Source organism: Castanea sativa, chromosome 2 (genome assembly GCF_040712315.1).
Source record: "Castanea sativa cultivar Marrone di Chiusa Pesio chromosome 2, ASM4071231v1".
Lineage (NCBI taxonomy): Eukaryota > Viridiplantae > Streptophyta > Magnoliopsida > Fagales > Fagaceae > Castanea > Castanea sativa.
In genome coordinates this window covers 21,036,155-21,106,275 of record NC_134014.1, presented here as the reverse complement: position 1 = coordinate 21,106,275, position 70,121 = coordinate 21,036,155, and the positions used below count along the sequence as shown (strand labels likewise).

At 36.0% G+C, this 70,121-nt stretch overlaps 9 protein-coding genes across 14 annotated transcripts in view; 3 read left to right on the top strand and 6 right to left on the bottom strand.

Moving 5' to 3' along the window:
• The first annotated feature begins 2,548 nt into the window (after positions 1-2,548).
• On the top strand, positions 2,549-5,981 carry LOC142624512 (multiple organellar RNA editing factor 2, chloroplastic-like). Its single transcript, XM_075798098.1, has 4 exons — positions 2,549-3,057; positions 3,155-3,252; positions 3,623-3,688; positions 5,484-5,981. Exons 1-4 carry the CDS (start codon positions 2,648-2,650, stop codon positions 5,624-5,626), a joined length of 717 nt encoding a protein of 238 aa, XP_075654213.1. The 5' UTR covers positions 2,549-2,647; the 3' UTR covers positions 5,627-5,981.
• Positions 5,982-21,437: 15,456 nt separating this feature from the next.
• Positions 21,438-22,682, bottom strand: LOC142625052 (uncharacterized). The gene is made up of 4 exons (XM_075798761.1): positions 22,515-22,682; positions 22,254-22,316; positions 21,810-22,145; positions 21,438-21,755 (listed from the first exon to the last, which is right to left on the bottom strand). The coding sequence occupies exons 1-4, from the start codon at positions 22,680-22,682 to the stop codon at positions 21,438-21,440; spliced, it is 885 nt and encodes a 294-aa protein (XP_075654876.1).
• Positions 22,683-28,820: 6,138 nt separating this feature from the next.
• Positions 28,821-29,231, bottom strand: LOC142625051 (uncharacterized). The gene has a single exon (XM_075798759.1). It carries the CDS (start codon positions 29,229-29,231, stop codon positions 28,821-28,823), a length of 411 nt encoding a protein of 136 aa, XP_075654874.1.
• A 1,089-nt stretch (positions 29,232-30,320) lies between these two features.
• On the bottom strand, positions 30,321-31,004 carry LOC142625050 (uncharacterized). Its single transcript, XM_075798758.1, has one exon. The coding sequence runs from the start codon at positions 31,002-31,004 to the stop codon at positions 30,321-30,323; it is 684 nt and encodes a 227-aa protein (XP_075654873.1).
• A 1,134-nt stretch (positions 31,005-32,138) lies between these two features.
• LOC142625049 (uncharacterized) lies at positions 32,139-32,723 on the bottom strand. Its single transcript, XM_075798757.1, has one exon. The coding sequence runs from the start codon at positions 32,721-32,723 to the stop codon at positions 32,139-32,141; it is 585 nt and encodes a 194-aa protein (XP_075654872.1).
• A 3,758-nt stretch (positions 32,724-36,481) lies between these two features.
• On the top strand, positions 36,482-53,507 carry LOC142624423 (uncharacterized). The gene is made up of 10 exons (XM_075797987.1): positions 36,482-36,667; positions 39,159-40,912; positions 41,010-41,147; positions 47,597-47,668; positions 48,885-48,926; positions 49,039-49,128; positions 51,200-51,307; positions 51,484-51,576; positions 51,746-51,825; positions 52,143-53,507. The coding sequence occupies exons 2-10, from the start codon at positions 39,392-39,394 to the stop codon at positions 52,906-52,908; spliced, it is 2,910 nt and encodes a 969-aa protein (XP_075654102.1). The 5' UTR covers positions 36,482-36,667; positions 39,159-39,391; the 3' UTR covers positions 52,909-53,507.
• Positions 53,508-55,080: 1,573 nt separating this feature from the next.
• Positions 55,081-57,058, top strand: LOC142626371 (large ribosomal subunit protein bL28c). The gene is made up of 2 exons (XM_075800195.1): positions 55,081-55,471; positions 56,688-57,058. The coding sequence occupies exons 1-2, from the start codon at positions 55,246-55,248 to the stop codon at positions 56,918-56,920; spliced, it is 459 nt and encodes a 152-aa protein (XP_075656310.1). The 5' UTR covers positions 55,081-55,245; the 3' UTR covers positions 56,921-57,058.
• Positions 57,059-58,022: 964 nt separating this feature from the next.
• LOC142626407 (uncharacterized) lies at positions 58,023-65,854 on the bottom strand. Its single transcript, XM_075800229.1, has 11 exons — positions 65,753-65,854; positions 65,161-65,224; positions 64,822-64,976; positions 62,635-62,904; positions 62,224-62,353; positions 60,774-60,881; positions 60,549-60,651; positions 60,333-60,458; positions 59,650-59,843; positions 59,271-59,363; positions 58,023-58,259 (listed from the first exon to the last, which is right to left on the bottom strand). Exons 2-10 carry the CDS (start codon positions 65,211-65,213, stop codon positions 59,273-59,275), a joined length of 1,230 nt encoding a protein of 409 aa, XP_075656344.1. The 5' UTR covers positions 65,214-65,224; positions 65,753-65,854; the 3' UTR covers positions 58,023-58,259; positions 59,271-59,272.
• Positions 65,855-68,909: 3,055 nt separating this feature from the next.
• The window catches only part of LOC142625704 (protein NPGR2-like), a 6,079-nt gene continuing 4,867 nt past the window's right edge, over positions 68,910-70,121 (bottom strand). For all 6 annotated transcript variants that reach the window (XM_075799393.1, XM_075799397.1, XM_075799395.1 and 3 more), the window contains 2 exons: positions 70,041-70,121; positions 68,910-69,549 (listed from right to left, as the gene is read on the bottom strand). The exon at positions 70,041-70,121 is cut by the window's right edge and continues 73 nt beyond it. In XM_075799393.1, the coding sequence (XP_075655508.1) occupies positions 69,233-69,549; positions 70,041-70,121 (398 nt within the window). In that variant the 3' untranslated portion in view covers positions 68,910-69,232. The remainder of the gene's footprint in view (positions 69,550-70,040) is intronic.

Genomic DNA, 70,121 nt, shown 5'->3' with positions numbered 1-70,121 from the left:
TGATGTATTTTATAGCATAATTGATGGACAATAATGTTTTCTATGTAATAAATTTTATTTTAAAGAGAAAAGAAAGAAAATGTTTAGTATATTTTATCACTGTCTTTTAAGGTTTAAAACATTTAAACAAAAATAATTGTAGGGAAAAAAAAAGGGAGAAAAGGAGCATATGACTTTTATAATATGGAAGATACATTATACCAAAAATTATCATTCAAAGAACACAAAAGTGCTTAAGAATTGCAAAAATCGATATGCTACATGTCTACAACAATGAAAGATTGCATTTAGCGAGTGGCCAGGTTCCATAACACAGCGGTTTGCAAATTCTTGATTCATTTAGACATTTGCTCACAACAAAACAATCCTATATGCTGCCTCAGTCAGATGAAAATTATCTCAAAACAGAATTGAGTTTTCGTCCTGGCTTGGATGCATAGACGGAACACAATGTCTCTATTCCTTTTGTTCAACAAAATCAACACAAATTTGTTAAATCCTTAAACCCGAACTAAAAGAAGGACAAAGTTTACTTACAACACGATTTGAAGGAAAAATAAATTGTAGTGTAAAATTTTTTTTAGTGGAGGCTCTTATCGCATCTACAAGGATCTTTCACTATATCATAAATAAGGACGTGTTTGGTAGACTATAATAGGCGTTGTAATGTAATAGTTATTCCTATAGTTTAGTTTGGTTATGTTTTTATTACAATGAATAATTCCTTATGAATAGCTATTCTTCAAAATGAGGAATAGTTATTCATCTTTAAAAGGTTGTATTAGTTATTCCTTAGTTGTGCAATAATTTCAAAACTTAATATATTTCTAAATAAACAAACTTTCCATATACATCTAACAATTAAAAAAAAATCATAAAAAATAACACATATCTCTCTTAAATTTAAAAATAACAATTTTAAAGAGATATAATTGTATGAGTAAGATATTTCCTAAAATAAATATCAAGTTTAATTCTAATGTTATAACTTACAACCAAACTAATGAATAGGATTAGTTATTACATTACAACACATTTTATTTCTAATAATAAAGATTACAATTCTTATCATAATCTCCATTCAGTGTACTAAACGTACTTTAAGTTTGTAAGTTTGCTCGAGAATGAACGTTATCCCCTCGAGTTTGGAGGTTCAAGTCCTTCAGCTTAAAATATAGCTTGCCATTGAACACGGTGGGCATGTATTTAATTCTTCTTGACAGCTCACTTTTTGTTCGGCTTTGTTCATAGCTAATGGAAAACAACCAATGGGGCCAAGTTCAAACAACATCATCTTCCTAGCACCTAAATTGTATAAATCCTGCATAGTTATACCACCATGCCTAAGGACATAGAAATATGTCACTTGCTAATTTTCAAAAAAATTATGCCATTAATTAATTTAATCAATTTTTTTTTTTTATTTTGGTGTGTGTGTGAGTGTGGAAAGAAGTGAGAAACGTGAATTGTTTCATATCCATTCTCAAATATATGATCGTAATTTCAAATAAAAAGCAAACATAATGTAGATGAACAAAGTATTCAGTGTATGAAACTTCCACTTATGTGGGGTTTGAAAGAGGTCATGGTAGACAACCTTACTCCCAATTTTATTTTGGAGATGTTGAATACTAGACTAAAACCCGCGATCTGCTGCTTTTTGTAAAAGCCTAAAAGACACTTGTCATCGCATCAAAGTCTAACCTATAAAGGTACTATAAATAGAAAAATAAAAAAATGAGACTTACTTTTGACTGATTTTCCAATTCAAGCATATAAGGAGATCACCAAATTTGTTCATGTCGTACAACTCTACTATATTAATGTTGTGGCTGGAGGTAAATGTATAAATAGTCTCCCTTTTCTTTTTCTTTTTCTTTTTGTTAAATATGCTCATAATATTAATTAGTGACAATAAATTTATACAAAATAACTTGACATTATCAAAAAATTAGCAAATTTTCCACCATAGGCGATGAGCCATTCAAAATATAGAAGTCAATTTTTTGTACGGCTCCCATTTTTACTAAACTGTCAGCACGTCTATTAGCTTCCTTATAAATATTTTACAGTATAATTAGTGAAGATCCTCGTCAGATTCCTACAATTAGATAATAGAGGTTCCAACATAAGGTTTATGGAAGAGGAATTAGTAAACATGAATCCTAGAATTTCATCATCCATTTCTACGTTTATGTTACTGATATCTAGTTGTCGAGCCAGAGAAAGGCCATCTTTAAGGGCTCATAACTCCGCCATAACACTTGAAGTAGCCCCTAAATTCCTTGCAAATCTGGAAATCCAGTCCCCAGTAGTTCAAACAGATCTTTTGGGGGCTACACAACTCAAATTTCTTCACTTCATGGGCTCATAGTCGTGGCTCACATATTTTTCTACTTCCTCAGGAAAAATAGAAGAGGAAAAAAAAAAATCTTTCTACGTGTGTGAGTATGAGGCCCAAGCAAAATGGCCCAAAACATAAAACCAAAGCCCAAGGAACTCTACTCTTAAAAAAACATTAAAAAAAAGAAGAAGATAAATTCCTATCTCGAAGCCTCAATCAGTTACAAAACCCTCACACTCCTCTCCTCAAGAACAAAAACCCTCATTTTCAGTGACAAAGTCTCATCCCAAATTAGTGAAAGAAATGGCTCTAACCCTAGCGAGAGCCCTCTCCTCCGCCACACTCCGCCACCCAAGCAGTCTATCGAAGCGCGTTCTGTCCACAATCACCCAGCCTCCTCCCATCCCCACCACCCTCTTCCTCTCTCGCAGAAGACCCCTCGCTCCTCTCTCCGCCGCCGCTATCCCCTCCACCGCCGCAACCCGGTTCACCTCAATCCGATGCCGCGTGAACCGCTCCGGCAACTCGGCCTACTCCCCACTCAACTCGGGCTCCAACTTCAGCGACCGCCCACCCACCGAAATGGCCCCACTCTTCCCTGGCTGCGACTACGAGCATTGGCTCATCGTCATGGACAAGCCTGGCGGCGAAGGCGCCACCAAACAACAAATGATCGATTGTTATATCCAGACACTCGCTAAAGTTGTTGGAAGGTATTGTAGCTGTGAATGTTGTTAGATCTTGTCAGGTTTTTGTTTTTTTTTTTTGAGGAGATTGAAGTTAATGTTGTTCAGTTTGTTTTTGAAATAGTGAGGACGAAGCGAAGAAGAAGATTTACAATGTGTCGTGCGAGAGGTATTTTGGGTTTGGCTGTGAAATTGACGAGGAGACCTCTAATAAGCTTGAAGGTTATGTCTGTCTTTCACTTTTCGTACATTTCATTTTAAGCCAAAATACACTGTTTTTTGGTGCCTAAACTTTAGCCCATGAACTGTTTAGTCCCTGATTGACTTTAGTATCAAACAAAGTGATTGCTTTTAGTCCGTAATGTGTTCAATAGAGTGATGATTTGTAAGTTCTTAGTTTGTCCAATAAAAAGACTAAAATCGCTCATGGCCTAAACTTTAGGAACAATGTTTTTTTTTATACTATTAACTTAATATATAAATGTTTATATATACAGAACAGCCTTATTGAGTCCTAGCGTGTCCCCGTTGTGTACAGCTAGTGTACTTGGGTAGCACTTTTTCTGATTTTAATGAAATTATTTGTTGACAGGCTTACCTGGAGTTCTGTTTGTGCTTCCTGATTCTTATGTGGATCCTGAATATAAGGACTATGGGGGTAAGTCTTGCATATCTTAACTCTGATTTGTAGCTTTTAGCTTTCTTGTATTCATCAAAAATTTTGATGTTTTTTGCTGGTCTATGATTTCAAACCACTGCTGCCTCCCTATTTCAATGTGCATCTGTTACCCGGGTGTTTGAAACTGTAAGAGTGGTTGATACAAGTTATTCCTTTTGAAATTGCTTGCACCATTTATTCTTAAGCTTAAATTCCTGTAACAAGCAAGATCCTCATTTGTACATTACTGGACTTAGAATGATTTTTAAGTGTTGATTAGTACTTTATGCATCATGAGGTTGATTAGCTGGTGTGAAAGATAAAGTGGCCTTGTTTGATGATTTGATTACTTGTTAGATAAATAACACGCCTTGCATGAGATGTGAATGTGTTTGTTCAGGTCATGCATTTCCATCTTTTTATGTGGACAACATATTATCAGTGGCAGTGATTATTAATTTGGTAAAATACCCCAGTCCTTGGAGGAGCTAAAGAGCCTTTTGAACAATGTTTAGTTCCGATTTCAAATGTAATGGACTTGTGTAAAATGTCTCTCTTAACTGTTCTGTGCTTTGTATACATCATGGAGATGCAGATCAGTGCACAGAACAGTGGATATGAAAGAGGATATGATATCCTTTTGAGGTTTTGCTGATGCAAATGCATGCATATCCTTCAGAAAATTAGGCTTGAGCATTAACCCTTCAGGCCATGACCTGTCATTTTAAAGCCATTGTTATGTATTAATTCTGATTAGCTCGGGTGAGCAACCATGAAAATGAAGACATTATGGTTGTCGATTGTAATATTTATTTATTTTCCTTTTCAAGTGTTTTGGAAACTGGGAATAAATATTGCCAAGAGAAGCTTACAATTTTTTACTATAAGCAGTCCATCTTGGCAAAGCTAGTAGCCCCCAAGGGGTCATGACTAGTTTTGAATGCAAATGGACTCATAGTGAAATTCTCTCTCAACCTGTTCTCTTCATATTCTGTGGAGTTACAGAATCAATAGAGTTGATACATTGATTGTATTCACATTTTGGTTGTTGATTGTAATATTTATTTCTCTTTCTTTTCAAGTGTATTGGAAACTATGATTAATATTGCCAAGTGCAGCTTATAAATTTTTACCATAAGCAGTCCATCTTGGCAAAGCTAGTAGCCCCAAAGGGGTCATGTCTAGCTTTGAATGCAAATGGACTCAAACTGAAATTCTCTCTCAACATTTTTCTGTGCTTTCCATATTATGTGAAGTTACAGACTCAGTAGTACTGATACATTGGCTGTATCTTTTACCTTCTTGAGGTGTATAGATTGCTGATCAGCAGTAATTAAAAGCACAATCCATTTCCTTTAATTATAATATCCATATCCAGTAGATGTAAGTTTATGTACCCTGCTGACATTTATCAAAAAATGGGAAATCCATTCTTTACATATTCATGTTTTTTTTTTTTATGAGTTTGAGATTCAGATATCTGGAGCAATTTTACCATTCAAAATATCAGAACATACTGGAACTAGGAGACCATTAGCAATTGTTCCTTGTTAATATTGATTTCCCTTCGGCTACAAAGCCCATGGACACAATAACTGTGCACCATTTCTGTGCTCCGTATCACCTCACATATGTATGATCTATTATAATCTTTTGTTTTAAAGATTTTCTATTCTACGTTTTTGCATCATCACCTTTTCTTGGAAAGGGAGCCATTCCATAATTTGTTACCTGAGGTTTAATGATTCATGAGGTTTAATGAGCACAATTTTGCAAATCTTTTTGTACACTGCAGCTGAATTGTTTGTGAATGGGGAGATTGTTCAAAGGTCACCTGAAAGACAGAGGAGGGTGGAGCCACAGCCACAGAGAGCTCAAGACAGACCAAGATACAATGACAGAACTCGGTATGTGCGTCGTAGAGAAAATATGCGGTGAAACACAGAATATTGCAGTCATCTTGTGGTGAAATACGGAATGGAAAGATTTTCTGTGTAGATATCTTGGCAAAAGGGGAATATCTGAGCTCTCTCTAAAACTTGTTGGACATTGGGAGCCTATATAATTGTTGAGTTATGTGTGGTGCCTGAAAATCTCCATCCTAGGCTAGTTGAACTTGTAACTATGATATTTGGTGTTGTCAGTGTCTGTCCCTTTTATGAACATTGTATGATGACTGTCAAGTTTTTCTTTCTATTTTGTGTGACAATTTTATATCTTTACCATTTCCACCAAATAATGCTGAGCAGGACTAGAGAATGTTGTAATATTATAACATTCCTATTCTTCTTCATCTTTGGCTGTACCGCTATAACAGAACTGAATTTCCATCGTGGTAAGTGCTATGCATGTAAGCATAGTTTGCTATGCATATAAGCATAAATGTTAGTATTGTATGATACACGGTACGTATCTTACAATATGTATCGTATCGTGTTAAAAAAGTTCTATATCGTAAGTGCTAATAAATTGTACAATAAAGTATAGGGATTATATGAATCATATTGTAAAATCGTTCTTCTACAAAATTTGAACTATACACTTACATTTCACTTTTATATTTACAAAGTTTTTCATATACTATGAATAAGGTATTAATTGACAATATAATTATTTTTTTGCTTTTGTCGTTTTGTTAGAAGTCTAAAAAACTAGAATGTCAAGTATATATATATATATATATATTCTAAATTATTAAAATAAATAAATAAATAAACAAAAAGAGATAGTAAATGTTGATGATAATGAAGAAAATTTCAATGAAGAAATAAGTTTGCAAAATGATAAAAATGATGATAACATTAACTTAGATGAAGTTGATTACGCAAGATGATGAATATGATAAAAAGAAATTATTATTTTGCGTCATTTGTATTGTATTATAACTTTTAATTGAGTTTAATCAAAATAATTATTTTTTTTGAGAAAGTAATTAATTTGAATGTGTATGTTATAAGCATATGCTGGTTTGATTTATTTAGTTATCTTGTTAAATATTATTATATAGGGATGAATAAATTAGTCATTAATTAAATATATTCAAAATTTATAATAAATATACTCATATTTGTATATCTATATTTTTTATAAATTTTATTAAGTATTTACGAATTTTACTATATTTACGAATTTTATTAAGGCACATAGGCCTCCAGGGCTAAGTTGTGAGCTAACCCAATCATGATTTTGGGACAAAACCAAAAAATAATAGACATCAAAGTGTTAGAGCAAGGATCAAATATCTTTTACAATTGCGTGAAAATCTCATTCAATTCTCAGGTCTGGTTGTTTATTGAATCAATGAAAATTTTGGCATCTCCTTCAAATTAGACGTACTTGAGACATTGGTTTATGGTTAAGGTGCTGGTAACGTGAGTGGCCTTTGCTTCTACCGGAGCAGGTGAGTGGGCAATGTCCTTTTCAGTTGAAATAGAAAGGATGGTACGATATCAATGTCTTTGTTATGGCAGCATCAAAGTTGAACTTTGTCCATCCAATCAATTGGGGGGGTGTTGGCTCTTTCGAGATTTTGCCATTTTGGAGTTCCATGCTTCCATTTGGTTTGCAAAGAGATTCCCATGCATTGACGTAGAGGTAATTCTTTGAATTGGGGTAAGTGGTAAGCCCAAAAATAATGTTTTGAGTTCAACATCGATTCGTTGACGAGTGTTTTGCTATTTGGAAGGATGACATCTAGTATGATGGAATGTTTTGTAAGGACGACTTGATTAGTGTGGCCTGTGCATTTTGGGATAAAATTTTTGCTTTCCATCCTGTGATGTGAACTTTGATTTTGTCAATTATGCCAAGGAAATTGGAGTTTTGTCATCTCTGTGTCTTTATGTGCTGGGGAAGGCCTAGATAGAAGACCTTCAAGTTAAAAATTCTTAACCTAATTTGGTTATAGAGTTGTGACATTGTGGATTTAGGGATGGCCAAACCCATTGGGCAGTGAGAACTTGGCCCGACCTGACTTAGTTGATGCGGTTATTACCTGACCCATTAGGGTATTCAGGTATTAGATGGAGGTATTCTTGTTGACCTGAATTTTTTGGATTGGATACAAGTAGATTGTCTTACCTTATTACTTAATGAAATTGTTGATTTTCTTTTGTTGATGGTAAGACCTAACCAGTTTTGGAACTAGATTAGATAGGAATAAATGACTTTCAAGTCTTCCATTTTTTGCCTGAGATAACGCACTTAAGTCATCGATGAAACATGAGATGAGTAATTGAAGACAACTTTGAGCTATTGTATGTAGTACCTTTTTTTTTTATATATATAAGGCTATTGTAGTACCTTAGATTAGGCATTATGAATACAAAATTGAGAGATAAGAGTCAACTTGTTCGTTGATTAGGATGGAGTATGAAGGTGTTGTTATGCATTAGCTTATCAAAGGTTTTTTTTCCATATCCATTTAGAGTGCTGGCATGAAAAATCATAGGGACTAAAGCTATTTTTTTGACAAAACACACTTGCAGAAATGGGAATTTAACATCTCATTGAGTGGAGGTAACTATTGTGAACAACGTAAAGAAGAGAGTTTTCTTTTTTCTTTTCTTTTTTAATTTCTTTTAGCTCCCTCCATTATTTTGAGTCCAATATATAGAGAGTGAGAGTGCTTCTTAGCCAAGACAATCATTTTCTCCTCTCCCTCATTTTTAGTTCTTGATCTTGCTTTTACACTCCATTGATTAAGCCAAGATCATAGAACCCATTTATTTACTCCGACTGTTTTTTAAAATCCATTGTGAGCTTGAAACTGCATAGCCAAAGGCTAGTAAGGTTTACTGAGAAATTCTTCAAGAGATTCTTGGAGTACTAGAGGTTTTAGTTTAGAGGAGATTGCTATACAAGGATTTGGGAGTTCTTACTATAGCAAGTTTGCAACAGGAAGGCAAAGGGGTTGTTTTGCAGAGGTTGCATAGGTTTAGGCTAGCTAGACATAGGTTTTATGAGTCGTTGACCATGTAATGTTCATATTATATTGATTTTCAATGGGACTGTGTTTGTTCGCATAATTGGTTTCCCTTTGGTTTTCTACTTTGTGACCATTCTCTATGTCTCAATATTTTAACTGCTTACCATATCGTTAATTATCAAGGGTCTAAACTAAATTTGTTTAGGATTTTTCAAAACCTCCATTGATGTCTTAGCCATTTAGTAAGTATCTAATGTGCTTGCTCTATGGAGCAGGACTCTCATGGCCTGAGAAGCCAACAGGTTGTACATGGTCGACTGACTCGACTCCTTAAAGTGGGCAGGAGGCACCCCCTTCTAGTCATTTTGCTTATGTCTGTGTGAGAGAGGGAGAGAGAGTGACACACAAAAAAAGAAAAAAAAAAAAAAAAAGATAAAGACATAGTAATAAATTATAAAAAGGACAACAATTGGCCAGAGGCCATTAGGAGCAAGTTAAAATCCACTTTCTTTTATTTTTATGGGAAGTTAAAATTCATTTTTTAAGTAACATAAAAAGCTTTTAGTGGATTTTAACCATATAAATTATTTTTACGTATATGATTAAAATATTATATCCAAATAATTAATGCATAGAAAAGAAGCATTGTAACCTGCCACATATATAAAAAAAATTAATGCCTTTATAATACTAGAGAAGATACGATATTATGGGTGGGTTTGGATGGAGAGTTTTGCGTCCACGTTTCCAATTTCACGATTCAGACCGTTTTTTTTTTTTTTTCCTCCTTACGGATTTCAACAGGGGACAGGAGGTACAGTTTACCACTGTGTGTGAACAGTAACTGAACTGTTTACGCACAGTGGCGCACTGTTTATTACTGTTTCAGCTAATTTTTTTATTAAAAATGGGACTCGCGATACTATTTACACATTTAAAAATTATTTTGCTACAGTATTTTTAGTTTTCAGTTTTCGATTTTCAACTGTATCTAAATGGACCCTATATATGTGTTTCTCAATAATAAAAAAAAAAATTCTTGGGAGCATTTTACATTTTCGTCAAGTCTTGTAATTAGTAACGTTGTTTGGTTTTACCTTAAAAAAGAAGTTGGTTTAAATTATTGTAGTAAGAAAAGAGAAAAAGAGTAAAATCTCCTCGTAAGTCATAATAAGAAAAGAAAAATCAATGCGGTGAGTATTCCAATTATCTTTAGGTCAAAGGCATTTTTTTGATGTCTGTCTTTCCAAGTTTGGAGAAAAAAAATATCCCACTCAAAATGCATCAAGAAAAAAAAATTTCATGCCATGTTACAAATTTCACTACATAAACTTTATAAATTGATTTTTCATTAAACACATAAAAATTAGTTAGACATGTGTTTATTGTGATGTTAAAATCTCTACTAATCATGTTAATTGCCACATCCATTTGTATTTTTTTTTTAATTCGATAATTGGGGAAGGAGATATTATAACACTTTATTTAGTTTGCAGTAAAATGTTTCCGCTAGAAACATTCTACATTTGAAACATTTTTTTTTTTAAGAACATTTGAAACATTTTTAGTTAAACGTGGGTTTGACATAAAATTTTCTACTCACAAATTACAAAAAATGGGTGCTACCTAGATTCCATGTGGCCCATCCATTAGATGAGAAGAGACCTATCATGTGTTTTTGTAAAACATTTTACCAAAATACTACAAAAGATTTATGGTGAACAAAAAAAAAAACAAAAACAAAAACCATTGCAAATACTTTCAGCGAAATAAACAGAGCATACAATATTTCCATCATCTGTATATATATATATAACCGAAACCTCTGAAACTCTCATAATTTTCCACATCACCACTACCTTCTTTTTCTTTTTATTTTAGATTCTTTTTATTCTAAGTTTTATATCTTATATATTTATTATTTACCTTCAACGTGTAATTATCTTATTAGTGTTACAATAGTTTAGTTCAAGTAAAACTCTATTAGATATATTTTGTTGACCTCTCCAGAGCTTACCACATCATTATTATTATCTATAAATAATATAAAATCAAAGATTAAAAATTAACTATAACTTTTTAAAATACCTCACGATAGAATTTTTTTTTTTTTTTAAAAATGACTCACTTTAGATTTCAAAAAAAAAAAAAAGACTCACCTAAAAAAAAAAATTAGGATTAAGAAAAAAAAAAAAAAAGACTCCTGTTAGGACTCTGCTTCCCACATCATTATTATTATCTATATATAATATAAAACTGAAGATTAAAAAAATAATTATAATTTTTTTTAATTAGACCTCACGTTAGAATTATTAAAAAAAAAAAAAAAAGGGACTCATTTTAGGTTTCCAAAAAAAAAAAAAGAGAATCCTGGTAGGACTCTCTCTTCTCTCCTTAAAACCCTAGCAATTACCATCTCAAAACCCTAAACTTAACTTCACTTTAGGATTAAAAAAAAAAAAAAAGGAGAGAGAGACTCGCGTAAAAAAAAAAAAATGTAGGTTCTTGCTTTTTTTATTTGCTTTCATATGTGCCTGAGATTTTCTTTCTATCTTATTCTTTTGTTATGTTTACAATTGATTTTCTTTTGAGTATTTGGGTTGATCTCCATATTTTGACATTGTAATTATTAGAAATTTCAACCCAAAAACCAAACCCACAAAAACACTATGTCTTCCAGCCCAAGGAATGGTAAATTTTTATTTGGTATATTATATATGAATTTTTTGAATTTGAAGGGTTTTGTTTGGTTTTGAAGTAGAATTTGGGGATTCTATAAAATTTGGAAGCTTTAAGTCTTGGGGCTTTTGGTATTTGCATCTCAGTAGGTTGATCTTAATTCTTTGCCTTATATGTTTTTGCTTCATTGAGAATTTTTATTTGGCTTCATGTGATTTTTTGTTTTCTTAATTAAAGCTATGATTTTTTTGTTGATTAATTATTTGTTTGGATTAATTTCAAATAATTATTTGTTTGGATTCAACGTAAAAGATAATGGAATTAGATGTTATAATTTTGATATTGTTCCATGTTTCGAATTGTTTGTATTGTTATTACTACGACTAAGTGAGATTGAGAAAGTCATATTGCTACTCAAATTTGAAGTTTGGTGTGTCTTCCTCATATCATGGTCTTTGTTTATATCTTTGTAGTTTATGTTAGTTTTGAGTGTATGTATATAAAACTTTTGGGAATTTTGCTTTATTAATTTAAGAATTGTAAATTACTTTGTAGGTTTCAGTAATTATGCACCTGCAGTGAGATGTTGACAACATAAACATATATATATATATATATATATATATATATATATATATATATGATATTAACATTTTATAAAAATCTTTCTTACAACCCAATAACATTTTATGTTAGACAACACTTTTGAACTATAGAAAAACATAGAAGTTAAATATTTCTTTCCATTGTATTTTATTTAAATATGACAGTTCTATTTTTTTTTTAAATGCTAACTAGCAAAATGTCTACAATATGCATATTACTGACCCAATTTTCTGTTTCTAAATTTCTTAGATTTTATTATATAAATAAATTTTTCATGCATCGCACGGGTTAGCGACTAGTATACTATATAATAAAAGTTGGGTTTAGAAGTCGTGGTTGCGCCAAGTGGCTGAACTAAGTTGCAGAATATTTTTTAGAATTTTTTAAAAAATTAATGTAATTTTTTTTTTTGTACTTATCATCTTCTTCTATAATTTCTAAATTAATAAATTTTTTAATTTGATTACAATTCATTCGTCTAATCCTTTTTTTTATTTAAATTATATTACTATGTATAAAAAAAACACGTAAAAAAAAAACAACAACAACAACAATCTTCATCTATTCCTTTTTTTTAATTTAAATTATATTACTTAACTTTTTTTTTAAAAAACATAATACCCGGAAAAAAAAAAAACAGCAACATATTCAACAGCAAAATCTTCCTCTTCACACATGACTTTTTTTTAGATAATTATTGTTCATACCAATTTACCAAAAATGTTTTTGGATAAAGTTGAAAAAAATTGTAACTAAGGTAATAAATATTTGAGCTTAAAGTAAACACATTCTCTTTCTTCTAAAAAAAAAATATCTAAAATAAACATTTGTTCTTCTAAAAAAAAATTTTTTTTTTTTTTGGTTATAAAAGAAAAGTTTCTTTTTTTCAATAAAAAAATGTTTTTTTTTTCTTTCTATTCATATGACCTTTTTTTTTAATCCACTTTTTATGGGATTTATGAGATAACAACAAACAAATTGATTAGAAATCTTAATTCCAATATGATTTAAATTCTATATAAAATGAAACTCTACCTGTATATTAATATATATGTAAGATCACAATTTGCACCCAAACCCAGCAGCAAAAAGGGGATAGGCCCCATACAATGAAATTTGTAGAGAGTGGGCTTTAAATCTAGGTTCTAGTGGTGTTGAATAACAAAAATGATAGGCTAGATTACCACGTTAAATAGAATAAACTTTTTATGTAATAGAATTTCTCCTCAGACACAAACCGATGATGATTTGTATTATCTTTCCTTCTTCCAAAGATAGATTACAATTATGGATGGTGGTGTGTACAGTGTTTTCTCTCTTTCTTCTCCAATCCCCATTCTGAATGCCTTTCTTTTCCTTTTATATCATCCTCCTCCTTCTCCCCATCTTCCACGTATGGATCTAATCGTCGATCAAGATAATTGTCTTATCAGCCCCTTCCTGAAGTCTTCAGACAATAGCTGTAAGGCTGCTCACCACTGTTTAGATGTCACTTCCTTATTAATGCGGCTAGAGATTTAGATACAGAGCATTCAATGCGGTGGTAGCAGCTTTCTCTAAGATATTTCTCATCCGTTCTTCCTCCCTGTGCCTTTGTGAAACATATTTCCATCCACAAAACCTTCTAGAATATCATTCTAATTACCATGACTTATCATCTGACCTTCACTTCACTTAGCCGAGGAGATACCCCTCCTCGGACTATTTCCACTAGCCTCTCTCGCAACAGTTTGCTCATGGGTTTTTAAGTTTGATATCATTATTACCACTAAACCCTCCTCGAACAAGTAAATACCCTTGGATCAGGCCCAAGGCCCAAGAACATGCCTTGGACCTTTTGTCCTCACAATAGCCCCTCAAAACTTCACTTTTCTTCTCCATGAGGAGAAAATTGAGGTTTTGACCCCATGCCCCAGCTTTCGCACGCTTCTTAAACTGCTACACGAAAAAAACGTCATTTCCTTCCTTTAAAACTGTTTATGACGCCTCAAAGTCCACAACGCCCCTATTAATTGCTCCAAGCAACGTATTGTCTCCCACGTCCAACGGTGAGATGTACATCTAACGGTCTGAATTTTCCCTTGAATGTTGAGCGGGATAACCCCCATTCGATGCCGCTTCTCATATAAAACGCCTAGGAAGTTGCAATTTTGCCATTACTCCGGAAATCGACCAACTCTAAAGAATTCCTCACCTTCTTAACTCTCAAGAAGTTCCTAAAGAGTCGTCTACTCATTTTCTCATAAGTTTTCATGCTTCTAAATTCTTTTTCTCCTCGGCTATAGACCTCGGCCATTAATTGCACCCCTTTTCCTTTCTAAATCTTCACTTTTATTTCAACCAAATGGGTAAATTCAAATGTTTAGTAGATACTAACGCCGGTATGGAGGGTTTCCGAGCTAAATACCACATTCCCCAGGAAGTGGGTTTGAGGTACTGTGCCTTAGATGCCATAGCCGACGATAGGAGAGAAGGAGTTGTCATTCCCATAATCGCGTTTTTAGAGGGTGGAATGACACTTCCCATGAAGAACGTAACCCATAACTACTTGTATAATCATAGATTATGCCCAGGCCAATGTAAACCTAACATGTTTAGAATTTTAGGTTGTGTCGACACTTTCAACAAGCAAATGGGTTTGAGACTCACATGGCATGACGTTGTCCATATGTATGAGTGTCACTCACTTAAAGACGCGGGGTATTACCTCAAGTCTAGGTCTAACATCGTTAGACTCATATCATGTCTTCCCAAATCTAACAAAGGCATGAAGGACAGCTACTTAATCGCCTCCAGGAAGTGGTACGATGGTCCTCATTGTCCAGTTAAAGAGGGAACACCAGGTGTGATTCCATAGAATTTAGGTCCCTTGGCATGTTTAGCTCTTCTAATTTTATTATTTAGATTTATGTTGTACTTTACTTTCCCTTTGTTTGACGTTTGTTGTTGGTCTAACCATGTTTGGCTTCTCAGATGTTTTTGCAGATAAACAGCACGTATCATCTCGTTTAAGCCTATCCAGTATCGAGGACTTCAACAGAGTTTTAAGATCCGAGATATTTGTGAGTGAAGACGAGCAGGTGAGGGCAGCCCATCTCATCCTGGGGTACGAACCTCTATCGACTACCTTCCAAGACATTGGTAACGCAATTGTTGCGGGTGACCGGAGACGTAAAAGGATAAACGTCTCAAAAACGAGATTCCTTGCCTCACGTGATCTGTCAGACGACCCCTCTGTCATTCTCTACGTACGCCCAATAACAGCAGTCCCCCCACTTGTACAACCTGAAGCAGCAGCCGTCCAAGAAGAATCCATATCTTCACGCTTGTCCCTTGAGGAGGAAATAGACCAATTCCGACTTGAGGAAGCAGAGAAACCTTCAAAGGGCCATATTGCTAAACTCTTGGACAAAGAAAACGAATTCTCCGAGAGCTCTGGTATCAGAGGCTTCGTAGTTGCGCGTGTAGATAGCAGCGCCGAGGAAGAGGAAGAAGATATGTCTCTTCAGAAAGGGAAAAGTTTGAGGACTCTACTTGCTGAAAGAGGCAAGCAGACCACTACGAAAGGCGCTGCGAGATCTCAACATCTTGCCAATCTCCCACCCACTCCTCCTCCTTCAGGCACTTTTCTTCCTATACTCGACCTCAAAAAGAAAAGAACAGATGAGGGTGTGGATGAGGAGTTGGCACAGCAGAAATGTTTGAAACGACAAAAGACGGCAAAAGGTCAAACTCGAGCCTCTTCTGTAGAGAGTAAGGAGAGCCATGATGTGGCCAAGGTGCACCAAGCTCAGTCCAATTGGGCACCTCGATTAGAATTGGATGGAGTACCCATTTCCCGCCACTCAACTATAAGAGAATTCCAAAAAGGGCATGCTCATTATCTGGCGGAAGCCTTAGAGCAGCCTAAACTTTCGCCTAAGGATATGGCTGCCTTAAGGAAAATGAGACAGCAAGAGCTCTTCTTGTCCATAAAAAAGGACTTAGCTTTGGTATGATTGATTATTATTGTCAACATTTCCTTTTACATTGTTTTGTTATCATAGTACTGTGTTATAATGCACTGATTCGTTGCCGTTATACAGACTATCTAAGAGGTATTCGTTGCCGAGGAATGGGTAGATGATGCTCGGAACGAGGCTAAGGCCAAAGCTAACCTCAAGATCGAGACTAAAAAAGCCCTTGGGTTGGCCGAGTAGGAGAAAAAAGAACTTGCTGACAAGCTGGCAGAAGAGGGGAAAGGAAGGAGGAGTGCCGAGGTTGGACTTAAGACGGCCAAGACTTAGACAGAAGAGCAACACAAGCAGCTTCACAACAAAGGACAAGAGCTATCCACTGCCCAACAAGAAAATCTAGGCTTGAAAGGTGAGTTAGCTCAGGCCAAGGAAGCGGCTCACACCATCAAAAAGACTGTGGAGGCCGCATCACTGGTTGCCTTCAACAAAGGGGTCGAAGAAACGGAGATCCGGCTGGCTGAAGAACTTGCTAAAGTATGTAAGGACTACTACCAGCAGGTATGGGCAGAAGCCCTTAATGTGGCAGGTGTCCCTGCTACTTCTGAATGGAGAAAGGCCGAAAATGTATGGTATCCCCCAGATATCTGTGCAATTGAAGCCATCCCTCCTCTTCCAACTGCCTCTGAAACTGTGCCCCCTACACAACTATCGACCGTCTAGGACTCTCTTCCACTTGCTAAAGCATCTACAAGTTCTGACTAGGCTGCAGAACAAGGTGAGAAGACTGATAAAGGTCTAAGCGAGAAAGCTAGCCAGGGTGATCCTCAACCAGGGGTGAAAGACAAAGGAAAACAAATTATCACCCTGTCCGAGACCAAATCTTCAAATGCTCCCCTTACCATCAAAGAAGTGGCTCACCAACCCAAAGAGATTAAGGTCAAACAAAAGGGGTCTGAAGATAAAACAAAGGAGACTCCAGCCAAGTCCAAGGAAGACCCTCCGCCAAAAACTAAGGCGTAAACCAGGACTCCTTCTCCTCCATTCCCTCATTTGTGACAGCTCCAGCTTACCATAGGCTTATTTTTGCTATTCTGTCTACATTTCTTTTTCACAATGTAATTATGCAAATTCATAATGACAAGTTTAAGATTTTTATCTTTCATTCCATACAGATTTCTTTTAACGGGGATGTCTAACTCTTTATCTTAATGCAACTTATATACCCATCTTAATGCAAACTACATACACAATATGGGTCTTAATACTGACTTTGGTAATATCTGTAATCTGACAAGAAAATAATCTCATGTCAAGAATGGATGAATGAACACTTAAAACCCATATCCTCATTTGATAACTTATGTGTTTGGATTATATTCTTAAACAAGTAGTAGCAAACAAATAAATACCAAAGAATGCATATAAACCCAAAGCGAGAGAAATGTGGTCTAAGACTAGGCTTTATGTAATACTTAAGCAAACAAAGAAAGATATCAATTTCGCCGAAGTATGTGGTCATAACCAAGGTTCAGTTTGATTCTTAAAAAAATGAACTAAAGCGTTAATTTTCCCAAAGTAGATGGTTCGAGGACTAGACGTAATTAAGGTTCTGTTTAACACTTGATAGAAATATCAATTTATTCAAGGTATGTGATCCGAGGAGTCAGGCATGATCAAGTTTCAGTTTGATACTTAAAAAAATGAACTGAAGTATTAATTTTCCCAAAGTAGATGGTCCGAAGACCAAATGTAACTAAGATTCCGTTTAACACTTGATAGAAATATTAATTTATTCAAGGTATGTGGTTCGAGGAGCCAGACATGACCAAGTTTCAGTTTGATACTTAGAAAAATGAATTAAAGTGTTAATTTTTCCAAAGTAGATAGTCCGAGGACCAGACGTAACTAAGGTTCTGTTTAACACTTGATAGAAATATCAATTTATTCAAGGTATGTGGTCCGAGGAGCCAGACATGACCAAGTTTCAGTTTGATATTTAGAAAAATGGACTGAAATGCTAATTTTCTCAAAGTAGATGGTCTGAGGACCAGACGTAACTAAGGTTTTGTTTAACACTTGATAAAAATATCAATTTATTCAAGATATGTGGTACAAAGAGCCAGGCATGACCAAGTTTCAGTTTGATACTTAGAAAAAATAGTAATCAACGTAATACAATATCAACAGAAATAAGATGGTGAAAATGCCTTTCATTAATAATAATACATTTGCAGGTTATTTACATTACAAGGACATGGTACAACATGTCCTTCTAGATCTTCAAGATAATATGCCCCTATGCCAGCAACCGAAGTGATACGATAAGGTCCTTCTCAATTAGGTCCCAGTTTCCCCCATGCTGGGTTCTTGGCAGTCCCCAAAACCTTTCTCAATACCAAATCTCCATGTGCAAGTGGTCGTAGCTTCACATGGGAATCATATCCCTGCTTGAGTTTATGTTGATAATAAGCTAGCTGAACCATGGCATTCTCCCGCCGTTCCTCAACTAGGTCTAGTCTTTTTTCCAGTAAATTGTAATTATTGCTTGGGATGAAAGATCTCGTCCTCAGTGTCGGAAACCCAGTTTCCAAGGGGATTACAGTCTCGGCTCCATAAGTCATAGATAAGGGTGTTTCTCCAGTGGATCTTCTAGGCATAGTTCGATACGTCCACAAAACATGCGGCAATTCTTCCACCCACCTTCGTTTAGCATCATCCAGTCTTTTCTTGAGCCCATTGACTATAACTTTATTGACCGCCTCAACTTGCCCATTCCCTTGCGGATAAGCTGGAATGGAATACCTATTCGTGATGCCTAGATCAGAACAATATCTTCTAAAGGCCTTACTATCAAATTGCAGGTCGTTATTTGAAATAAGAGTATGAGGGATTCCAAACCTGGTGATAGTGTTTTTCCAGACAAACTTGTTCGCATCCACATCCCTAATGTTTGACAATGGCTCAGCTTCAACCCATTTAGTAAAGTAATCTGTTCTAACGAGTAACCACCTCCTATTCCCTGCTGATTTTGGGAAAGGCCCTACAATGTCCAAACCCTATTGAGCAAAAGGCCAAGGACTAGACAAAGGATTAAGGACACCCACTGGTTGATGGATGTTGGAAGCAAATCTTTGACATTGGTCACACTTCTTTGCATAATCCTGTGCCTCTCTCTGCATATTGGGCCACCAATAGCCCTGTGTGAGAGCTCTATAAGATAAAGATCTTCAACCTATGTGACTTCCACAAATCCCTTCATGTAACTCTTCCAAAAGTAATTTTGTTGCTTTAGGGTGTATACACAGCAAATATGGTCCTGAAAAAGAGCGTTTGTATAACTTCTGGTCCTCGGACAGCCAGAACCGAGGTGCTTTTCTGCGTACCTTATCTGCTTCAGACTTCTCTTCAAGTAAGATGTCATTTTTAAGGAAGGACACTATAGGATCCATCCATCTAGGTCCTACTCTAATTTGATGAATTTGAATGGTGTCACTATTCGTTCCAGCGGATTTACACAAATCTTCAATAAGGATGACCCGAGGTAGGCTTTGTACTGAGGACGTAGCAATGGTGGCTAGGGAGTCAGCATGGGTATTCATACTCCTAGAGATATGTAACAAGATAAAATATTCAAATTTTGATTGTAAATACCTAGCCCGGGTTAGATACTTTTGCATTCTCGGATCTCTAGCCTCTAACCTCTCTTCCACCTGGCCCACCACTAATTGTAAATCAGAGAATATTTGCACTGTTTTTCCACCCATTTTCTGAACCATATCCATTCCTACCAGTAAAGCCTCATATTTTGCCTCATTGTTGGTGGCCGAGAACCCCAGTCTCAAGAATTTCTCAAAAGTAATTCCCTCAGGGGACACCAAGACTAGCCTCACACCAGATCCTCTTTGATTCACTACTCCGTGAACATACACTTTCCATATCAAAGGTTCCTTGCACAAAATCATGCTAACTAATTTTTCATCCATGTCCAACCTCTTAGCGTTCTCTTCTAATAAAGGCTCAACAAATTCCGCCACCAAATCAGCAAGGACCCCTTCATGGAGGTGCGAGGCATATACTTGATATCAAAAGCCCCCAAGATGGTGCCCCATTTAGCAATCATTCCCGTGTAGTCAGCACTCCGAAGTACAGACTTAAGAGGAAGTTAAGTTAAAATAACAACTATATGAGATTGGAAGTAATAGGGAAGCTTACGCATAGCATGCACCACTACTAGGATCGCTTTTTTCAATGGTAAATAGTTCACCTCAACCTCATGTAAAGATTTGCTCACGTAATAAATTGGCCTCTGTACATTATTATCAACCCGTATCATAACCAAACTAACTGCATGATTAGCCACAGCAATATACTCAAACAAAACTTCATCAACTTCTGGCCGAGACATAATGGGTGGTCGCGATAGATACTCTTTAAGTTGTTGAAAAGCTAAAGCACACTCCTCGGTTCATTCAAACCTCTTCTACTTATTCAGCAATTGGTAGAAAGGCCTGCACCTATTTGTGAACCGAGAAATAAACCGGTTAAGGGCAGCAGTCATCCCTGTCAACCTCTGAACTTCTTTAGGATTCCAAGGTGGCTGTAAGTTATTAATTGCCTTGACTTGCGATGGGTTAACTTCAATTCCCCGATAAGTTACCATATAACCCAGAAATTTATTAGATCCCACACCAAAAGAATACTTGGAAGCATTAAGGCGCAACTTGTACCTCCTTAGCGTCTGAAAAGTATCATTTAGGTCTTCCACATGCATGGAAACCGTTTTACTTTTTACCACCATGTCATCCACATACACTTCAATAGTCTTTCCTAGTTTTGGCTCAAACATTCTAGTCATCATCCTTTCATAGGTAGCCCTTGCGTTCTTCAAACCAAAATGCATTACCTTATAGTGATAGTTCCCTGTAGGGGTGACAAAGGCAGTCTTCTCCTAATCATCCAAAGCCAAAGGTATTTGGTGATAACCTTGAAAAGCATCCAAGAAACTCAATCGATGATGCCTAACAGTGGCATCCACCAATTGATCTATATGAGACATTGGAAAAAAATCTTTAGGACAAGCCTTGTTCAAATCTGTGAAATCTACGCATACTCTCCACTTTCCATTCTTCTTCTTGACCACCACCGTGTGAGCCAACCATTTAGGATAAAACGCCTCTTTGATAGCACCAGCCTTTTTGAGCTTAAGTACCTCTTCCTTGACGGCCTCAGAATGCTCTTTAGATGAGCGTCGAGGTGGTTGCTTCTTCGGCACCACAGCCTAATTGACATTCAAATGATAACAAATGAAACTCGGATCAACCCCGGGGGCCTCATAAGCATCCCATGCAAATACATCCCATGCAAATACATCCACATTCTTCTTCAAAAATATAACGAGCTTCGCCTTCTCTTAAGGTGGCAACTGAATTCCCACCTGAAAGAATTTTTCAAGGTCATCATCTATAAGAATCTTCTTTAATTCTTCACACACAAATTCTTCCACCGCTGTTACCCTGGGCGTGGCCAGAGACATTGATTGCTATGAGCCCCCCTCAACTGAGGCCGAGGACTCCGGCCTAGGCTAATGCAGAATTGCAACTGCCATGCACTGTCTAGCCACAAATTGACTCCCAATTAGTTCCTTGATCTGGTCCCTAGATGGAAACTTGACTTTGACATGTAGAGTTGAAGACACGGCACCCAGAGCATGCAACCAAGGTCTTGCCACAATGGCTGTGTAGGAAGAATATGCATCTATCACAATGAAATCCACGTCTACCACTTTTGGACCTGATTGCACAAGCAACCTAATTTGCCCCTTTGGTATGACAGCTTTCCCCTCAAAGCTTATCAGTGGCGAATCATAAGCCGTAAGATCCTCAAGCTTTAAGTTTAGCCCCTTGAACAAGTCAGGGTACATAATATCCGCACCACTACCCTGGTCAACCATCACCCTCTTCACATCGTAGCCTCCTATCCTCAACGTAACCACTAAAGCATCATCATGAGGTTGGATAGTTCCAATCTTATCTTCTTCCGAGAAACCTAAAATAGGTGGGACATTCCCCTTAATCCTCTTCGGCTCAGAGCTAGACTCCTCGGCAAGGGTTCGTGCCATTAACATCACCCTAGAAGAATGAGAATCAGTCCTACCCGGAGCTATAAAGATAACATTGATCATACCCAAAGGAGGCCTTGAAGCATTGTTACCCTGATTTACTGAACCTGAATGATCTCCCTGCCCATTAGGCCAATACAAGAACTGCTTTAACCTTCCCTCCTTAACCAACTACTCCAAATGATTCCACAGAGTAGTACAATCCTCAGTGGTATGACCCCTTTCTCGATGATAGTGGCAATGGAGGTTCTGATTACGCCTCATGGGGTCCCCAGCCACCTTGTTGGGCCATTTGAAATATGGTTCATTCTGGATTTTCTCTAACACCTGATGCATAGGTTCCTGAAACACAGTATTAACCACTTGAGGAGTGGTAAGACCAGATTACCCGGCAAAATCTCTTTGGGGCCTGTTATTATTGTATCTGTCCGACTTGAAATCCCTCCTCTCTTGAGGGATAACCTTCGCCTTTCCATTACCTTGTTGTTGATCTTCCTCAACCCATTTGTATTCATCAATGCGATTCATGAGCCGACGTACACTCCTTACAGGCTTTTTAGTCAGAGGCTTCCTTAAGTCGTGCTCAGTAGGGAGGCCAACCTTGAAAGTCCTTATTGCTACGTCGTCCAAATCACCATCGATCTCATTGAAAATTTTCCAGTACTTGTCAAAGTATGTTTTTAGGGTCCCCCCTTCTCTCATGGCCATGGACAATAATGAATCCAAGGGCCGAGGAACTCTACTGCATGTAATGAAGTGAGACCCAAATGCCCGGGTAAGTTCTATAAAAGAATCGATAAAACCTGCCCTTAAGCCATTAAACCACCTCATTTCCACAAGTCCTAGGCTGGAGGGGAAGACTTTGCACATTAAAGTTTCATTCTTAAAATGCACTGCCATCCTCTGATTGAAATGACTTACATGCTCTACGGGGTCCGTTCGGCCGTTATAAATGGTAAACGTTGGTTGGGTGAAGCGCCGAGGGAGTTTCCCTTTCTCCACCCTACGTGTGAAAGGGTGACTTGGAAATTTGGTGCAACGCCCTACTCATAACATCATTTCCCAAACCTCTAGAGGAAGGCTTTTTGCCCTCACGACCACTACCATGAAGATTATCCTCCTCGTAGGAAAAAAAACTCACTAGGAGGAGTTCTTGACCTAGGCTTGTAACTACTACCCTAGGTGTCCTCAAAAGAAGGGTTAGAAAAAGAGGGAGTTCGCCTTCACCTCTCACGACTCAATTTCTTCTTCAGGTGGTCAATCTCCTATTGCATGGCCTTAGCATTTTCCTCGTGAGGAATTCTACTTCCACCTCGTGAATGACCCCTACTGGTGTGCCCCGTATACACACTGCCCTTCTGATCTCTTTCCTGCTCAAGATGCAAGAAGTGATCCTCACGCTGAGACCCTATAAACTCTGCATGGTGTGGACCTAAGCCTACCATAATGTTAACTTCCTAAAACACAAGATTTTCCACAGACAGCGCCAATTGTAAGGTCACAATTTGTACCCAAACCCAACTATAAGAAGGGGATGGGCCCAAAAAGCCCAATACAATGAAATTTGTAGAGAGTGAGCTTTAAATCTAGGTTCTAGTGATGTTGGATAACAAAAATGATGGGCTAGATTACCATGTTAAATAGAATGAACTGTTTATGTAACAGAATTTCTCCTCGGACACAAGCCGAGGATGATTTGTATTATTTTTCCCTCTTCCAAAGATAGATTACAATTATGGATGGTGGTGTGTACAGTATTTTCTCTCTTTCTTCTCTGATCCCCATTTTGAATGCCTTTCTTTTCCTTTTATATCATCCTCCTCCTTCTCCCCATCTTCCATGTATGGATCTGATCGTCGATCAAGATACTTGTCCCATCAGCCCCTTCCTGAAATCTTCAAACAATAGCTGTAAGGCTGTTCACCACTGTTCAGATGTCACTTCCTCATTAATGCGGCCAGAGATTTAGGTACAGAGCATTCAATGCGGTGGTAGCAGCTTTCTTTAAGATATTTCCCATCTTTCCTTCCTCTCTATGCCATTGTGAAACATATCTTCATTCACAAGACCTTCTAGAATATCATTCTAATCACCATGGCTTACCATCTGACGTTCACTTCACTTAGCCGAGGAGATACCCCTCCTCGGACTATTTTCACCAGCTTTTCTCGCAACAGTTTACTCGTGGGCTTTTAAGTTTGATATCATTATTACTACTAAACCCCCCTAAGACAAGTAAATACCCTCGGATCAGGCCTAAGGCCCAAAAATATGCTTTGGACCTTTTGTCCTCACATGTGAATGCCTAAATCCCATGACAGATATGCATTCTTTCTTCATTATTATTTTTTCTTTTTGTTTAAGCTATTTTTATTTAACTTCAAAAAAATTAATGAAAACTTCTCAAATACATTTTAACCCAATTCATAATATTAAACTTTTATACTAATTTATTCTCTTCTACAATAATTGGTTCAGGTTTTAGTTACATACTCACACTTTCATCTCTCAAAGTGATAAAGAAAACAAACAGGTTTATTCTTTGTTTTTTTTTTCTAAATTTATTGTAGGTGGTCAATTTATACCCGGTCCAATCACTAGACGGACTCAGGCCCAAAAAGCCTTATACAATAAAAATTTGTAGAGTGTGGGCTTGAAACCTAGGTCTTATGGATATTGGACAACAGATGGAGGGCTAGATTGCCACTATACACACAATCAATGGATAAGAATAACAAATATTCTCTCCGGACGTAAGTCGAGGACAGCTTGTATTGCCTTTCTTTCTTTTAATAATATCTTCTAAATGAAAAAGTCCCCCTTTCTTTCCTTCTCTCTTTCCTTTTATATCACTCTTCCTCTTCCCTCTATCTTCCACGTGTAACACAAATCAATGATCCAGATCCTTTCCTCCATTCACCGCCCTCTAGAAGTCCCCAAATAACAACTGTAAGGCTAATTGGTACTGTTCAAATGTCATTTCCCCATTAATGTGACCAGAGAGGTAGGTGCAGGGTCTTTAATGCGGTGGTAGCAGCCTTTTCCTTTAATATTTCTCATACACTCTTCCTTTCCATAACTATGAAACAGATCTTTACCCAACAGACCTTCTAGGATTCCTTCTCCCAACACCATGACGTGTCCTAGGAGCCTCACCTGATTTAGTCGAGGAGATACCCCTCATCGGACAAGCTCATCAACTTTTCTAGTAAGAGCTGGCTTGTGGGCCTCAAAGGCTCTGCTCGGATAAGCTCACACCACCAAGTCAGGCCCAAGGCCCAAGTGCATATTTAACCATTTTACTCCCACAATAGCCCCTAAAAACTCCATTTTTCTCCCCATCCGAAGAGAAAATTGGAGTTTTGAACCAACGCCAGTCTCCACATGCTTCGCGAACCGCCACGCATGAAAGATAGAGGGAAGAGGAAGAGTGATATAAACTGCTTGGTAGAGGGAAGAAACATGTGATGTAACTTTATCATTTCTAGTTACATAGCCTGTTATTACTTCTTTATTTGGTATTCTTTGCTGATCTAACCATGCTTATATTCTTGGATATTTTTGCAGACAAACAACACGTACGACCCTGTCTAAGTCATTGCAGCGTTGCGGACCTCAATCGTGTTCTACGATTCGAGGTGTTCGTGAGCGCTGACCTACAAGTGAGGGCAGCCTACCTCATACTGGGATACAATCCTCTGTTAGAGGACTTCCAAGACATCGGCAATGCGATCATTGCGGGTGACAAGAGACACAGGAGGATAAACATTGCGAGACCGGGCTTTCTCGATACACACAAATTACCAGACGATCCCTCGGTTATCCTCTACGCATGCCCAATCACAACGGTTCCTCTTTCGGCACATTCTCGGGTAACAGCCATCCGAGAAGAGTCAACTTCTTCGCAACAGTCAATCGAAGAAGAAATAGATCAATTCCAACTTGAGGAGGCCGAGAAACCCATAAAGAGCCACATTGTCACTATCTCGGACGAAGAAAATGAATCTTCCAAAAATTCTGGTGTAAAGGGCTTGGTGATTGCGTAGGTTGAGACCAGCTCCGGGGAAGAAGATATGGCTAGCTTAAGATCACTGATGTCCAAGAAGGGTACACAAGCTGCCAAAAAGGATACAATTGAATCTTAACCCCCCTCCCAAGTTGCCACGACCTCCTCCTCCTCTTTCCGACCCAAAGATTCCTGCCCCCGACCCCAAAAAGAAAAGGAAAAACGAGGCCGAGAAGGCAGAAATGGCAAAACAGAAGAAGTTGAAGCAACAACCACAACAAAAATTTGCTAAGGGTAGAACACGTGCCTCTTCAATGGAGAGTGGGGAAAGTCATAACCAAGCCGAGGTGCGTCGTATGCAGGCCAATTGGTCCCCTACACTGGAACTAGATGGGGCTGCAATTCCCAGCGACTCTAGCATCAGGGCGTTCCAGCAAGGACATGCCAACCATCTGGCTAACGCTCTAAAGCAACCTATTCTTCTACAAAAGGACATGGAGGCTTTGGAGAAGATGAGTCAGCCACACCTCTTCCTCTCCCTTAAAAGGGACTTGGCTTTGGTAAGTGTTCTCCAATTACTTCTACCTCGCTGTTTTTATTATCTCTCTGCGTAAAGTCTTTCATACATGCTTCTTATGTTGTTTCTACCATAATGTGCCTATTTAACACTTTAACGTAGGCCATTCAAGAGGTTTCTGTCACCAAGAAATGGGTAGAGGACTCTCGGAAGTAGGCTGCAGCTGAGCTCCAAATTAGGGTCGAGACCGAGAAGGCTTTAGGTCGTGCCGTAGCGGACAACAAGGATCTGACCAAAAAGTTAGCAGATGAGAAGAGAGAAAGAAACAGTGCCGAGGCCAGCCTTAAAACCACCAAGGCTCAAGTGGAGGGGCAACGTAAACTTCTACGCCAGAAAGACGAGGACCTATCCAAAGCTCAGCAAGAAAACTCTGACTTAAAAAAGAAGCTTGCTCAAGCTAAGGAAGAGGCTTGTACTCTCAAGGAAACCATGGAGGCTGCCAAGAAGGCTGCTTACAATGAAGGGGTCGAGGTAATAGAAACCCGTCTGACCGAGGAGCTAGCAGAATTGTGTAGGGAGTATTGTCAACAGGTTTGGGCAGAAGCCCTAAACCTGGCAGGAGTTCCAATCGATTCTGAGTTGAGGAAGTCCGAGAACATTTGGATTCCACAAGATATCCGAGTGATTGAAGACCTTCCTCCCCCTTCAACTACCTCCGAGTCAGTGCCTTCGGCACAACCATCTCCAATTCAAGAACCTCTTCCATCTCCTAAAGAACTTACCGGTTCTGATAAAGAGAAGGAACAAGGTGATGGGGTCGGGAAGCGCATAAGTGAGCATGCCAAGCCAAATGTTCCTCCACCAGTGGCAAAGGACAAAGGAAAACAAGTCCAAACCTCGTTCAAAGCGGAGCTTAAGCAAATAGAGGAGGAGGTCAAAACAAAAGAAGTTGCCAACAAGTCCAGACAGGATCCTCCCACAAAACTCTAGGCATAGGCTATTTAGGACTTTTCTTTTATGTAATTTCTTTTTTGTTTTAGAACTTTTACTTTGATCCTTGTTAGAACTTCATTTCCAATGTACCTACTGACAGAATTAATGACAAATTCAAAAGATTGCTCTTTAGTTCACAGCTAATCTCCTTTATTGAAATATTTACCTCTTTTACCTTAGTGTAAATTATATGCGTAACACAATTGACTTAATACCTCATTATACAAAGAAATCTTATTAATGTCTCAGCCAATATTAATAATCTGAAATGAAAACTATGCTAACTTCATCAACTTAAATTATCAACAAATAAACTACGTATTAAAACTGCAACATCCAAAGTGTAGTAGGATACAGTTGAATATGTATGGACATACCTAAACTCAAGACAGGAGAAAAACAGTCTAAGGCTTGATTTGATGTTCAACTTGGACATAAAGCAAACAAGTAAACTTACCATGGTGTATGGCCTAAGAATCAAGGCTTATCCAAATCTTTGTCAGATATCTAGAAAAATAAAGTGAAATGTTAATTTTCCCAAGGTAGATGGTCCGAGAACCAGACGTAACCAAGGCTCTGTTTAACACTTAACAAGATAACAATTTCCATGAGGTATGTGATCCGAGGAGCCATGCATGACCAAATTTCTGTTTGATACTTATAAGAATGAACGGTAATGTTAATTTTCCTAAACTAGAAGGTCCGAGGATTCGACATAACTAAGGTTCTGTTTAACACTTAATAAGATATCAATTTCCATGAGGTATGTGGTCCAAGGAGCCATGCATGACCAAGTTTCTGTTTGATACTTATAAGAATGAACAGTAATGTTAATTTCCCCAAAGTAGAAGGTCCGAGAACCCGACATAACTAAGGTTCTGTTTAACACTTAATAAGATATCAATTTTCACGAGGTATGTAGTCCGAGGAGCCATGCATGACCAAGTTTCTGTTCGATACTTATAAGAATGAACGGTAATGTGTAATGTTAATTTCCCCAAAGTAGAAGGTCCAAGGACCCGACATAACTAAGGTTCTGTTTAACACTTAATAAGATATCAATTTCAACAAGGTATGTGGTTCGAGGAGCCATGCATGACCAAGTTTCTGTTTGATACTTATAAGAATGAACGGTAATGTTAATTTCCCCAAAGTAGAAGGTCCGAAGACCTGACATAACTAAAGTTTTGTTTAACACTTAATAAGGTATCAATTTTCACGAGGTATGTGGTCCGAGGAGTGATGCATGACGAAGTTTCTGTTTGATACTCATAATAATGAATTGAAACACAACACAAGGATAATAGAACAAAAACGGCAGAAGTTCCTTTTATTGATAGTAATACCTTCGCAGGTTATTTACATTCCATAGACGTTGTACAACTTTCTCATCTAAGTCTGCTAGACGATATGCCACTATGCCCGCGACAGAAATGATTCGATATGGTCCTTTCCAGGTAGGTCCCAGCTTTCCCCATGCTGGATTCTTGGCATTACCTAAGACCTTCCTCAATACTAAGTCTCTAGGTGCAAGCGGCCTTAACTTCACATGAGCATCATACTCCCATTTGAGCTTATGCTGACAATAAGTTAGCTGAACCATTGCATTCTCCCTTTGTTCCTCCACTAGGTCCAAGCTTTTCTCTAGTAAGCCATTGTTATTATCTGAGCTGAAAGAGCTTGTCCTTAACGTCAGAAACCCACTTTCCAAAGGGATCACGACCTCGGCCTTATAAGTCATGGAGAAGGGTGTTTCTCCTGTGGATCTTCGTGGTGTAGTCCGATATATTCACAAAACATGTGGCAATTCTTCCACCCATCTTCCTTTTGCATCATCTAGCCTCTTCTTAAGTCCACTTACTATGACTTTATTAACAGCCTCGGCCTGCCCATTTCCCTGAGGATAAGCTGGAGTGGAGTATCTATTCGTGATACCCAAGTCACCACAGTATTTTCTGAAAGCTTTGCTATCAAACTACAAGCCATTATCTAAAATAAGTGTGTGAGGTATCTCAAATCTAGTGACAATGTTCTTCCAGACAAATTTCTTTGCGTCTACGTCCCTAATGTTTGACAAAGGCTCAGCTTCAACCCACTTAGTAAAATAATCAGTTCCTACGAGCAACCACCTTTTATTTCCCACAGCCTTTGGTAAAGGCCTTACAATATCCAATCCCCATTGAGCAAATGGCCAAGGACTAGATAAAGGATTGAGCACACCACCGGGTTGATGGATGTTAGAAGCAAATCTCTAGCATTGGTCGCACTTTTTCGCATAATCCCAAGCTTCTCTCTGCATGTTGGACCACCAATATCCTTGGGTTAGAGCTCTATGAGCTAAAGACCTTCCTCCTGTATGACTTCCACAAATCCCATCATGCAATTCCTCCAACAATGACTTAGATGCTTCAGGGTGTACACACAACAAGTATGGCCTAGAAAATGAGCGTTTATCTAACTTCTGATCCTCGGATAACTAGAATCGGGGCGCCTTTCTACGAACTTTATCTGCCTCAGATCTCTCATCGAGCAGGACATCGCCCTTAAGAAAGGATATTATGGGGTCCATCCAACTAGGTCCGAACCTAACTTGATGAATATGGACGGTATCAACAAACGGCCGAGCAAGCTTCAATAAGTCTTCCATGAGGATGAACCTAGGCAGACCTTGAGCCGAGGATGTTGCAAGCGTGGCTAACGAATCTGCATGCATGTTTCCACTCCTAGAAACATGCGTCATGACAAAAGAATCAAATTTGGATCGTAAGTATCTAAACTTGGTCAGATATTCTTGCATTCTTGAATCTCGAGCCTTTAACGTCCTTATCACCTAGCCCACGACTAACTGAGAGTCCGAGTACATTTGGACTGATTTTCCCCCCATTTTCTGAACCATATCCATCCCAACCAATACAGCTTCATACTCAGCCTCATTATTAGTGGTCAAGAACCCCAATCTTAATGATTTCTCAAAAATAATTCCTTTAGGGGATACCAAAACTAGATCTACGCCAGATCCTCTCTGAATTGCTGCTCCGTCAACATATGCCTTCCGCATCGGAAGTTCCTTGCACGAGATCGTGCTAATTGATTTTCCATCCATGTGCAACCCCTTTGTACTTTCTTCTAATGAAGGTTCAGCGAACTCTGCCACCAAGTTAGCAAGGACCCAGCCCTTAACAGAGGTGCGAGGCATATACTTAATATCAAAAGCCCCCATGATAGTTCCCCACTTAACTACCCTCTCAGAGCAATCAACACTCCGCAATACCGACTTAAGAGGAAGGTGGGTCAAAACAACAACTGTATAAGACTGAAAGTAGTGAGGAAGCTTACGTGTAGCATACACTACGGCCAGAATCGCCTTCTCCAGTGGTAAGTAACGCACTTTAGCTTTATTTAAAGATTTGCTCCCATAGCAAACTGGTCTTTGCACACCACCATCGTCACGTATTAGAACCAAACTGACAGCATGAATGGCCACCGCTATATAAGCAAATAGGATCTCATCCATCTTCGGCCGAGACATGATGGGTGGTCGAGAAAGGTATTCCTTAAGTTGTTGAAAAGCTAAGGCGCATTCCTCGGTCCATTCGAATCCCTTCCACTTATTTAGCAATTGGAAGAAAGGCCTACACCTATCGACAGATCGAGAAATAAACATGTTAAGAGCAGCAGTCATCCTTGTTAGCTTTTGAACTTCCTTTGGATTCTAAGGAGGCTATAAGCTATTAATTGCCTTAACTTGTGCCGAATTTACTTCTATTCTTCTATGAGTCACCATATAGCCTAGGAATTTACCAGAGCCTACACCAAAAGAGCATTTAGAGGTGTTAAGGCGCAACTTGTACTTCCTAAGCGTTTGGAAGGTGTCATCCAAATCTTTCACGTGCATGGACACGACCTTGCTTTTCACCACCATGTCATCCACATACACTTCAATAGTCTTTCCCAACTGCGACTCGAACATCTTGGTCATTATCCTTTGATAGGTAGCTCCTGCATTTTTCAAACCAAAGGGCATCACCTTATAATGGTAATTCCTTGTAGGGGTAATGAAGGTTGTTTTCTCTTGATCATCTAGTGCCAAAGGTATTTGGTGATAGCCTTGAAAAGCGTCCAGAAAACTCATTCGAGGATGTCCAGCCGTAGCATCCACTAACTGATCTATGCGAGGCATGGGAAAGGAATCTTTAGGACAAGCCTTATTTAGGTCTGTGAAATCTACGCACACTCTCCACTTTCCGTTCTTCTTCTTCACCACCACAGTGTGTGCTAACCATTCCGGATAAAAAACTTTTTTGATTGCCCCAACCCTTTTAAGTTTGAACACCTCTTCCTTGACAGCCTCGGCATGTTCTTTGGAAGAACACCGAGGTGGTTGCCTCCTCAGGACGACGATAGGATTGACGTTCAAATGATGGCAAATGAACTTTGGGTCAACCCCAGGTGCCTCATAGGGATCCCAGGCAAATACGTCGATATTGTTTTTCAAAAACATGACCAATTCCATCTTTTCCTGATGTGGCAACCGAACACCTACTTGAAAGAACTTTTCAGGGTCGTCACCTATAAGAAAATTTTCCAACTTTTCACATGTTGCCTCCTCTGCTGTCACCGCACTGGGCGCATCTAGAGGCGTTAATTGCTATAAGTTCTCGGTAGCCGAGGCCGAGGATCTAGGTTCAGCCTGATGCAGTATCGCAGCCGATATACATTGTCTCGCCACTGATTGACTTCCAAGAATTTCTTCGATCTGTTCCCTCGACAGGAACTTCACTTTGACATGCAGCGTCGAAGATACAGCACTCAAAGCATGCAACCAAGGCCTTGCCACGATGGCTGTATATGGGGAATAAGCGTCAACCAAAATAAAATCCACATCAACTGTTTCCGGACCTGATTGCACGGGCAAACGAATTTGTCCTTTTGGTATGACAGCTTTTCCTTCAAAACTTATCAATAGCGAATCATAAGGAGTAAGATCTTCTAGCTTTAAATTAAGCCCCTTAAACAAATTGGGGTACATAATATCCGCACCACTACCTTGATCAACCATCACTCTTCTTACATCGTAGCCCCTTATCCTCAGCGTGACCGCGAGAGCATCGTCATGTGGCTGAATGGTCCCCACCTTATCTTCATCCGAGAAACCCAAAATGGGCGAAATATTCCCTTTAATCCTCTTCGGTTTTGAGCCTGATTCCTCGGCGAGAACATGTGACACAGACATCACCCTGGTAGGACATGAGCCAGTCCTTCCAAGGGCTACGAAGATGACATTAATTATTCCCAAAGAGGGCCTGGATGAATTGTTCCTTTGGTTACCCGAAGCTGAATAGGTTGCTTGCCCGTTACGATGACACAAGAACTGTTTCAACTTACCCTCACTAACCAACTGCTCCAAATGGTTCCATAGTGTCTGGCAGTTCTCGGTAGTATGACCTACGTCCTGGTGATATTAACAAATGAGATTCTGATTCCGCTTCGTAGGATCTTCAGCCATCTTATTGGGCCATTTGAAGTATGGTTCCTTTCAAATTTTCTCCAATAACTGATGTACTGGTTCTCGGAACACGGTGTTGACTACCTGAGGAGTGGCTAAACCGGACTGCCCAGCGAAATCTCTTCTTGGCCTGTTGTTATTATATCTATCTGACCTAAAATCCCTCCTTTCCTGAAGGATAACCTTCGCCTTCCCCTTACCTTGCTATTGATCTTCCTCAACTCTTTTGTACTTATCAATATGATCCATAAGCTGACGTACACTCTGTACAGGCTTTTTGGTCAAGGATTTCCTTAGATCGTGATCAGTTGGAAGTCCCACTTTAAAAGTGTTAATCGCCACTTCATCAAAATCGCCGTCGATTTCATTAAACATCTCCCAATATCTATCTGAATAAGTTTTCAAGGTCTCTCCCTCTCTCATGGCTCTGGACAATAATGGATCTAAGGGCCGAGGAACCCTGCTGTAGGTAATGAACCTAGAGCCAAATGCCTTAGTGAGCTCCATGAACGAATCAATGGACCCCGCCTTCAGGCCATTAAACCACCTCATCGCCACAGGACCCAAGCTAGAAAGGAAGACTTTGTACATCAAAGTCTCATTCTTGGAGTGCACCGCCATCCTTTGATTGAAATGACTCACGTGCTCCACTGGGTCTGTTCTGCCATTATAGATGGTAAACGTGGGCTGAGTGAACCGTCGTGGAAGCTTTCCCTTTTCGATCATTCGGGAGAAAGGTGACTTGGAGATCTGGTGTAGCGCCCTGCTCATAGCATCATTTTCCAAGCCCCTGGAGGACGACTTCTTATCCCTACGACCAGGGAGGTCGTCTTTTTCGTAATAGAAAGTATCACTAGGAGGAGTCCTGGACCTTGGCCTATAACTACTGCTTTGGGAGCCCTCCGAGGAAGGATCAGAAAGAGATGGTGTTCGTCTCCGTCTAGCATGACGCAACTTCTTCCTAAGGTGATCGATCTCCCTTTACATGGCCTTTGCGTCGTTCTCATGGGGGATTCTGCTTCCGTCCCTCGAATGACTCACACTGGTGTGCACCATATGTACACTACCCTCTCGATCCCTCTCATGTTCAAGTTGCTGGAAATGATCCTCACGCTGGGACCCCTGAGCCTGCCATAGTATTCCAATTCCTTAAGCACAAGATCCCTACAGACGGCGCCAATTGTAGGTGGTCAATTTGTACCCGATCCAATCACTAGACGGACTCAGACCCAAAAAGTCTTATACAATAAAAATTTATAGAGTGTGGGCTTGAAACCTAGGTCTTATAGATATTGGACAACAGATGGAGGGCTAGATTGCCACTATGCACACAATCAATGGATAAGAATAACAGATATTCTTCTCGGACGTAAGCTGAGGACAGCTTGTATTGCCTTTCTTTCTTTTAATAATATCTTCTAAATGAAAACGTCCCCTCTTTCTTTTCTTCTCTCTTTCCTTTTATATCACTCTTCCTCTTCCCTCTTCCCTCTACCTTCCACGTTTAACACAAATCAATGATCCAGATCCTTTCCTCCATTCACCGCCCTCTGGAAGTCCCCAAATAACAGTTGTAAGGCTAATTGGTACTGTTCAGATGTCATTTCCCCATTAATGCGACCAGAGAGGTAGGTGCAGGGTCTTTAATGCGGTGGTAGCAATCTTTTCCTTTGATATTTCTCATATGCTCCTCCTTTCCATAACTATGAAACATATCTTTACCCAACAGACCTTCCAAGATTCCCTCTCCCAACACCATGACGTGTCCTAAGAGCCTCACTTGATTTAGCCGAGGAGATGCCCTTCCTCGGACAAGCTCATCAACTTTTCTAGTAAGAGCTGGCTTGTGGGCCTCAAAGGCTCTGCTCGGACAAGCTCACACCACCAAGTCAGGCCCAAGGCCCAAGTGCGTGTTTTAACCATTCTACTCCCACATTTATAATTTGTCTTAATTTCTTAATTTTAAGTTATGAATAATTTTGATTACATTCTTTATATTAAATGTAAATTGTTGTTTATAGGTTTTTGGTTGTGTTATATTTTTCGGAAAAAAAGAAATACAATAAAATAGAAGAGTTTATATAAATTTGGCAACAAAGCTAAATAGATAAGCCTAAGAAATGTTTACTAATAATAGTTTTATTAGTAACTTTTTATTAATAAGATTTAAAAAAGATTGAATAAAGAGATAATTTATTAATTATTATGCGTTAACTTCTAACTACCAAAACCCACAATTAAAATACTAATCTGTTTGAGATACCACTTCTGAAAATTAATATCTTAGTTATAATATATTAATGTTGACTTTTTTTTTTATTAATAAAAGAAAGGTTTTCTCCCTTCCTGTAAAACAAATGGATTATAACAAGAATTAGCTTGGCAGAGGTAAGATTACATTGCTTCTTTTCTACAATAAATGTTAAATTCAGATCATTTTTCATGCATGTAGACATGCTACAAGAAAGAATTATAATAAAAATTAGCTAGATAGGGGCAAGACTACACCACATTTTTTATACAATAAATATTAAATTCAGATAATTTTTTATGCATATACACACACATGTAGCACGCAACACATAAGACTTAAACTTGGTAGGGTGGAGTGTGGGGGGCAAGGGCTGGGGTTCAAGTCTCCAAGAGGGAGTTTCACACGCATATACACTTAGATTAGGTTAGAGTAGAAATTCTATCTTGTATTCAAAAAAAAAAAAAAAAAAACTTGGTAGGGTGAAACTCACTCAAGTTTCAGTGCCTTCTTCCATGCTTTCAAGAGCACAAATTAAATTCTCATGTGAGTCTCTCTCTACTTCAAATTTTAAAATGTTTAATCATTTAGATTGTTCTTAATTATTGAATTAAGGTTTCACTTAAACATGATTTCAATTATTGTTTTGGATAGTTTTTAACTATTAAATTCAAAGGTTTTTCATTTAAATATGTGTGATTAATTGAGCCTTAAAGTTCAATGTATTATTGAAAATCATTTTATAGTATATTTTTAGGTACCTCTACCATCTTCCATTCAATATATATATATATGCATTAGAAAATTATTAGATACTCTCATAGTACCATAAATACGTAGGCCACCATCTCACATGAATGGTGAGTCCCACAATGAATTTAATTAGTGAGATTCGCTATTTATGTGAGAGGGAGGAGGGAGTACGCAATAATTATGTAACTTAAAAGTAAAATATATTATGATATCTTAGTTTCACACAACATGCATTTATTATGTAACTTAAAAGTAAAATATTTATTTATTTTAAGTAAATTAATAAAAATTATTTATACATAAATTTTGATTAAGATGTGCATTGCAAGGGTATAAATCTAATTTTTAAAATTTTGGAGGTGATATAACATAATTAAAAAAAAAAAATACCACTAGTAATACACGTGTGAGTTAGCTAAGTTGAGGGGTGATAGGAGAAGTCACCGTGGGTAACAAAAAAACAAATCAGTGAGTCCATTTTACGGAATTCGGATAACTGAAAAAAAATAGTGGGTAGCGCTCTCTTTCTTTCTCTCTAGGTTTTCATCCCAGTACAATACAATACAATACTAGTCCTACAGAGAGCAGAGACACAAACACACACACGGTAACTTCAACTGTGCTCCGCCATTCAACTTCGCCGCCACCACACTTTCTCGTCCAAAAGGTAGCAAAAGCCTCATCTTTTCCCCTTCTTTATTACTCTTTACGTGCTTATATTATATAATTTGGTCCAGATTACTTTCCTCCATTTAATTTCCCTCAAAACTTGAGGAAAAGAATTTAAGACTAAATTGAAACGTTTCTTCCCCAAAAATAAGAAGGTAAAAAAATAGGCTTTGTGAACTCGAACTCAGACAATGTGATTGAATGGAGACCTTGGTTTTATTGGTTTTTGACGAAATTATGTAGTTCAAATATTTTAATTACGGTTTTTTGATAAGAAATTAGAGTACTACGTTTTGGACAAAACTTAGGTACAGTACAGTATTATTTTTTCGATTATTTCCCAAGGAGAATTAATTGCAATCCAGTTATGCGTATGAATTTAATTAGGTTTGGAGAACCTAATGTATTACACCTGTACATAAGTTTTATCCTTACTTTTTGTTCTCCTTTATTATAACTTCCATTAATTGGTTTCGTCTTGTGCATCAATTTAAATTGGATTTAAAAAAAAAAAAAATTTTGTTGGTAGGTTTAGCATCATAAATCAATAATGCTACACACTACGTCCATCCTTGCTAATCCGGACTTTGTTTGATTGGTCTTGGGTTTAGAGTTTTACGCACTGTACATCCATTTGCGATTTCCAACACACTGTTAGAATTTCTTTGTGATATGCTTGTAATTACTTTAAGTACTATGTGTTCATCGTCGTGAACATAGACTGTATTTTTACTTTATCAATAAAACTTATATTACTTATAAAATACACACACACACTAGTGATAGTGTAGGTGTTGATATCATTCCTAATCCAATTCCTATGTCTTTGATAGGCGACCCTTTGTATAAAGAGAGTGAGTGTGAAGTTGTATTGTATCAAGATGTTGATGGGTGAGGGGTTAGTGATATTGGAAATGCAGTGTATTGTATAATAGAGTTGGTGATATTTTATTGATTTTATGTACAGCGATTCTTCCTTTGAAAGATATTTTCCTCGACCTGAAGTGCTCTATTGGAATCCTTCTATTTTTCCTGTGCTTTTCTGGATTGGGAATTGCAATCCTAATCCCCTTTCTAGTTGAGGTGAAGATAAAATGTCTAGGGAATTATTAGCACAGTCTAGAAAATCTGAGGTTCAGTTGTTTTGTGATGTTTTGAGAGGGTTTTGTCTTTCATATGGACAATAGCATTGGAAAAGATTTAAACAGCAGAGTGGACAATCTTTGAAAGAAGAACTTGTGCAAAAGTAGCGAGGCGTCAGTTTATCATTTTTTACTACATTGGATGGTGGCAAGATAGTTTTGGTGGTTTGTGTTTTTTCTTTTTGGTGATTCCAAATAATGTGATTTAGTTGTTTGCATGTTGGCAAGGGAATTTGGTAGCTGTAAGAGTAGAAGAATTTGGAATGCTGTACCCTTGTGGGTAATGTGGACAATCTAGAGAGAGAGAGAGAGAGAGAGAGAGAGAGAGGAATTGTACTTCCTCAGCATTTTTTTTTTCTTAAAAAAAATTCTTGAATTCATTGTATGATTGGATGACTGCTTGAGGCAGTATACATCCCGTTTCCATTTTTTTTTAAAGATCTTTTAAATTTTGATTTGTAGTTTCTTTAAGAATACCTTTTTATTCTCCGTGTATTTGAGGTTTCTCTCCTTTTTAATAAGGCCATTTTTTTCTTATAAAAAGTATTTTTTAAGAAATGAAACCTTTACTATGGAGTGAATATGGAGATTCTAGCCTATTCATACGTAGTTATTTACTACCAGCATTGAAGTGCATGATGTATACATGTTCCTTGAACAGTTGTGTTTTTAACAAGGACTTCTGCAATGGGTTAAATTTTAACTATAGATAAATTCATCAAGAGGAGAGTTATTATTGTGGATTATTGTTGTATGTGCAAAAATTATAGTGAAATAGTTGATCTTCTTTGCTGTTTGGTGTGAGAGGATTGTAGTCTCTAGCAGGTTATTCCAAGAAAGTTAGTGAGCTGCTTGCTTGTTGGGAAAAAAAATTTGCTCATCAAAGAAATTGTGCTATTTAGAATGATACAGTGCATTGACTTATGTGGACTTTTGAAGGGAGTGGAGTAGTCTGTTTTCAACGGCATTGATCACCACTTCTCATTGTTTAAGTCTTGAATTTCTGAGGTCTCTGTACAATTGAACATCTGCAACAGGCATTGTCCTTTCCACTTCTTCATCTTCTATTTTCTGAATGCTCCTGATTTTATGAACTTTAGATTGTTATTCATCATTGATACTGTTGTTCATGCTCTGCCTACTTGAATGTCTCTTTTTTCAACAGCTGTATTTAAGTCTAGGACGAATTTTAGATTTTCTATACTTTACATGGCTAGCTGATTGATTCACCAGTGGCTTTAAATTATTTGGGATCTCCTTTGATGATGTCAGTTTCTTTTACCTCTTTTGATTATTTCATGGTCTAGAACTTTTTATAATTATAGGAGCCATTTTGTTCTTTTACAGTATTTAGAGTGGCTGGAGCTTATTGAAGTTGTGTGGATCAGTAGCTGAAAATAATCTTGACATGGACAATTTGCTGTTTTTTTTCTTGGGGTTGCTCTGATTTTCACTTAGAGACGGCCTAAAAGTACTCAAATTTTCAGGACCTGACCTTTAGGATATCTTTAATATTTGGTTACTGGGCTGAACATACTCCAAACTCTATTAGAGCACTGGAATCTTTTTACCGCAGGAAGATGAACAGATCTAGTCGGAAGACGAACAGATCTAGTCAGCTAAAAGAAAAGCATGAAAAAAGTAGCAGGCATTCCCGGCATGAGTATGATGAAGAAAGTGCTGCTCGGACAAGGCCTTTCAGCTTTGACGAGATTATGCTTAGAAGGGAAAACAAGTTGTTGTCTGAAAATGTGAAAGAGGGAACCTTTGAATCAGGGAACATATTATTAAAGGAAGAAACTGTTGAGAATGTTTCTGATGCTTTTGAATCTGAAAGGGGCTACAAACATAATAATGATTCTTCTCCTGTTGTGGAAAAGCATGTATCTGAGAAATTAGTGAAGGCAAGTTCCAAAAAGAAAGAAGAGAATAGTTCTATGAAGGAAGATGCTTTAGTTAAGAGAAAGGACAGAGAAAGTCGTGTGTCAAATACTGAATTGAAGGATAAAGACAACAAAGATATGAGCTATAAAGATAAACTAGGAAGAAACAACCAACAAAAACATGTTAGGAGAAAAAATGATGAGGGGTCAACTGATGATTCTGAAAATGAACCTGAAAAGAAGCATTCTAGAGATTTGGCTGATAGGGATAGACATGCAGAAAGAAGTAGGGAAGACCTTGAAAGAGGAAGCAAGAGAAAATACAGAAATGGAGTTGATGAGACTAATAGAGACCGGAATACTGCAAAGAAACATGACCCAAGGAAACAACATGATTTAGATATTTCAGATAGAAAAGAGAGGAAGGATTCATCAAAATCACGTTATGAAGAATCAAGGAAAAGGAGACGGTCAAGGAGTAGAGAACGTGAGGACAGAAATAGAAGGTCAACTTCACCATCAACACGTGAAGAGTCAAGGAAAAGGAGACGGTCAAGGAGTAGAGAACGTGAAGACAAAAATAGAAGGTCCATTTCACCATCAACAAGGGGACACAAGCATAATTCTCACCATGGTGGGGAGCACAGAGAGTTGTCCTCACATTCTCTTAGAGATAGGTCTGGACGACAACATTCAGATATTGACAGGAACAGAGTATCGAGTAATGGTTCGAGTAGCCATTATCGGCGACATAGTGGATACACAAGTGGACTTGGTGGCTATTCACCAAGGAAGAGAAAAACTGAGGCTGCTATTAAGACTCCTTCCCCATATGGTCATTCACCAGAGAAGAAAAGTGCTGGGTGGGATCTCCCACCAGTTGGAACAGCTGCTGTTGTTTCTGGTTCAGATCCTTCAAATTTTCAGTCATCAAAGCAGGATGTAGCCTCAACTGGAAATGAGGTGGTCAATGCTGTTTCTGCTGCTTCCACCACAGTGAAGTCTCTTTCTGCGGTGTCTAACGCTTTCTCATCAAAGAAGAATTACTCGTTTGACTCTGTTCAACTAACACAAGCTACTCGGCCTATGAGGAGGCTTTATGTAGAACATATACCAGCTTCTGCCTCGGAGAAAGCTGTAGTGGAATGCTTTAATAAGTTTTTGCTGGCTTCTGCTGTTAATCATATTCAAGGACCCCAGCCATGTATCAATTGTATTGTAAGTGTCCATTTTTTGGGGTGATATCACACTTCATTCTTTTCATGCAGGTTGGTGATTTAAATAACTTTGAACACCTTGCCATATTTAATTGCAGATGTATAAAGAGAAGGGCCAGGCGCTTGTAGAATTTCTTACACCTGAGGATGCTTCGGCAGCCCTTTCTTTTGATGGCAGTTCCTTCTCTGGCTCCATTCTCAAAGTCAGACGCCCAAAAGACTTTGTTGAAGTGGCAGTAAGAATGACTATCCTAACCATCTCCTTTTTCATCTTGCGTTATATTGCTTTTAATGTTGCTTTTTTATATTTTTTATATCTTATCTGTTGAATGTATGAAGTTTATATTCTTTTAGTTTATTATTTTCTTTTAAAAGTAATTGGGAATCTGTTGAATCTTAGAAGCTTGTTAATCATTTCTATTTCCATGTAAGATGTAGGATCTGTGACTTAATATATCGCTTTTTGGTTTTGCATAGAAGTGTTTACTTCATTAGTGTGATTTGTCAAATGTTCTAGATAAAGTGTGGTTATTTTGGCCAAAATAAGTCTTGTGGCTGGTTATGCGAGCTATATTGGAGTTATCTTATTTGTGAATCTACATTTCCACATCCTCTAATTAAAGAGCATGCCAGTTTTTAACTCAATCAAAGTAAGAATGAGGTGTGACGTACTGTTGATGGTTGAAATTTTAAACTTAAATTGCTGCAATGGAAGGCAAGAAAAGTCACTTTAATAGCCAAGTTCATTTCTGATTTTAAAACAGGCATGACCTCAGGATGGCCAAAAGTTTAAAACTGAGCCAAACCCCCAGGTGTTTGGATGTTTGCAGTGGGTTGTTAGGAGGCAATATCTAATCAATTAACCTTGATCTTAACCCAAATTATCTTGGAGCTTGGTAGAAGGGGTCAAAAGCTAATTGTAAGGCTACAGCCTTGGAAGCGAATACTATGTGTTAGGTTTTTAATCTGGCTTGTCATCCTGACTCGTTAGTGTGACTGACAATGCTCTCTCAAATAGCTTGGAAACTGGTTGGAATGGGGTTGAATAGGAATTAATTGCAGACATGACTCTTTCCTGTTTCTAGCCAAGATCTAGGCTGGAATATTGGGTGGTAAAAAGAGCCACTTTTTCCTGCTTGTTACTAATCAAAAGATACATTTATTTAACTTATCATTTTAAAAAAAAAGATTTTTTTTTTGTGATAAGTAACATAGAAAATATATTGATAGAAACAGCCCCGTACAATTAAAAAAAAAAAAAAAAAGATGTAGCTGAGTGGAAAGTTGTGGTAAGTATGTAGCTTATGAAAAGTATCTAATAGCAAAGTATTTTTTGTGAATTACATTATGAATATTTGCTGTGATGGAAATCAAAGTTTATTCATGAAATAAGTTCTTTAAAAGGCAAATGATTTGGAATCTAGGGCTTGAAAATTTTCATGAGTAGTTTCAATTTTTCCCCATATGACATTAATCATCACTTCTATTAGTAGGTTTATTAGATGTATTGCCTTGGTGGAATGATCTCATTGATGTGGAGCAATTCTACTATTTATTAATTTTTCATATGAATTTGTAACCTTTTCCTTTAAATATATTATGTATTATGCCCTATGACCCCCATAGGGCATTGACTGGGCATGCCTAATGAAATGGAGTCACTACTAATCTCCCACTCCCTTTCTCCTTGGGGTTACTTATTATAAAAAAGATGGAAAATTGCACTTTTGCCCCTTGAGTATATGGCAAGTGTAATCTCCCCCCATTAATTTAACACGTAACAATGTCCCCTCTTATCTTTTCGTAATGAGAACTTCACCCCTTGTGTTAGTATTTTCCATCAAATTAATGTAAAATTATTATTTTTTAAATGAGTATGAACCAACATGTTAGTGACCTTATTACCCTCCAATAACAAACACATCACATGCACAATGATGACCATTCAATTGTGCGGATGATATGTTTGCTATTGGAGGGTATTAAGGTCATTAACGTGTAGGTCTAGATACATTCTTAAAAAAGTATGAATTTTATGTTAATTTAATGGAAAATAGTAATGGGCGTGGATAAAGTTCTCATTACGAAAAGATATGTGGGGATGCTTATACCTTATAAACTAAAAAGGGGGACATTGAAACTGCCCTATAATTAAAGGGGGGAAAGGTGGAATTACCCTCCAAAAATTATGCATTATTGTTTGCGTATAGAAGGTTTTCAACAACTTAACAATGTTCAGTTTGCATACAAAGTAAATAATAGTCTAACCATCTAATGGTAATGCATTTGTACCACATGTTACATTAAGGCTGTCAATGTTAATTAATAGTGGTGAATTGCTTAGGGAAACCATTGACTAGAAATAGGTTTTATCACTGCCTTTTGTTACTATTTTTGTAACTCCATGACCAATTCGCGGTGGTTGGACTTGAGCAGGAATGTGCACTATGGATCTGATCGGAACCATACGCTACTTCGAGGTTATAGCCTCAGTGTCAGTAAAATATTTTCTTACAAACAAGCTCAAAATTAGTTTCATTAGATAGAAAATTGTTTAATGCTAATTGTTGTTTCCATCATTATAGAATTGTAAGTCCTATACTAACCAAAATTTATCCAAAAAAAAAGTCCAATACTTACCAAAGAAGAATTCAGTCCTATGAGCTTATTTGTTAGAAAGAGAAAGTTGCTTTGACTAAATTTGTTGTGCAAATTCATTTTTGGGCCAGTGGTGTATAAACTTTGATCCCAGGCCTCACTGCCCTCAACCTCCCTTATAATATTGCCTCTCTTTTGTAACTTCCTTGCTGTGGCCTTGGTGTGTCTGGGCAATTAAAGTTCAGGATCAGAATGTCATGTATAGGGTCATCTTTATTTTCTCTGTATCTTATTCCTTAGGAGACAAAAGGAAAAATTCCAAGAAAGCTTAATTTTGGAACTTTAATGAAACAAAGGTCTCTCCCCATCTCTCTCTCCATTCTGGATGAATGTGTAGAAGATGGACACATAGATTATGCTAGATGGGCAAGGCCATCCAATGTACATGATGGTACATCCAATTGTATGTAAAAGTGCTGAAGGCTATCCCAATAGCAATACAATACTGAGTATTGGCGTTTGATGGGATTGGGGTAATCACTAATCCTTGAAACTATTGAAGGGTCCTGTCATTGTGAATTTCTATGTGATACATCTTTAATTTTGATAGGTTCCTTATTTATGCTTGCACCTTGGAAGCAAATAGAGATTGCTTGTTACACTTAACACCAGGAACTGTTATGTATCTTCAAGAGTTTTCTATTGCACATCGAATGATCTATTTGTCCCGTTACGTGAGTTATTTTCTGACTGCCATGTTGGAATCTCTTAAATAGGGTGTTTATGTTGCGTATGTCGTAATTCACATTCAGGATGGTGATGAAGCTGACTCCTAAATAAGAAGATTTCCAGGTGTAGTGACAATTTTGATGTGCTTGCAGTTTTTTATTTTCTGGATGGTTGGGGTCATTGATCGAGGCTCTTAGAGTAGTAGATTTTATATGACATGTGATACAACGTTTAACTTATTTGGTGTTCAAATTTTAAGATGCTGTGAGATGTAGTTCTTGTAGGATGTCTGCTCTCATTCTCAGTGGAAGCATCTGCAGTTTGAATTTTCTTATTGCTGTATTTGACCTGGCAATTTTACTTTTTTCTAACACCAGAACTTTTTTTTTTGATAAGTAGATATGTATTTTATTGTTACAAAGTGTTTTTGGAACACCAGTTACTGTTATGCGCTAATAAGTTATCATCTTTTTTAACAGTTAGCATATTGCTGCATCCCAAGTTATATAAGTTGACCTCCCTCTTGCCTTGTAATTTTTTTTTTCTTCTTGAAAAATATGTTATGTGGGTGGAATATATTCCTTTAAGATGAAGAGATGGAAAGTGATCGACAGTTTTATGCTTAGTGAAGTCTTACACTACCTACATAAGACTGTCTAAATGAACCATTCTGTGTTTAACTTTGTGTAGCTTTGTTTATTATTTATAAATGAATTAATTGTAGGCCTCTCTTTTCTCACAACCCCTGTTATAATTCTAGGTGGCATATCTCGTGTTTTTGTACTGCTTTCAATTTGGACCAGATCACTTGTCCTTATTTGTTTTATCTTCTGTATTTGTTGTGTGCTTGCATGTGAACAAACCATCTTGACCAAATTTCTTTATTTTCCTTACTTGATTTTTCTTCAATCCTCTCATAAATGCATTGAAGCAACCTTCTTTTATTGACTTTAGCCCTGTATAACCTCTAGCAAGGCCTTTAATAGGGCTGTAAGTCTTCACTTGACAATTTGGTTTATATGAGGTGAAGTGCCTCAATAGGATGATGCTTAAACCTAGACCAAGAAATGCGATTCCTTCTTCTGGTAACTTGAGATGCATTAGTGGTCTCTCCAGTCTTATGTTTGTTTTGGACTTTTGGTGTCATTATTTATTCCTTATTAACCCATAATCTATTTTCTAACCCAAGTCTAATACTATCTAACCAGAATCTGGAAAGGGAGAAAAGATGGATAAAAAAGGAAAAAAAGAGTTTAAAGAGCAGTTAAAGACAAAAAGGGGAAAAAAAAAATTAAAAAGAGATTTCTTAAGTTTGTGGCCTTTAGTTTAAAAAAAAAAGTATACCACTTGTGTCTCTTCAGATACTCATTTGTACTCCCTCAATCCTGAAAGCAAAGATATGGTTGGTGCGGGCATATTTCTCATAGCAGACAAATGATGGTGTCCTTTTATTTTAGAGAAGTCATTCCCATATCTGTAAACTTCAGTGAAGAAGCTTCACATCAAAATAATTATGTTGCTTATAGACATGTATATGGAGCAAATTGCACCGTTCAGAAAATGTTATAAAAAGGGCAGTTTTTCTGTAGTTATGCTCAGACTATGTGTTGATTGTGTAGTATATTGACTTGAGTATTGGTATAGAGAAGTAACAGTTTTAGGCATGTTGGAGACGTAGCTACTGGCAAAAAAAATTAAAATTTTGGACATGTTTTAGGCATGTTGGGAGACGTTGTAGCAACACGGTCTAGACACAATGGGAGTAAAAAAAGAAGAAAAAAGATGACTTTTGACAACTTGCCACAATCAAAGCCATTGATGAAGCTTCAAAAGCCGTACTGATTCTCTCTCTCTCTCTGGAACAGCCAAATAGTCTTATCTCTTGCTCTTCCTCCCTTGATCTACACTCATCAAAGAATATCTATACGCATTGAAGCAGATCGAGGCACATCGGCACTACTTTTAGCTCATCAGCCTCACTCTGTCTCGACCAAGTGTGGCTTTAGTTGTTTTGGTAGAAAGACACGACTTAATAGATTAAATGCAAACCATTCTGCTACACAAATGCTTGGCATTGTCAAAAGTCAGCAAATTCTCCACAACAATTTTTTGTTTTGTTTTGTTTTTTTGAATGATATTGTTAATTTTAATTATTATCTATTTTTTATATATTGGCTAAAACACTTGGTTATTCTGTTACTCTTAACTAAAGAAAATGTAAAACATTCCTAGAATATATACTATATAATAATTACTCCACCATCCCAAATTGTTAGTCCTCTTTTCATTTTGGAACGTCCCAAAATGAAGTCATTTTTGAAAAGTCAATAAATAATTTCCTAACATACCTTTAACGTTATTGAAAAAGTCAATGCCTCTCTTTCCCAAAAATTTAAATTAAAGTGGGTGGTTTTGGAAACTTGTACCTTTTTATATAAAAAACAATGCATTAAACATGCCTAACAATATGAGATGGAGGGAGTAATTAATACTTTGTCATGTCCTAATTTTTAAAGAATTACCTTGTTTCTATGTCCTATGTCGTGTTGTGTTTGTGCCTTTTAGGTTTGAACTAAAGCTCATTGGATTATATGATAAGAATTATTGCTTTATTCCCATGTTGCTTATTGGTTGGAATATTTCAATGTTCATTTGGTTTTGGATAATGCATTCTGGTGTTTAGCGCATGCATAGTTCAAGTGGCAACTGGTCTAAAATATCCACACTTTCAGTTGCCAATAATTATTTGAAAGTTGATAATGATTATTTAAGTATTCCAACTATCCAACTATCCAATTATTCTTAATCTTTTTTCCTTCTGTTTCATTTCTGATGTGTCTGCTTGAATTAATAACCTTGATAACATTTTTGTGGTTTCTATTCTTGTTGGATAAAATCTGAAACACATGGGACGATTAATTCTCTCATGCTATTGATTCTATGTTAGGGAGATGGGAGGACCTAAAATAAAGATTTCAGATTTTAAACATGGCCCACTGTTACCTTTTACCATTTCATTTCAAATTTTAGAGTTCATTCATGACATTTTATCATGGAACCCCATGAGATTACCATACTAGTGCGTTTTTTGTTTATTTTGTTTATTATTTATTTTATAATAAACATCCAAAAATTTTGTTGTAGTTTTAGATTTTATGGCTTCCTATTATCTTCTTTTTCTTTTCATTTTTTATATAATTAGCATGATTTACTGTGATTTGATTAAGTTATTCTATGCCTTACAAAGAAGCTATTATTGGTTCAACTAGCACTTTCTACCACTGCTTTGCAGTTTCTGAGGTATATTGTGGTTACTATCCATGTAGCAGGTTTTCAGACAGTTGCTATTTTCATGCAGACTGGTGATCTGGAGAAATCAGTGGCTGCAGTTGATTCAATAAGTGATATCGTGGTGGATTCACCTAACAAGGTATGTATAAGAAGCTTGTAATTTCAATTTAACAATGTTTACATTAAGAATCAACTGTAAAGTTAGGCATACATAAGTTACTCTATATAATTTCAGTGCTTAGTGGTTAATTCATTCTCTTTTAGGGTATCTTTTATTTCATATACTGGTTGGATGTATCTTTTGGTGTAAACTAGATTCTCATTGGTGAGCTACACTATTACAAGTGGGCACAAAATAGAATAGCAATTCATTGGAGTCATTCCATCAAGTGTCATCTGTAGAGTGAATTCCCATAAGGGTATATATTAGTACGAATTACCAGATATCCATACTACTTTATTGAATCTTTTAAAATATTGAGCTCAAACTAAATTGAGGATTTTTCTATCATTTTACAACCCTATTGTGGTGAATATTTCTGGCACATCCGCACATGTTGCAATGTTGAATTCTATTTATATATGTGATAACTTGATGTATGGGAAGACACCCCTATACATTGTTACCGACTTTATATCACATAGTGCAGCTTCCATTTACCAAGTGAACTAATAGTAAACTTAAGTTTATATACAATGGAGTTGCAGTACATAGTTTCATACAGAAGTGATGAAACTTTTAATGTCTTCATTGTATAATAGGAAACTTCCATTTTCCTTCTTGGTTTTACCTTTTTGTATGTTTCTTTTTGTTTTTATGTTACCTATAAATTTTTTTACTATGTTAAATTGTTAACATATTTCCATATATATTCACTTTGAAAAGATTTCTCATTCCTGATTATGTCATGCTTTTAGTTGGATATATATATTCTCTTTGTTAATGTATTTCTAGGGTCGCACAATTGTTGCAGAATGTTTTTGTGCTTGTTGTAATTGCCCAAGGTGTCATGTATGTTTTACTCAAGAACAGACTTCTTTCCCTGTGATTCAAAGGTTCATGTATTTTCTTTACCTCTCTTTATTCACACATATAATTATACTTTAATGAGGGTCATCATCAATATCAATAGATGTGAGAAGCATTTACAGCATTACCAGCTGTCAGAAGTATGCTGAGGTTTTTTGTTGACATGATATACATGTTCTAGAGCTTCAAGACAGATTGCATATCTGAATCTTTTGGATTTCTCTTTGTATTTTATATACGCTTATTTTTTTTGTTTCTTGGTATTCCCTTATTAACTTTGTGGTTGTGTATGTTATTATCCTTTTTCTATGATCTGTCTCTGCAGATATTCATTGGTGGAATTTCAAAGCTTATTTCATCAAAAATGGTAATATGTTTCAATTTTTTATGTTATTATTATTATTGTTGTTGTTGTTGTTATTATTTATCCCTTGTAAGTGGATATCTTTAGTGACTAGCCTTTTTATTCTGCTTTCCAGCTTATGGAGATCGTAAGTGTCTTTGGACCTTTGAAGACCTACCACTTTGAGGTCAACGAAGAGCTCAGTGAGCGCTGTGCTTTTCTTGAGGTAATACAGCAGTCTGTACCTCTATACTTTTGTTTCTAATAAATTCTGTATAATAAAGATGTTAAAGCAGTGATTGCATTCACAACTTTTTCTTTCTTTCTCATTTTGAATGAGACTTTTATGTCATTGTGGGGTATGGCAGATGTGCTATAGATAATACAAACAAGATTCTCATAATCTAAATTTCGGTCTTGATGATTGCTTATCTATCTATTTAATACAAAGTCTAGTATTTATTATGATATTGTAACTCTTGTGAGGTACTTGATATTTTCAATAAGCTTGAGAACCTTTCTCCTATTTGTAACATGAACAAGTTTCATATATTAAATTACCATCACCCTAGCACCATAAAACTTTGTTATAAAAATTGGCTCTATCTTGTCCTTGCATATCTTGAATCCTATCAATTATAGTCTTGCTCCATAAAAGTTCTTCCTAATCACAATCAAATCTTTTATCTTTCTCTTCATAAAAATAAAGATTCTCATGATTCAACATTATGTCAATAGAAAATTATTAAAATTCACATCTTTCCAAGTAAAATTATTCAAATCAGCATGTTTATGTAAACCTTCCATTTCCAAAAGAAAACCATTAAGACTTGCATCGAATACTTGCCAAGAGCCTTTTAGCTCAACTGCCATCTCTTGTTGTTTCCTACAAACACATCCGTGTTCAAATCCCCCCACTACCAATTATTGAATTATCAGAAGACTTGCATCGAATACTTGGTGTGCATCACTCTCTTGAATAGTTTCTCTAATATGTATAAGTATTCACATTTAAATCACCATCATTAAAGTAGACATCATAGATCAGTGGAGAATCCTAGTCTATGGTATAAATCTATAAAAAAAAAAAAAAAAAAATTTCATCCTTCAGTTCAACTGCACACACCTACCAATTGATTCTTCAATCTGCCTTGGGCTACATGTTCTACGTCATTCTCAAGTCCACCTTCTAGTATGTCCCAAGGATTGTGGTTGCTTTACGAAAAATAGTTTGTTCTGATACCACTTGATACATTGAGGAGAACTTAGATATGGTGTAAAAGAAGGGTTTGTGAAGAAATTTCCAGCAATAAACAAGATTATAGCTAGAGGAAGAAAATGGGATTGAAACACCAAAACATGGATCTCTCAGCTCAAAGAGCCCAAGAAATATTTAAATATGGAATTTTATAAGTTAGATAAGAAAATGTTGTCTATAATGACTTAAAAAAGGTTGTGAAGATTCATAGGTTAGATAAGAAAGGCTGTCTACATTGACTCAAAGAGGTTATTTATAATAGCTTTTAGTAACTCTAGAATCCTAACTCTACATCTCACATATAACTATTAAATCCTAAGCATCTTCTTCATTAAAAGTCACATTTTAGTAACATTTTCTTTTAAAACAGTCAATGTATAATAATCAATTAAACATAATATAGAAAAATAAAAGACAATGAACTAAGGGGCATTTCTTTGCCTTTGGGCTTAAATTCTCCTACATTACACTGGCTGGTTACTATAATAATCACTCCCAAAATAATTATTTTGATCTTATTTGTGTTCTGCCTATGTAACAAAAATACTTCTACTTATGTGGTGTTAGACTCTGATGTGCATGCTTTTTGGAGACATTTTTAGTTGCATATGCTGCATTCAAGCGTTTTTTTTTATTTTTTATTTATTTATAATTTTTATAATTTTTAATTTTTAAAGTTGAGTTGGCCATGTTTTTCACATTGTTGGACACCAATGCCTATATTGACTTAATGTGCTTGGTCTTTACTTTGCTTCATTAGTTGGAAAGTCTGATGAAGGAACAATCTAAATTTTATGTCATTGTATTTAAGCTTAGTTACCTCTTATTCAATTGTGTCTATTTTAGTCATGTCTATAAATATCAATTTCTTTGCAACAGACAAATATGTTGGTGGATTTATCAGGATCACTTAGAACTTTGATGTATGCATCTATATGAAATCTTGAATGTTAGATTCTCTTCAGCTTTCCTTATTTGAGTGAAACTACCTTTTCTTCTGACCTTTTGGGTGTCTTCTAACTTTTGTATACCCTATCAGTATGTAGATCAATCAGTCACTCCCAAAGCTTGTGCTGGTTTGAATGGAATGAAGTTGGGAGGGCGAGTACTTACAGTAGTTCAAGCTATTTGTGATGCATTGTTTCTGGTAATAAACATCACCATGTTCCTTCTATCAAAAAATTAATTGAGATGCAACACAATCCTAATTATTTTTGTGGTGGGTATGTGGGCTATGTAATGGGAGGTAGCCTACTCCCATTTTATTATCTGTTTAATGTTTTTATGGAGATGTATACTGACCTAGAGAATAACATATGGTAGGAAAATGGTGGGAATTCTATTTGCTATGGGATCCCCGAGCATGCAAAGCCACTTCTCAAACAGCCCACAGAAGTTCTAAAGCTTAAAAATGTGGTAGGGTTTCTGCAGTATAGTTTACTTTTTTTTCTAGTCTTGGGGACATTTTTTTGGGCTTGGGGGGGGGGGGGGGGGTTAATTACATATTATCATGAATCTTCCAAATATCCTACAAAATAATATCTACTTTGTCAATCTAATCTTCTTTTTTTCCTATGAGAATTAGTTCAATCCTGAGGGTCTGTTATTGCTGCCCGAGCCAGAAGTTGAAGAAGTTCTTGAAGATATACGGTTGGAGTGTGCAAGGTCCTGATAAAACTGTTTTCCATTTGAATAAGGCCTGTTTGGTTCCCCCCTCTCCCCAAAAAAAAAAAAAGTTCTCAGAGAACTACTTTTCAAAAGCCAATTTTCAGATAACATCTAAATGATGTTGACTTCTGTTTTTTGTTCTCAGTTTATGATAAACAAAGCGTTGAAATTTATAAACTTTTTTTTTTTTTAAATTTATTATTATATTATTCTACTAATTTAACAATGTTTCAGAATTTTCTTTACAACCAAACAGGCCCTTACTCTTTTGTGTTTTTAGATTGACTCATATTTACATAAGATAAATCCTGCAGGTTTGGCACTGTGAAATCTGTTAAAGTTGTCAAGCAGAGCAACAGTCACATGAGCACCTTGGGGACATGTGAAGTTGTTGACAATGGGGAATCTGCTGGGGCCTGGCAAGATTTATCTCATGATGACGAAAAAACAGAAACAGAAACTTCAAGAAAAGATGATGACCATGATACTGGGAAAATTAGTGAGGCAGACTTTCTTGGTGATATCAAAGAACTCAAAGAAGATGAATTAATTTTGAGAAGTACTTGCTTCAATGATGATGGACCTGCCGATGATAATGGAGAGAACAATTCATGCCAAATGGGTCTGCTTGATAGTAACGTGGTTGTTCAGGACTATGAGAACATATCAGATGGTGTTCCTGAAGAACTCACGAACCAGCTGAACTGTCAGAATCAATCGGATTGTCATGATGAAAAGGTTGCTGATATTACTGAAGCAAAGGACACTAGCTTGGAAAACAAATTAATTGTTGAAGATCAGTCAACTTTGGGGGAAGCTGATAATAAGTTACAGGAAGCTTCTGTTGGATTGGATGGCATTGTGGCTACTGAATCAGCTGCCGCTGAGAGGGGTGAGAACGAGGAACAGGATTGTGATATTGGACATGTATTTGAGCTGGGGTGTGTTTTTGTGGAGTATGGAAGAAGAGAAGCCTCTTGTGTGGCAGCACATTGTTTGCATGGACGCCTTTTTGATGACCGGATTGTGACAGTGGAGTTTGTTGCTCTTGATCTTTACCGGTTGAGGTTTCCAAAATGAATATGTTTGGACAACTGCAATTGGTGAGACTACTGGGTACAATGTCCTGTCTCTTCAACCACTGGAAGATGAATCTGACTTCTGGGTCCTCAGCGCACATTTGGTATTGGTTACTTTATGTGGCAGGGCTCAGTCATTGGTTAATTTCAAAATTTTGGATCCAAATATATATGTTTTAGTGTTTTGGCCGTGGTGCACACTGTATAGACATGGATGCAGAAATCTAACGAAATTGCTTCATATTGGCTGCGTAGTGAGGAGCTTGGCTTCAGCTAATCACCAAGCTCTTCATTGGATACTGCTTGAGCTCTGAGATTATTTGTCTGAATGTCTCTGTTACTATATACAAAGGATGATGATGGGAAGGGTGTGGGCTACTGATCTAAATGGTATTTAGGTGCTGCTTACTGCATGTACTAACTTCATTTCTAGAGCTACTTTTTTTCCTTTAGATTTGTTTAGCTTGGTTTGTCCCATGAACAGTCTTATGTCAATTTCTTAATGCTCTTGGAAATTAAAAATGGATTCATGCACCGAGTTGAGATGGTGGTCCATTTTGCTTGATTATAGATTATTATTATTATTATTATTTTTGTTTTCTGGGTTGCTTCTGGGCAAGTTGAAATTCTATTCCTCTGATTTACCAATTACCACTTGAGCTGAGAACCAGATGCTGTGGGAGAGGTTTGATGGATTGTTCTAGCTTGCTGCTCCTTTGTTTAGAATTAAAATTGTATACGCAAAGCCTGTGCAGTGCCTTATACTTTATAGCTCAGATTGAAACCATCTGATCAAATGATGGTGGAAAATCTCTCCATTGATTTGGACCAGAAACAGTCATAGTATCTCATAGCAAATAATTGTGTTTCCCAATTGCAGTGGTTTTACTTCAAATCGGACTTTTAAGTTTTTGTTTGTTGTGATACTAGACACTTTCTCGCCACCCGTAGATTACTTATAATCACTAATTATCGTGGATCATTTAGAATCTTAGATAGCGGAATGAATATGTATCCATTTTAATCATGATGCATAACCATCTAATTGTTCGTTTCACACTGTTAGTGAATGGCTCTTTGGTAGAATGGACAAATGGGAGTAGGAGAAGATACTAATTTTCTGGTAGGACGGTAGAAAATTGAGAGGATATAAATCATAAAATAGTTGTTTCTTTCCTTTACTTAGTTGGAAAGAAAAATGCGAGGAAAGAAATAGTGATTTGTTGCAATTTATTATTTTATCCCTACTATATATAAGAAGCAATTTATTTTGTTTTAATTTTTTTACATTAGTTTTTAAAAGAGGGTTAAAATAATAATATTTTTTCTCCTATATTTTCTTTGCACTTTTCTTCTTAATTTGGAGGGATTAAAATTTGTGGATCAAGAGGGAAAACGACTCACCCCATTTTCCATCCCATTTTTCCTTTCTTACTAAAAAAGGGGGAAAATTAATTATCTATCTCATTTTATCTCATCTCTTTTACATTCTAAAAATCATTCTAAGCAAAGAGCTTGATTGGTAGGTGTGATTAAAATCACAAGGGCATGCATGCTGCACTCAAATTAAATAGGCATACACTAACAATAATGTCATCTATTTATCAAGTATGACATGCTATTTTGTTGCCTTCACCAAATGACTTGTCAATTCAAAAGCAAGGTTTGGAATTGACTAGGTATGGGTGGGAGTTTGAGTAGGGACCTAGGGATATTTAAAATGTGATGGTTTCTTGTTAGAACAATAAATTTTAATGTGAGGGGTCAGTGAACATTTCTTTCGAGGATTACTATATTGATTAATCAGCTTACATTGCTAAACTAAGTAGACGCTGACCAGATCAATATGGACCATACAGTTGACTTGATACACCTTTTTGAGGCGTTTTAAACATCCCATTTTAAATATATTTTTAATTGAATTTAGATTATAAACACTTCATTAAAATTTTGGCATATTATGTATAGAGAGAAAAAATCATATTATGTTAAAAAATTTTGTGCATTATAGGGGTTAGCGACTAGCGAGTGGTCTTTTTTTTTTTTTTTTTTTTTGGGCAAAGACCAAGAAACAAATTAGCATGAAAATTTTGTTAAATGTGTTGGTACAAATACAATTTTCTTGTCCGGTACTTTGTGGTCAAAACCAATCCTGGGCTGGGCCTCATATGCCAGCTTGGGCAAAGTAGCTTGCAAGTAGCAAACCCTCTGTGAATGTGAAAAAAAGAAAAAGAAGAAAAGAAAATAAGAGGCTGTATCTGCTAATCTCGTTTAATTCGTTATCCATTCAAACTTAGAGAGAGAGAGAGAGAGAGAGAGAGAGAGAGAAAGTGAAGCAATGGCAGCATCGGCAGTGTGTTTTGGAAACACTTCCACTTCCACTCTATGTTTCCGCAGAACAGGAGCACCAGTTTTTAGCCCCAGGACCAAGGCGCAGGCGCAGGCGGTGTCCGAGCTAGGGTTCCTGACCTCCCAATTGAGCGGAACCAAAATCTCAGATTACAACCTCTCTCACTCTATCACTGCTCCACCTTTCACACCTCCTCTTCAACCTATTGTTGCCCGTAAACTTCTCAATATTATTATTTTCACATGTTTTGGATTAATCACTTGTGTTGTGTACATATATGTTGTCAACCACGCAATGCTGATTAATCATTAAATTTTGTAGTCGTAGCTAAATTATACATTTTCAACTCGCATAACAACATATTTTGTTTATGTAACCCAAATTTCTTCTTGTTTTAGGAATGCCCACTAGTAAAAAATTTCAAGGTTTTAAATTTTATATAGTCTCTAGGTTGAATTAGCTTATAGAATAGATACTTCTTTTTTTTACCCAATGGATATCACAATTGGCCGGTGAGTCATGAACCTGAGGTTACTGGTTTAGATCTTTCCATTTTCCCTTAGGGCCATTCACTTTTTTTTTTTTGGTAGCTAATGTGGGTATCCAGAGTTCTTCAAGACTATATATATATATATATTTTTTTTTAAATTTTGAATTTATTTCAATGTGCACGCAATTACGCGCGAACCACGTTGGTGGTCTAGGGAAGTGAAACCTAAAGCAAGTTGGTGTCTAATGTTTATGTGTACTAGGGGAAGGATAATCAAGTTGGAGTGAGCCTTTTCGTCATAAATTTTGTGTAGGTAATGAAGTTAACAAAATCTATATGCTTGAACATTATTATGTATGGAAAGGGTTATCTTTTTGTGGAATTTAGAAAACCCTTGAGTGATATAAAATCATTGATTTTCTTCCACATACTACTTGTGCTAGTACCCTGCTTTGTATATGCAAGGCTTGCTGATAGAAATTGGAATGAACAAGCCTCAATGAAGCTTGTACTACTAGTTTGACTTGGTTTTGCGATTACTAGTAAGCTTGTACTAGTAATCTTTACTTGTTGGATTGGATTTAGGGGGGATATTTTGAATAAGCCTAGTAAATCTATGAATTCATGCATAAGCTTATAATTTTATGGCTCAATGGAATACATATGGGGTTGAGTTTGAGCTTTATGCTGAAGAAATTTATGTGAAATTGGTTCTGTAATATGTGTTTATGGCTTGCATTGTAACAGTTGCTCACATATTTTATTTGATATGTTTTTAAAATGTGAAAGATGTAGTATTTCTTGATAATATTATCCAAAAATGTAGTCGTATGTACTTATATGACTTGCTATGCTTCTAACAGTGATTAGTTTTTACCATTGATGACCAATTTAGTGCCTTTTTTCAGAACTTATCTCCTAACTTGGTTTATTTTTCCAGGTAGGATCTGTCCCTTCACTGGGAAGAAGGCAAACAGGGCCAATAAAGTTTCCTTCTCAAACCATAAGACAAAGAAGTTGCAGTTTGTGAACCTGCAGTACAAAAGGATTTGGTGGGAAGCTGGTAAACGCTATGTGAAGCTACGATTATCAACCAAGGCATTGAAGACCATAGAGAAGAACGGTCTGGATGCTGTTGCTAAGAAGGCGGGAATAGATCTTCGCAAGGAGTAATATGTGGCCCTTATTAATAGCCTTTGTCTGTGTTTCATAAGCTTGTTTAATTAGTTCATTTTTGTAATAATTTTTTAACATAAATTGCATTGCTTTTTTGTTGATCTTCTTTTTAAATGAATGGTTCTATTCTCACAAGCCTAAAAGTTTTATATGTTTCTTTGTTGCAAGCAATCATTGGACCATGGATCCATGATTTTATATTGCTTTGAGATCTTTGAATATGATATCATATCATTGGCCATGTGTCCTGGTTTTCCCGTCATTGTTGATGCCAAACCAAGATGGCGCAGAATGGAAATTTTAAAAGTTTTGCAGAATAACAACTGCATTGCACCCTTTAATTTCAGGAGGAATTGTTGTGTTCTGGATGACATTCTTCATGGCTTTCCTCAGTAAATAACAAGAAGACATTGCAGGAAGAGCTCTCTCTTGTTAGAAGAGTTGGTTCTAACTTCCAACTGTTAAAATATTGGAGGTAACGATCATAAGCACGTATCCCCAACTCCCTCAGGAACTGACTGAACCCAGTCCATTTTACAAATTCTTCTTCATTTCTACTACTGCCATATATGTCATGTCTAATTCTCTATTAACTATTCACCTAAACAGCCGTCAAAATTAAGGGAAATGGTCAAACTCAAGGTTGAGAGATTGCCTTTTAATGTTTGTTGTCAATGACAAAAGATCATTGAAAAAAAAAAATCGCTGCATCCTCTCTGAAGTAGTAATTGGTATCTCTACCCGTTAGCAAGGTGAAGGTCATGTACAGCATAAGAGGGAAGGGATTTGAATGGGAGAAGACTGCTTATTGTATAGCCCACTAATAGTTTGATTAAAGATAAGAACAAGTAACTACTAATGCATGTATTAAAAGACCAGAACTATTCATAACTGCAAGTTCACACCGAAATAAAATAAGAGAAACAGGGTTAATATTTCATAGAAAAGCAATTAATTAATTCCCCTTTCCTTGTAGAGTAAGCTTAAGGGTGAGGCCATGGATTCAAGACCCATAGGTGTGTGCATAACTTTGTAATCTTTTATAATAAAAATAAAAATAAAAAATTGAAAAGCAATTGTTCTATTACATAATGACTGAAAATCTCTAGAAAACTTGAATGTATTTGTTACAAATAATTTGGTCATTAGTTCATCCTTATTAACAGTAACATCAATTTTTGTAGTTTTATCTATGCTTTTAACCTGTAGCTCTTCCCCACTAACGGGGATTCTCTTTGCCCATGAAATTTGGACCTAACATAAACTTATCATGAATCATAATGGTAGTCAAATTCCTGTTAATTTTCTGTCTGCTAATTAGTATCACCTCCTTGATCTGCATCAGACACAAACAATCAACACATCAAAATATGACTAACAATAACAGATTCTATTAAACTAAAACTTTTTTTGTCACTCAAGACACCCAAATTAGATCTGTTTGTGAATACCGCCTGAGGATCACAAGCCCCTACTGGCCGCTTTATAAAAAAATGTTAAGCCATACAACTAGCAATATTGGAGCATGCATATTGGCGAATTCCTAATGAATCTAGTATACTATTGCTTGTATTCTTAATTAAATACATTAATGGACTACAAGAAATAGATATTGGATTGCTACTAATCTTGGCTTATTAATTTGAGAATTCAGGTACATGGCATGCAGTGAAGTTTCATAAGAGAAGTATCCTGTGTACAGTTTGTTTTTCATCTTTTTGAGGAATTTACATTTTATGGTTGGTGTCTGTAGTATAATCCCATTGAGGTCTGTTGATATCTAAAGTTTTGCAAAGGAAACAAATGGTTAGAATTAATTGACGCTAATACCAAGCTTGCGATCTTTAGTGGCATTGACATTAGGTATTTCTCTCATGCACTGACTCAGTAGTCAGTACTGGTATAGCTAAGTCTTGATATACACTTAATCAAGTTTGTAATATATGAGGTTCAACGAATACAGATAAGCCGAAAAGAGCCGCTTTTGGCTTTCCAGTTCTTTAGAAGCGATAATCCGCCCTATTAAATCCAGATTAAATAACACTAGAGGACTGAAAATTGTGATTACAATCACGAACAGTTTATTATAAGGTACTGGTTTTCACCATAGACTAACTAAATCACTAAAATCTTAAAGATCTAACTTCTAAGCATACTTGTAATATGTAAATCATTTAGCAAACCGTGGGAAAGTTTTGGTACTTGATATTTGGATTCTTGCTCACAATCATCAAATCTAGACTACAAGAGGAGAGTATTTGATGCAGACTACAACACATAAATAATACATGCAGACTGACATAACCAAAATCTCTTCCAACATGGTTGAGGCTTCAAGAAAACTTACTTTTAGGAAGCAGGTTTCTGTTGTATAACCACATCATCAGAAGAGTAATAATCAGCAATAAGCCTGTACATATATGATGGACAATACCCTCCTCTGCAATAGAAATTAAGCATAATCAGGGCATTAATGAATACATTTCATACATTGGAAGCATCATAGATATTAGAAATAATTTAATAGGATGAGACTTTTTTTTTTTTAATCATATTTGTGAATGGAAAAAGAAGTTAGTTATAGTATAGATATATTTGATAATTTCAGAACATGAGTTCTACCCAAAGAAAATTTTCTTTGGTAAGTTAGAAAATAACATTTAGAACAAGAAGGAAAAAGGTGTTTGAAAGTTTCTCAATACTAGCAGTATGGAAAACAGTCTTACATGTCAGTAATGAAAAGACTAACAAGCTCTGGGGGAACATAATCAAATGCAGGATTGACAACAAGAAGTTGAGCAGCACCAGTGCCAATTCTATAATCCATACAATCTGAAAATTGCTCGAAAGACAATACTTCAGATGGGGATCTCATCTCATTCAGCGAGACTCCTGGGTTGTTTGGATACAATGGACACAACTGTCATAAACAAGGCAGCATTACACATCATAATCGGCAAAGTTTTTTTTTTGTTTTGTAGAAAACAAAACAAAGTACCTTTTAGTTATCTATAATTTAAAATATTCCACATCCTATACAAAAATGCTGCATATGATATTTAGTCCATACCAAAATTTGGATGGGACTTGATACCATATAGACACAACAAAATTTTAAGAAGTTTTGACATAAGTTGACTCGAGCTCTTGAGTGCCAATAGAACACAACACAGCCCAGGTGTTCCTATGAATTCTTGAAACAAGTTGTTGCAACATGATTTGAAATGAAAAGGTTAAAACTGATACTTATATTTAAGGAGGAATTTTATGGATTATGAAAAAAATCACACTACGACTAAAGAAGTAAGATGCAAATTATAATTTTGTAATATGGAATATTATGCAATAAGATGCCTGCGTGAGACACATTCTTTCAATAAATGAACAGCGTTTTATCATACCATCATACCTTGTGAGTACCGTTAACAACAACAAATGGAACGGCATGCTTTCGTGCAGCAAGTGCAACCATATTCAACCCAACAGGTCCGATGACCCCGCCATTGGCCATCACAGCATGAACTCCAACTATTACCTTTTATGAGAATTTTTAGTTTAAACAATTAAAATGCTTTCCAATAACAGCCATAATGGAATAGAAAAAGCTTCCAGAGTCAATAAGTACCATATTCACTCTGGAAATCATGGCAAAAACAGCAGAATCAGTAATCACTGTGGTTTGTAACCCTCTGGCAGCCAACTCTTTTGCAAGAAGATGCCCTGGGTACCTAATCAATGACCAATTTGCAACAAATCATATCAAAAAGAGTAAAATAAATCAGTCCCAAGCTAAAAAGGGACTAATACAATTGCTTTCTTGTGGTAAAGATAGATAGTGTCTAGTACGAACTTTGGAGCACCCTCCGCAACAAATACCCCAAATGATCTTTTTTTCTCCTTTGCAGCACATAGGAATTCTTTCACTGTTCTTGAACGACCGAAAGTTAATATCACCTTACTGTAATCAATCAAAAGGCAAAGAATATTTCAATTGAATGAAAAAACTAAGCTGCTATAGCCTATAAACAACAAATACTTGCATCATACATGAAAGATTATCAAGTGACTAAACAATTTCAACAAAGAGAACCATACATGAAAACCAATTAGAGAGACTAAAAATCAAGCAAAGCTCCACTTCAACTAGAAAGATTTCTAGAAATAGAAAAACTACGAATGGCTTTTAAATCTACTCTAGTCAGAAAGCTGAAAGAGGGTATTCTGAAAACAATGAAATATATAGTTTCATTGATGCAGATCATATTGTGATAGATTTGTTGGAGTTTTCTATTTATGGATTGACTAGCTCTCTAAAGTATGAACTTGCCAATGACGATATGGGCACATAAACTTTCAAGCCATGGTTGATGCAATTTAATTTTAGTGCCACTACATTATCCATATAAAATGCTATCTCCTAAAACTTGGGGATGCATTGTACCACACAGATTCAAGGGAATGACTTGAAAATGACACGATAGAATATAATTAACGGAATAGAAGAGATCAATCAACAGTCTTTAGTGAAGGCTTCCTTCTTAAAGAGGATTCATGAACACCCAACTAGCAAGGTTGCCTAGTTTTGTGCTTTTGTACAGATCCTGTAAACATCCAGACAACTGTTCAGGCATGTAAAAATAGGACAAGCTGCTATCTCATTTGGCCCCTAGAGGGGGCTGGAAATTACTTTTAGCTTATGATTGATGTGCCTCTTTGACATATTTTACTTTCCTCCATCATTCCTTCTTGCATATCAATAGCTTCTCTTAAGAGGTTTAGAGAAAAATTATTGGTAGATCGACTCATTGCGGCTATTCATCTAATAAATAAGCACATTGCAGAAATAGTTTTGATGTTAGACATTCATAATATATTCTGTTCTCGTATAAATAATGTCCAAAGATCTAGGAATAAGGAGATCCATAGCCTAGCCAAGTCTGCTCTGACATCTTCTATAAGTTAGCTCAGTTTTGATTTTATGACTTTCTTGATTGGTATTAATTAAGAGAGGGGGAAAAGAAAAAAAAAAAAAAAAAAAAAAACTATTCCTGAAAATGCAAGAGATGAAAATAATTAGGAGTAATACAAAATTAAAACCCTCTTTTATATCTTGTTTGGAGCAACAAACATTGCAAGATACAAAAAAATTATTACAGTAGAAGAAATAAGCAGAAAAGAAAACATCAATAAACATATTCAAAGTGGCAATAGAGGGGAAAAATGCTTCTGGATGTAAATTTAAAGATTTAACAAAAGCTACTTGATGGAGAAAGATAACATCAAGTTTAAATAGTAATTACTTGTGATGTATATGCTCCACTGCTAGTTCTGCAATCACCAAATGGCAGGAATTTATATCTTCAATGAGATCATTAACTGCTGAGATGACCTTACGCCTAAACTTCAAGCTCTTTGCATTTTGATCCAATGCTGAAAAAGGATATAATTTTTTTTGGATGATAATTTTTTTTTTAAATAAAAAAATCAATAATGTCTATTTAACATTTATGTAAACTCAAGGTAATATATCAATAATAATATATCATGTCCAGAATGTTCATCATCATCAGCATGATACTATGTTCATTTTTTCAATAAAAATTCTATTACCTAGAGAAAAAAAAAAACTCTCAAAGTTAGAAACTTAATTCATATTTTGATTTAATGTCATAATTAGAGTTCATTGAATACAAACCACTGTGATAGCTTACATTTGCTTTTCTCTTCAGAATCATCCTCTGAAGTAGCAGTGAAGTAAGTTGTTGCAGAGTCAGGAGAACGCTCTAAAAGTGCATGCAATGAAGGTCGACACAGAGAACTTTGAGCAGCAGCTGATAGATTTAGGTGATCTTGCTCAACTATATAATCATTATCTCCTCCTACAGATAATCTAAACCCTTCAACAGCATCTCTTGCATTCGAATGATCCTCCTCCCTGATTATATGCAAAACACGCCTCACAATGTTCCCAACAGCAAGCTCTGCAATCCAATAGATAGAAAATTTTCATCAATTCGCAACAAGCTAACTTTTTTGTAATAGCTGAGCATAACTTCGAACCATAATTTTCAAATATATCGTGGACAGGAAAAACCAAAGTCAACTGGTATCAACTTTAGGCAACTATAACACAAGTGTGTGCAAACAAATGGGCATGTGGAAGTGTACATATTCAAGAAGTTAATCCAAGTTGTTGAGACTATTCAAGTTGTTATTCATAAACGAATGTATATTTGTATACATACAAGCATGAACAAGTACATGAATAGAATTCATTGGTATATGCCCTTAAATCCTTATTCCTTAAGTGGTAATATTTATTTAATGAATCAAGATTAGTTACAATGTCTTCTAATTACTCCTAAAATTGGGTAGAAGGGAAGGAGGCACTCGTAGGGATTCCTAAACTTACTTGAAATATCTACCTGACATGATTTCTTGTATGTGTGACCAATTTTACAAATTGGAATACATGATTCCAGGCATTCTCTCAAATTGGAATTCTCTCAAGAATGTGTTCTTTGGGCTAATCCAAAGACTCATAACCTAAGCTTCCTACAACGCTCCTAGAATTACAGGCATGGTCTAATCTAAGCTTTGTCTCTTTTTGTGTGAATTTGACAAATGGTCAAAATTGTCTTTCAGCTGAGTCATTGATTCTAATGAAGGTTCCAAAAAAGTTAAAAGAGTGATATGGAAACTTGGGATCTAGACCAGCCGATGTACACCACCGACCACCAAGCTAGCTTGACAATTCTATGCTTAATTATGTGCGTTTATAAAAGTGCAAACATAGATCATAGATGTAGGCTTTATATAAAAACCTGCATTTGTCATTTATTAATAGATGAAGACATTGGAAGTTGGCATCAGTAACTAAAAATTCTATATATAATTTACTATCCAGATTATGAAACCAAACTTTTGGTTCAGAAGAACACTCTTCAACATCAATTAATTAAATCTAGTGGTGAAGCCCAAAAAAAATCTCAATGGATTTATACAAATTAAATTTATGAATTAGTAATCTGATTGATAATCTATTTTGACAATTCACAGTCCATGTAATCATACAACTGTGAAATTAAATTAGAAAAAGAAAAACTATATTAATTTATGTAGTCCACTAAGTAGCACTATCATCTTACATAAAATATAAGTAATATCATTGTCATAATTATTACATTCACAAATTTTTAAGAAACCTTAATCTCATATTTGTAAATACTTTTATTTTTATTTTTAAATTATAAAACAGTTAAAAAAAAGTATGTGAAAATGATGTTGTAACTATAGAAAGTTGTCTGTAAATTAATAAGCCATAACATATATAAGAATTTATAATGATATCTATAATTCCAAATAACAAATTATCAACCATGATCTAACAAATATACTTAAAATAGAGATGAATATTTTAAAAAATCTTATAATTATATAAGATCAATACGAAATATTGGATATTAATATTCAAGGGCAGAAAAAAATGTCCAAAAATAAATAAATAAATAACCCGTTTAATATAAGAAGGCTTTTTAACAGCAATTGTTAAGGAGGTTTCAAAGGCAAAAGTTAATAAAATACTAGAGTTTCAGGCTAAGAGCATGGCTAAACTCCTTAGAGAAGTGGCTTGGTTACATTATTAAGAATATGTTCAAAAGAAGTTATAATGAATTATTGTTGCAAAATACTAATATTTTGAGTTTAAAAACGCGGTTTTAACTTTCCAAATCGTCTAACCCAATAAACTCTAAATTATATAGAGAAATGGGTGTACTTTGAAACCGATTAATAGGACCCAATTAATATAGGAGGGAGTGCAAAACTCATCCTCTCCCTCTGTCGCTGATTAAATCTCATGATCAACACAGCAAAACAGAAATTAAAAAAAGACCTACCAATGGGATTAGCAGCAATCAATTTCTCTCCAACATCCCTTACGGCATCAATGAGAGCAGCGGGCTGGTTTGTAGTAGGCAGTTTCGATTGCGATATCACTGAACGAAGCAACTCAGCCGTCAGCCGAGCTGTTGCACGCGAACCCTCAACCTTCCTGCAGCCATCATCACACAACCCAACAACATCATCTATATATACATATATCAGAACAACAACAACAAAACCTTAGTCTCAAATTTTTGAAACCAACTATAGATTAGTAGAAGTCGATCACATATATTCTTTTTCTCTATTTTATTACGTACATATCCACGTATATATATATAAAAGAACATTACCTTCTTCTTAGCTTGGAGACAAGCTCATTGACTAGTCCTTGAACGTCTACCATATTGAAGAAACCTGAAACAATAAGAAAGAAGAGGAAGGAAGATGATAATATATATAATAAACTACTAACTTCATAACCGACCTGAGTAACACAAAACCCTAAAACCGTGTGGTGTAGGGTTTATAGGGTTTACCAAGCAGTAGCATGAAAAATCAAAAAGGAAAACGGAAAAGAAAAAAAAGGTTTATTTTTTTCATTTTTCAAACACTGAGAAATCCTTATTTGGGTGCAAACTTTGACGGTGAAAGGATTAGAATTTTCTGTGTGGCGCCAATTTGAGGACAAAATAAAAATAAAATTTTTTGAGATTTTATTGGGTGTATAATTGACATACCTGATTTATTTATAGTAACCAAAGACAAAAACAAGGTATTTCAATTTCACGGTTGTGATTCTCTCTTTAAAAAAATTTTACACTACTTTTATAGGACATATAAAAAAGGGTAAAAAATTTAATTACTTTTTTCATAAAAAGATTTTAAAAATATTTCCTAAACTAGGAACATTTGTTACCTTTTCTTAGTCAAAAATCCAAATACCTCTCCAATTCGGAAACTACACTAGCCACACCAACCAATATCAATAACCAACCCCTCTTTCCCTCATAAGCAACACATTGCTTTCACTTTCTCCGATTCCTCTCCTTTACTATTTCTTTTATGTGCACATTTTGTTTGCTGAAATTTTATTTTTGGAATATGATAATTTTGTATCATTGATTGGCATTGTGTTTGGAAAGTGGTACTTCTATTTTTTAAAGAGCCGTCCAGAGTTCAAATCTCTCTTATTATAACTATCAAATTTTTAAAGAAAATACAAACCGCTCTTATTTAGCATTTATGACCAGTTTGCATAGATGGAAAGCAATGAGTAGAGCTAACTTAAAATCAGTTACAATTTTCAACTAGCTCTACTCTACTTATAACTTACATATTCTTAAAACAATGTTTTGGGTCTCACAAAAAGGGTGGACTCCACTTTATTTATGAGAGCCCAAAGCATTGCTCGAGGAGTATGTAAATACTCCCATCCAATAGGTATATCTCTAGACGAAAAAAAAAAAAAACTGTCATCCTCTTTTTTTTGAGAAATGTCATCCTCTTTTAATTTTAACAAATGAAATATATATAAAAATATATTTTTTTTAAAGTAAAACCAAGTCAGATTCGAGTTAGGAAGCATATCATTTTCTTTCTTATATCACATGCTTTTTTCTTTTTTTTTTTCTATAATAATTTTGTCTATGAAGCTTGTTCTTGTGGATATTTTATATTTATGGTTTGTTTTGGTTTAGCTAGTCAAAATATTACAATCTTGTGGGGCCCGTTGAGTTATTTTGATGAAATCAATGCAGGTACTTTTGCATTTGTTTTGTCATGTAGCTTTTATTTTGCCATTTGCATGCTCTGATGTGATAGAATTTAATTTAGAGCAGATATTGGTTTGAAAGGTCTGAATAAACATCATTAAATTTCCCATGTGACGTCCAGATATTACTGTCATTTTTTCTAAAAAATAAGGATGATATATGTATGCATGAAGAACAAAGATCAAATCCAAAAAATACAAGAAGAAGAAATCAGATAAAAAACATAAAAGAAAACCAATCAATAAAATAATTACAAAAAAAGATAGGGAGCTAAGAGTAGCCTTCGAAATCGATGCTCCTGGCAATATTGGATTGACTCTACACATTATGAAGTTGTAATCTCTTTATGAAGGCTTTTCAATAATAATAGAGTTATGTTTCTTTTTCTTTTCTTTTTCTCTCTTTTTTTAATGTGCTGCACCCATGAAAAATCATATTAAGCTGGCGCTCAAATTCAGCGCCTCTAAAATGATTTGGTAAATGTTGCCATCATTTTTTGAGCTGTGCCATAAGCATAGACAATGACAAGTTTCAGAAGACATTAATTTGGCAATCTTGGATTCAATGAAAATTGCAAACCAAATTCACCTATAGGTCAATTTTGGGATTTTTTTTTTTTAGTGGCCTATAAATGGGTAGGGGGACCAACATAGCAATCCTGCCTATAAATGGGAAGGAGATGACCAACGTAACAATCCTATCTGGGCGTGATCATAGTAGCACCCTACCCGTTGGGTTCGGAAGAGGTCCACAGTGAGTCATAACTTTCCAACCTTATGAGAAACACTAGTGAACCTTGAGCTGCTAAGAGAGATAACCCAAGGGAGTCCATTTTCGGACTCGAACCTTGAACCTCACACTCAGCGCATCTTGTGCATCACCCAAGACAACTAGACCACACCCCTCAGTGGTCAATTTTGGGATTTTATTCACATGGAAAATGATCATTTTACATTTTGGGTATATTTGTAAAGAAATTTTTTTTTTTTCAAGATTATAAAATGAGGTGTCTAAATAGAATGAACAAGATGCATTAATACACATGAATGTTATACAAAATATAAAATGGACAAAGTTTTCTTTCAAATTGATTTGGATGAATTTCTTCTAATATATTATGTTGATTCACAAAATCATTCACATAATAATCTAAACAAGTCACAAATCATTAAATAGTCTATGTCAATCTCCATGCAGTGATTTTTTTTTTCTTTAAAAAAAAAAAAGTCTTCCAAATTAATTTGGAAAAACACTCTCCATAAAATATATCAAAATGGAAGATTGACTTGATATGTATTAGATAGACCGAGACGTGAACCCTTAGCGCTGTCTAAGGGGGTCGAGTTATAGTGCAGTTTAGACTTTAGAGGGTAGCTGTACAAGTCTTTTGCATTTCACTAAAACAAAAAGTCTATTACAGACTCTGCGATTTTGCTGCACACCAGTTAGAAACTTCATATATTAATTAGTAGATCCCACATTCCTGCTTAAAAATTTTTGCTTCCCACATATTCTACCTTTCTAACCACAAGTAACGGCTGAAAGTCTAAAATAGGTGTCTCACAATTAAAATAAAATAAAATAACTCCTATATTTATTCATTTAATAATGTATTAGAAGTATTTTTTTTTATTTGTCAAGAAATATATAACTCAATTAGTATTTTTGGTGTTTCTAATGGAGGCATCTAAAGTTCAAAACTTTAAATGCCCCCATTGTAATTATAAAAAGGAAGTATTTAAAAATTTATAAAAGCAACCAAAACAATAAAGTATGTATTCAACTTTACAGGTATATTGTTATATTCTTAACACTTTTACATTAATTTTATTTTTAAATATTTTCTTGAAAAATCAAATTACATGTTTAAACTTTATGTACTTAAACTAATCTCTTAATCTGATAGTCATGAGCAATGAATTGATTATTTTATTTTCTTTATTATAATGATATAAAATATATATATTTATAGTTAATTGAAATTATGAAAAAAAAATTAAAATTTTACATTAGCTTGAGTATGACAAACATATTAGCATATAGTTTTTTTTTTTTTTTTTGTTATAAGTATAATTAGTATTTTTCAGATCAATTTAACTTACAGTCTTTTCTTTTAATTTTACCTCCCCTGAATTGAAATCCTAGCTCCACCACAATCTAATAGTGTGCATCAGTTATGATCATATGAAGCTTATACATCTCTCTAAGGATGGAGCTCTAATATCTGATCGTAAACATGTTCTGCACCAGTTATCTTACATGGGCAATGGATCAACTCGAATGAGTTGAAAAGTACTGTTAATGTCAGTGCCACAGAACAGCAAAGGTCAATTGAAGAGATTTCATGAACTTCCTAAACTAGAATGTGAATTGAACATGCAAAATACGTTCCCTTCTAATGTTCATCATACAACAACAACGCAAAATTCATTATAGTCCACTCATCAATAAACCTCGAGACATAGCTAGGGTAAAAGATACTAATAACATTTCAAGTGAAGCAATTTAATTATCAAACATCTTCTATTTCCTTTGGTTCTTCTTTTCCTCTCTTCTTTTTAATGGGTATCATCAAGTTAAAATAAAAAGTGTAGTCTAATCTACAATATAATACATGGGTCATAGAGACAAAATGTGCATGTAGTATTGGTCATCTGAAGGACTCAACTGGCGCGGATTCTTCAAGAAGTGCAGCAGCCTCAAAGCATTCGGCAGCCTCTAGCTGTGTTGCTCCATTGTCAGCTTTGTAGAGAAGCCCAAGATTGTACCAAGCAGAAGGGTTTGTTCTGTCTAGTCGAAGTGCATCAGTGAGAAAACTTCTCACAACTGCCAATGATTGACCTCCGAGCTCTCGGAGGATGCATGCTGTGGATATCAAGCTTGGAACATGGTTGGGTTCAACATCTAATGCTTTCCTGAATGATTTCAGGGCTTCTTGGTGGAGACCCTTGGCCTTATAGAGTAAACCTAACAAGTCACCAAGTTTTAGGTTCATTAATCAACAATATAATCAAATATATTTGCATTTGAACGGTTGACACCCCATAAGATTTGTTTCAAAAACTCAAGGAAGAGAGACTTGATTAAACTTTGATAGTGCCAAGAGCTTTGTTGCTCAACTAGTTGGTACCTCTTAGTATTTCTAGTGGAGACATCTGAGATTCAATCCCCCCTCTCCCCTATTGTAACTATCAAATTATCAAAAAAAAAAAAAAAAGACTTTGATAGCAATTTTAACGAGATATAATTCCAGATACAGCTCTACTATATATCAAGCAACTTGAGTTTTGGCACCATGTCTTGACATCATTCTAAAATGAAGCAATTTGCACCATGTCCTATGTCTCTAAGGGCTACTGAGTAGAAGGGAACAAAAAAAAATCAGAACATAAAAGCTAAGAGGAAATTCAATATAAATACAAATTATATATAAAAGTAATGATTGAAGGAGAACATACCTGTTGAATGCCATCTAGAAGCGGAATAAGGATTGATAGCCTGGGATTTTGAAAGACAGACTTCAGCATCCCGCCATTGTG

What these genes read in the sequence shown, in the direction of transcription:
- LOC142624512 (XM_075798098.1), top strand. Translation starts at nt 2,648, where the DNA reads ATGGCTCTAACCCTAGCGAGAGCCCTCTCCTCCGCCACACTCCGCCAC. An exon ending in CTCGCTAAAGTTGTTGGAAG is followed by an intron (nt 3,058 to 3,154) that starts GTATTGTAGCTG and finishes TTTTTGAAATAG; the next exon opens with TGAGGACGAAGCGAAGAAGA. An exon ending in GACCTCTAATAAGCTTGAAG is followed by an intron (nt 3,253 to 3,622) that starts GTTATGTCTGTC and finishes ATTTGTTGACAG; the next exon opens with GCTTACCTGGAGTTCTGTTT.
- LOC142625052 (XM_075798761.1), bottom strand. Translation starts at nt 22,682, where the DNA reads ATGGCCATGAGAGAAGGGGGGACCCTAAAAACATACTTTGACAAGTAC. An exon ending in CTAAAAAGCCTGTAAGGAGT is followed by an intron (nt 22,317 to 22,514) that starts GTACGTCGGCTC and finishes ACTGTGTTTCAG; the next exon opens with GAACCTATGCATCAGGTGTT. An exon ending in ATTTCAAATGGCCCAACAAG is followed by an intron (nt 22,146 to 22,253) that starts GTGGCTGGGGAC and finishes CATTTGGAGTAG; the next exon opens with TTGGTTAAGGAGGGAAGGTT.
- LOC142625051 (XM_075798759.1), bottom strand. Translation starts at nt 29,231, where the DNA reads ATGACTTATAAGGCCGAGGTCGTGATCCCTTTGGAAAGTGGGTTTCTG.
- LOC142625050 (XM_075798758.1), bottom strand. Translation starts at nt 31,004, where the DNA reads ATGGATGAGATCCTATTTGCTTATATAGCGGTGGCCATTCATGCTGTC.
- LOC142625049 (XM_075798757.1), bottom strand. Translation starts at nt 32,723, where the DNA reads ATGTCTGTGTCACATGTTCTCGCCGAGGAATCAGGCTCAAAACCGAAG.
- LOC142624423 (XM_075797987.1), top strand. Translation starts at nt 39,392, where the DNA reads ATGAACAGATCTAGTCGGAAGACGAACAGATCTAGTCAGCTAAAAGAA. An exon ending in AAGACTTTGTTGAAGTGGCA is followed by an intron (nt 41,148 to 47,596) that starts GTAAGAATGACT and finishes ATTTTCATGCAG; the next exon opens with ACTGGTGATCTGGAGAAATC. An exon ending in TTCTAAAGCTTAAAAATGTG is followed by an intron (nt 51,577 to 51,745) that starts GTAGGGTTTCTG and finishes TATGAGAATTAG; the next exon opens with TTCAATCCTGAGGGTCTGTT.
- LOC142626371 (XM_075800195.1), top strand. Translation starts at nt 55,246, where the DNA reads ATGGCAGCATCGGCAGTGTGTTTTGGAAACACTTCCACTTCCACTCTA. An exon ending in TCTTCAACCTATTGTTGCCC is followed by an intron (nt 55,472 to 56,687) that starts GTAAACTTCTCA and finishes TTATTTTTCCAG; the next exon opens with GTAGGATCTGTCCCTTCACT.
- LOC142626407 (XM_075800229.1), bottom strand. Translation starts at nt 65,213, where the DNA reads ATGGTAGACGTTCAAGGACTAGTCAATGAGCTTGTCTCCAAGCTAAGA. An exon ending in GATTGCTGCTAATCCCATTG is followed by an intron (nt 62,905 to 64,821) that starts GTAGGTCTTTTT and finishes ATTGGATTGCAG; the next exon opens with AGCTTGCTGTTGGGAACATT. An exon ending in AGTCTTTTCATTACTGACAT is followed by an intron (nt 59,364 to 59,649) that starts GTAAGACTGTTT and finishes TTTCTATTGCAG; the next exon opens with AGGAGGGTATTGTCCATCAT.